Genomic DNA, 66,904 nt, shown 5'->3' on the forward strand with positions numbered 1-66,904 from the left:
GGCAGAAGAAAGAGAGAAAAACAAACTAGAAATAAAAACTAAAATTAGAACAAATTCATTTTTGAAAATAATTTGTGCTTCTTTATGTTGAAAAAGTTGATGGTTGGATGCATGTTAAGCAGTACTTGAGGAAGGTGAAGCATTGTTGAAAAACAAAAACATGTTGATGTTAAAACTGATTTTCTGGAGCTGCAACTATTAGTTGATTAGTTGTCAATTAATAATTAAATAAGGGGAACAAATCTGATTCCAGCTTCTTAAAGGCCCAACATAGAACCCTAGAACCACTTTAGGTTAGAGGCTCGGGTTGTGCCACAAACCCAAAGTGTCAGTATTGGACAACCTGGGAATGAGAATGATAGCTGATGATGGATAGCTGAAGTCACCCCCTTTGTGTTAACCCTATGGGACCTTATTTCTGGAAAAATATGTATTAGAGGTGTCACAATCTTGATTGTAAATTGGATACTGATCAAAATGACATCACAATCTCGAACTTCTAAATCATACATACATATACATACATACATATATCATACATACAATCATACAACATAGCATACTTGTCCACAGGCAACACAACAAATATGGCAGGACATCTCCACATGCATCATAAAGATGTAAAGATGTGAAGAGTGCACACTGCAGTTACAAAAAAGAGTAACTAGATGGCAGGTACCCTCTGACTTCTCTTTTGTTTAGTTATTTTCCAACTGACTGGTGAAACAAGTTATTGCTACATTATATTGTTAATAAATTATTTAAATTTGACAATAAGGCCTTAGGCGCCCTTTCGGGTTTAACTGGCAACCTCATTATGAAATGCAAACGCTTGACGCTGATTGGCTGCCTTTGCTGTGCTCCGCTGTGGAGCATCAAACGCTGGGAGTAGCCGGCTTGAAATTGTCCCAGGTTTGTAAAACAGTCCGGGGTGAAATGGGCTGAGCAAAGTAACAATCTTTGGTTGAATGTTGTGGGAATGTGATTAAAAATAAATAGCAGCCAAACATCTCGTGAATTCTATCGGTGGGAAGGTTGTGAAAAGTTTGAATGCCACTAGCACAGCCAGGAAGCGCACACCTCGGCACACGACTGCACATTGCACCTTGAACTTCGCGAATTTGGCTGCAATTTACTTGCCGTAGGGGGCGGGAAGGCGGGCGTATGCAAATTATTTCAAAGGGGAGGGAATGGAATGAGAGTGGGGGGGGCAGTGAGACACATTTTACGTCAAATGCAACCGTTGTTCAGATTGGCCCATTTTCTGGGGGCCAGTTCGAAAAGCGGAATATCTATGAAACAGAGATGTTCATAATACATAGCACTTTTTGTATGTTCTTGAATGTGGGTTGACTACAGTATTTGACAGAGACAAGGTAAGGTGTTTTTTGATTCTCTGTCTCCTTTAAATTAGTTATTATGGCATAAAACCAATGATTCTAGATTAGACTAATCTAAAAGTGGCATAGCCATCTATGCTAAAAGGGGAAAAAAGATCAAGAATAGAATGTAATCGTGACCTTAAAATCGAAAATCAAATCGTATACAGCATTTGGAGAATCGTGACACCCCTAATATGTATGGCAGTGAACAACGATAACATAACTTCTGATCCCATGAATTTAGTCATGAATTACACATGATGTTTGTTAATTTATATCTCTACAAAATGTTACCCGATTAAAGAAAAATAAGCATGAAAATAGTGAAGTATTTAGCAGTTTTGTGTGAAACTGGTCAGTAAACTAAATGTCTCATCTTACACAATATATTATATGTCAATAGTATCCACTTAGCTGTTTCATGCACAAATGTATCTTAGCTGATATGTTTTATGCAGCGAATCCTGTTCCTTTTCAGCTGGGAAGCAAAAGAACAAGCAAGACTCAATATACATGTGACTACATGCCGGAACAAAACACACATGCATCGTGTTAACGCTAGCTTCAGCAGCTCTGGGTAGCATGACGTCACTTGGGCAACTCTTGGGTGTGTAGTAACTGTAACTGTGACTTTTTGAGTTGTAAAGTTATATTTTAAATTGACAAACATATGTGTAATTCATGACACTATTCAAACAGGATCAAAAGATTAGTTGTCTCTTGCCGTTCACTGCCATACATATTTTTTCCAAAATAAGGTCCCAAGGGATCCACTGTGGGCGTGACTTTGGCTCTCTATATTGGGTTCCCACACATTTTTACTCATGAATTTCCACAACTTTTCCATAACATTTCCATAAATTTTTAACTACCAAATGAGCAATGTACTTACTTAGAATAAAATTGTTTAAAGATATTAAGTTTTAGCTTAATCACCATATAACTCCCAGTGTCCAAAGTAACAAAATTTAGTAGAACTTTACAAATCAGAATTACAATTTAATGTTCCACAATTAATGACACTTGATTATTGTCCACATTATTTGCATTATAACTCATTTTACAGTGCATGTGTGTACTGAATAGCAATTGGGTACCTTAGGAAAATTGTGTGAGAAAAAAGTAATAGTGTTAAAGGAACAATTAATTGCAACAGAGAGACAAAATGTACTTACTTATACCACACAGCACATCCTGCAGTTTGGCCTTCTCCTCCACTAATTTTTCCACCTCTGCCTTGCATGCCCTGCATGGCTTCCATGATCTGTCTTCTGTTGATTCAGGTGAACTGAAACATGGTTCTCCACATTCTGGAAGTGGATCACGCTCGATGATGAAAGTATCTGCAGATGAGCTTGAAGTCTCATGTTCTGACATACTAGTCTGGCTCTGGTCCCCGAGAACAGCAGGTTTTTGGTGTGTATTAGGACTGTACAACATTTTGAGAAAGCTGTCTTTGGCTGTTACAGTAGGAGCTGGTGGCTGTCTTTGCTGATCCAAATCCACCAAAACAGGCTGTTGTGACAGGTCTGAAAATGTGGGCAGTGCCGTGTTAGGTTGGTGATGCTTTGGATACTGCGAAAGGTTGGAAAGATGTGTGACTGGAGACAGAGTGGGTGCATACTGGTGGAGCGGCTGGATAGGTGGATGCTGGTAATATGGATGCGTATGTGGCGATGCCTGGGAAACTGGAAGCTGGTACTGTGGCCAGGCAGTTACAGGCTGGTGCTGTGGCTGGATAAGTAAAGATGACTCGGTAGGTGGAGGTTGGTACACTGGCCAGGCAGTTGGAGGCTGGATGGCATTGTGGTCCACAGTATTTGGGTGATTCTGTGCAGAGGTGGACTGACCTGCTTGAGGTAGGGATGGAAGGTTGTAGAATCTTTGAGCAGCTGCATCTCTTTTTTTCATGTCTTTCTTTGTGGCCTTCTTGGCATCCACTGTCTTGTCAGCTGTTCCAATGAAGTCCACTGTGGCATCGTAGAACTTGTTGTCAGACCATCTTGCAAGTACTTCTTTCCCTGGCTTCAGATCTCTAAGGCAAGCGATGGGTCTATCATCTTTGCTTAGTATATCACAGACATTAAAAATCTTTGCTGTGTATCCATCTACAAAGGTCAAAAATACAAAAAGTCCTGAAAATGAACACAGAGAGACAACACAGAGATTTTGAGTAAACCAGTACAGGCTAAAAATCAATCTTACTTAAACATGCTACTATATCTTATTGGTCTCAATTCTAATCCTCTTCGACCTTAGCAAAGCTAAAAATTTATCTCTTCACTTTAGCTTTCAACTAGCATTAACTTTATTCTTTTTGCATTTGCTTCACACTTCTTCACTCATGTGACTCTTTTAAACATTGTATTTGATTTGTGCACTCTTTATTAATATTTCAGCATTTTACTGTAGTCACCTGGTCTTACTTTGTCTCAAATTGATGTGTTTTAAATAATGGTTTGCTGAAACAGTTCAGTAAATTGTCAATATATTTTAAAGAATTAAATTCTAAAATCTGCAATAAAGTGGTTTCTGTAGTTTCTGCAGGTATCAACAATTAGAGACCTATTTGCAATTTCATGCCTATCCTGGAAAAAAAGTAGTTACTTTTTCTAATGAGAATTTTATTTTATTGAAATAACATTTTTAAATCAATCTCCCAGCCCCAAATGTAGGGATAATTTGACCAATAGAGTTGTAAAATTCTGTCACTAAAACGTACACAATTTCAAGTGAGGGTTACTCTCCCTTTTCTTGACATTTCTTTAAAAAATCCTGTAAATCAATGTTTGTGCCTGAAGCTGCTAATATATTTATAATAATAATCCCAGTGATAAGAGACCAGAGACTGTCAAAGATTTTGGTTAATATAGTGTCCAAAGTAAGTTAAAAATGACAGTCACTTCAAAAATTAGCTAAGCCTGGGGCGCCCCAATGGCCGAGTGGTTGGGGCGTCGCGCGTTGGCACGTGCGCCTTGCGGCCGTTGCCGGTTCACGTCCCGACCGAGTCGATATTTGCTGCATGTCGTTCCCCCGCTCTCCTCCCCGTTTCCTGTCTGTCTCTACTGTCACTATCAATAAAGGCAAAAAATGCCCCCCCCCCCCCCCCCCCCCAAAAAAAAAAAAAAAAGAAAATTTAGCTAAGCCGTGTAGTAAAATAATAACTCAATTACCATCTGAGTCATCTCTGGGTGAGCCGGGGTCTGGTTCATAAAAACCCATCTTCTTCGGTGGGTTTCGCGCTCTTTTAGGCATCTCTTTTTTAGTATTTCCTGCTGGGCCATCCATCCTGTTAAATACACAAAAGTACAACACATTTTAATTATTTAAAAAGGTGGTTCAATGTCTTATTTAGTTTTATCATGTCATTATATCTCATAATTTGGTACAGCAACTTGTTGATACCTTTGGATACACAGATTATGTTAATTTCACCATATCAGACTACTCAGGGACTGAAAAACATGATCTAAAATCCACCAGACAAACCACAGTAAGACACAAAGGCCTTAAAGGAACATCATAGTAAAAATCCAGGCTGTGACTTCTGATGTTTGGAGATTTCTGTAAGAATTGCACTTTTCTGGGATAAGTTGTTGGGCTCTTCTGCTCTGGACATTGCTCCTAAACCCCTGCTTATTGATAACATATCTTGGAAAGATGCACCTTCTCAATTCCCTACGTCTTGAGTTTATAATGTTAATAGGATGACCATATTTTGATTTCCAAAAAAGGAGGACACTTGGCTCCGCCTTGAGATACTTAAATGATACTCGAAGTTTACTCAAAGATGCCTTATAACTTTAATTTATTTAAAGTATGCCTCCTCTGTATGTATAACCAAGGATACAAATTCAGTTAGGCTTCTCAGAGGTGATTCAACATGCTTAATTATGCCTAAAATAATCTCTCTTTAACAAGTGTCAGTAGTGCAAAAATTAAATTTAAATATCTGCAATGAAATAATGATAGAAATAATGCCTCTTCTGTATTACAAAATCATTAACAAAATATCTCCTACTATCTTTTCAATGTAATAATGTAAATAATAAAACAGTAACCCCACAGAGATACTACTTTAACAAACAAAAAATATTACTTCAATCTTTAGGTTTTTTATTCTGTGTCCATGTGAGCTTTATTTGACATGGAAACATGAGTGCCAGTTTTGCATACAGTGCACTTCGTCTCCCATTAGTCCCGACCGGGATGGTACACTGGGATTTTTTCTAGCAGTAGCAGAGTAGCAGAGCTGCCCACATGGACGCTTCTAGAGGATGACGTCACACGCAACAAAGTACCATATTCTGTGCAAAGCGCCAGTCAATTTGAAAATGAAAACCGGACATTTTCACGAATTTATATTTTTTTAAAAAACCCAGACGCCCCGGACAAGATGTGACAAGACGTGAAAAGTGGACATGTCCAGGCAAAAGAGGAAGTTTGGTCACCCTAATGATAAGTTAAGTTAACAGTTAAGGTTAGCTAACCTTAACAAGTTCATGGCCACATGTGGTCCGGGCTTATAGCCTCACTAGCTAGCTACCACTATTTGCCACATATGCCGACCAGTTTCTTCAAAAAAGTATCAGAAACACTCGCCATCTGCACTTTACAAAGTTTTACCCAAATTACGTTTGACAAAGATGTAGCTTACCTTCTTTTTCGTCCTGTGGCGGTTCCTTCTTCCTTCATCCCTCCCGCCCGCAACTCCATACCTTAATTTAAGGCAGGACTTAACGTCGTTAAGGCAACCCGATGTCAATTAGCCAATCATGATACAGCATTTGAGACTGATGGCGCTCTCTACCAATGAAATGTTGACGTTGGAGCTGCATCATCTACAGATTTCAAAGTTCACAACTTTTTTGCGCCAAATGCAGCTCGTTGATGCATAAAGAAAACAAAGATGCAGCTCCTCCGGTGAGTGGATAAAGCTAAACTTTTTCTAAAGAATAAGTTTACTTAATAATTTTCTTTATAAGTTTAGTTTATTTTAGTTAGCTTTGTAAACATACAATACATTTCAATTATTTCTTGAGTTTTGTAATGACTAGTTTTTGTTTTTATTTTTATTTCAGTTGACTGAAATTATTTTTTACACATTCATTATTTCTATATCATATTATTTCGTTTTCATTAACTTTTTAAACTGTTGCCATGGCGCCGCGGATGGCTGCCTCTGTGTTTTGGTGCCAAGGACTATGATGGTGAACTTCTACACCTCCATCATTGAGTCCATCCTCACCTCCTCCATCACCATCTGGTACGCTGCTGCCACGGAGAGGGACAATAACAGACTGCAGCGTATCATCCACTCTGCTGAGAAGGTGATTGGCTGCAATCTTCCATCCCTCCAGGACCTGTACGCCTCAAGGACTCTGAGGCGTGCAGGGAAGATTGTAGCTGACTCCTCCCACCCTGGACACAAACTCTTTGTGACACTCCCCTCTGGCAGGAGGCTGCGGTCCTTCAGGACCAAAACCTCTCGCCACAAAAACAGCTTCTTCCCATCTGCTATTAGCCTCATCAACAAGGCTAGAGAGCCCCACTGTTGCTGATCAATTGCACCAATCACCAGAAAAAATTCCTTGTATGTGAAAACATACTTGGCAAGTTCACCATCATAGTCCTTGGCAGGTTGAACTTCTTCAATTGCCTCAGGAAATACATCCTCTGCTGAGCTTTTTTGATGAGGGAGCTGATGTTTAGCTCCCATTTGAGATCCTGTGTGATGGTGGTTCCCAAGAAGCGAAAATGCTCCACGGTAGCCACGGGGGAGTCGCACAGGGAGATGGGGGTGGGTGGGGCTGGGCTCTTCCTGAAGTCCACTATCACGGTCAGTCTCCCACCTGTAGGCAGACTCATCGCCATCAGAGATGAGTCCAATGAGAGTGGTGTCGTCTGCAAACTTCAGGAGCTTGACAGGAGCTTGACTGATGGCTGGAGGTGCAGGTGTTGGTGTACCTAACCCAGTACAGTTCAACAGCACCACAAATTACAGCGTCCAAAATAACCATTCAAGTAAATTATCACCTCTCTCAAACAGATTCAATAAAATATTAACATTTTAATCCACATGAAGGGAGGATTTATAGCAGGATTTCTCATATACTGCATTCGTTTTACCCAGGTATGCCTAATAAAATTGCATGTGAGTGTTAAATATTTTAAATGTATTATTTTTCTCTGCAGGACACACAAGGACTGGAGAACAGAGGTAACAAATGTGCAAAAATGTAAACAACTAACTCTGTTAGACATGTAGGAAATTGCATGTTGTAAAGCTTTAAATGGAAAGAAAAGAAAGAAAGACAGAAAAGTTAATGTATCCAATAAATCACTGTTACTGATGTGAGACTTGCAAACCTCACTTGGTTTGTCAAGGTTTTACTGGCAGTTCAGGTGACTATAACACTTCAGTAGTCTAGTAATTAGTAATGTGTTTAGCAGAAGTATAATGAAAAATAAACATGTCAAGACTAGTAAGCCATAAATGCACCAATATTGCTTTTTGACAATTGGTGTAAATGACTCATTGCTATAAGAAAACACATTTTCTAACATTTTGCTAAATATATTTCAACTTTTTTTTTTTTCTTTTCTAGAATCAACAAGCACCGAGCAAGAGACCAGTTCCACTAATCTGGAAGCTGATGACGTTGCTGATGTGGAAGACTCTTCAATCACAAATTTGTGTGACCTCCATAACGCAAACCATACATCCCAGTGCTATGGACACACAAGTGAGATGCATCACTCTGGACTTAATGTTGAATCAGAGCCTGAACAGCCTTTTCACATAGATACATTTGTTGATCACCTACCTGAATTTGTTGAAGAAGGGACTTTAGATGAAAATGTGTTATTCGATAATGACCTGTCATTGGATGATGATGACCTATCATTTGAGGACGGTTTAGAGCTAAACCAAGATGAGGGAACAGAACCCAAAAGCTCTACAAACACTGTAGATCATCCACTTTACAGAAATGCACCAATTTCTGTTGCAGAGAGTCTTCTCCTCATAATGACTTTTGCAAACAGACACAAAATAACAGGAAAAGCTCTCAGTGACTTGCTCACACTAATTTCTCTGCACTGCCCCTCTGATATGCAGACTGAATGTCTTCAGAATTTACACAAATTTAAACAATTTTTTGACGATTTCTCCTCTCTGCTTTTACACAAATATTGTAGTGCATGCTTTGTGACTGTTGAGAGTACAGACACCCAGTGTAAAACCTGTGAAGCCAATGTGTTGATGGACGGGTCAACTTCCTATTTCATTGAGGTTCCCATTGAAGCACAACTGAAGAGATTGTTTGCTAAGGAAGGTTTTGAAGAAAAACTCAAGTTCAGGTTTAATAGACATAAAAAGTGTCATGACAGTATTGAGGAAATAATATGACGGAGAAGCCCATCAGAAATTTACTACTTGCAATGGGCCTCTCAGTGATTCCAGAAACATTTCTTTAATGTGGAACACAGATGGCATACCCATTTTTAAGTCTTCAAAGTTTTCTGTTTGGCCTTTTTATTGTGTCATAAACGAGCTAAACTTTGTTGAACGCACTAAACGAGAAAACATGATATTTGCAGGTCTTTGGTTTGGGGACTCAAAGCTGTCAATGTTGACATTCCTTGAACCACTATGTGACACTCTGAACAAAATCGAAAGAGATGGAATTTCTGTTCAGTTTGCAGGAGCTCAAGAGCCTTTCATATGCAAAGCCTTTACCATTGCAGGAACCTGCGATTTGCCCGCAAAAGCAATGGTACTTAATACTGTTCAATTCAATGGACAGTTTGGGTGTCTAAAGTGTGAACAGCCAGGTCAAACAGTAAAGACAGGAGAAAGAGGTCATGTCCATGCCTTTCCTTTCCAGAAAACAGATCTGAAAGGCCCGCCTCGTACCCACACAGGGTTTATAGATAATGCTAAGATGGCCTATGATTCCAACAGCATTGTACGTGGGGTGAAGGGACCTACCTTTCTCAGTAGACTAAAAAGCTATGATTTGGTCTTGGGTACAGGTATAGACTATATGCACTCTGTACTACTGGGAGTAATGCGTCTATTGATGTTTTTGTGGTTTTCCACAGAGTTTTCCCGATGTGCATTCTGTATGGTCAGGTCAATCAGAGAAGTTGACAAACGGATGAAAGAAAAACCACCATTTTTGATTAGATTCCCTCGTTCTGTGTCTTCTCACAGAATGTTCTTTAAAGCATCTGAGTATCGGTCCATTTTGCTGTTTTTTGGGCCAGTTGTATTCCGGGGCATTCTTGCAGGCCTGTACTACAACCATTTCCTGCTCCTTAGTGAAGCAATCTTCATTCTTACAATGGAGTCAATAACCCCTGCGCAAATAGATCATGCTGAAAAACTACTCTGGAATTTCTGTTCTCAAATGAGTGGACTTTATGGTGAACGATACATGACAGCCAATATGCACTTACTTGTCCATTTAGCAGATAGTGTAAGAGCTCTTGGACCTCTGTGGACACACTCTTGCTTTCACTTTGAAGACAAAAATGGGTACTTACTTCGTCTTATACATGGGACCCAGAATATACCTGTCCAAATGGTGAATGCTGTAAAGACTATACAATCTCTCCCTAGCATCACACAAAACATAAAGCTGAACACACTAGCTACTGAGTTTTTGACCAGAATGACAAATGGCGTTAGTTATCAAGCAAGTAATGTTGTCAATAGTGTGGCCATGTTAGGGGTACCATTCAATAGATCTCTTGAAACTGATGATATGTCTCTTCTGGAACAGTTTCTTGGTCAGGGTTTATATAATAATGTTGTCAAGGCATATAACAGAGCTCAAATAGGGAAAATGGTTTACACTTCCAAGCAGTATGCCAAAGCCAAAAGACGGAACAATTCCACAGTGTTATTTTGTGATGGTATGCAGATCAAATATGGCCAGATTGAATTATTGTGTTCCTACAAAGAAACCAGTGAAGCTCAGAATGAGATAAATCTTGCATTTGTGAATGAATTTGCAGTTGCAGGCATAAATCTTCTACGGGATACTTTGACAGGTGGGACATGTTTCCATATTGTGAGCCTCCTGGAAGTTCCTGTAAAAAGGACAGTAGTTGGACTTGAAAGTATTTTGGGCAAGTTGATGTTCATTGATTTGTCCTCAATGCCTGGTATTGTGTTTGCTGCACATTTCCCTAACAAACTTGAAAGGGACTAAACATATTATGAAGTCAAAGACGTGATGTTATTGTGAACAGAAGAGCCCATGATTTTTTCAACCAGTTGAAATTCCTTACTGAAAATGTTAAGTCTCAAGTTGATGGACAGAAAGTTTATATTGTGATGCCATACCAAGACAAATATCAGTGATCTCAACAGTTTTACGTGGGCAAATCTATTGTCACACAAAAAGGTCACTTTAGGGCTTAACATGAGAAGATACAGACAAACTTTGATACAGCTGAAATGTATTTTCTTGGTCTTAAAGGCTACATTGTTGGATGCTAATATAGTTTTATGAACTTGAAAGACTGTTATAACTGCAATGTTCCATGTACATGTGTTCATATTGTTTGATTATTGATTTTGAGATGTCCAGTGAAACAGATTGTTGTTTCAAATGGTTTTTGTTGGCATTTTGTAAAATGAAATTTCCGCAATGCAAATGTCAAAAGTGTGGCATTCTGTTTACACATTCACAAATGTGTCCACTATTGGAGGCAATAGTAGTGGTAGTAGTATTTTTAAGTGACAAATAAACAGGGCTTTATTCTGATATTGCACTTTGTTGAAATAGTAACTTTATTGCTCTCAAGTTACCAATAAACTGCTGTTGTTTTTATTTTACAATGTGTTTTATGTGGTTCATGAAAAAAAACCTGAATTACGTGTAGTGGAATACTTAAAATTATTCATTGAAAATGTAATTAATATAAAAGCAGAAGGTCTTTGCAGCCTACAAGCATACATTTTCAATCAATTCATTCTGCGTACAGTAATACATAATTTAAAAAAATATATCATGTGGATTACAATAAAGTCAATATGATAGATGATTAAAAGCAAACCAAAGACCTGCAAATATCATGTTTTCTCGTTTAGTGCGTTCAACAAAGTTTAGCTCGTTTATGACACAATAAAAAGGCCAAACAGAAAACTTTGAAGACTTAAAAATGGGTATGCCATCTGTGTTCCACATTAAAGAAATGTTTCTGGAATCACTGAGAGGCCCATTGCAAGTAGTAAATTTCTGATGGGCTTCTCCGTCATATTATTTCCTCAATACTGTCATGACACTTTTTATGTCTATTAAACCTGAACTTGAGTTTTTCTTCAAAACCTTCCTTAGCAAACAATCTCTTCAGTTGTGCTTCAATGGGAACCTCAATGAAATAGGAAGTTGACCCCTCCATCAACACATTGGCTTCACAGGTTTTACACTGGGTGTCTGTACTCTCAACAGTCACAAAGCATGCACTACAATATTTGTGTAAAAGCAGAGAGGAGGAATCGTCAAAAAATTGTTTAAATTTGTGTAAATTCTGAAGACATTCAGTCTGCATATCAGAGGGGCAGTGCAGAGAAATTAGTGTGAGCAAGTCACTGAGAGCTTTTCCTGTTATTTTGTGTCTGTTTGCAAAAGTCATTATGAGGAGAAGACTCTCTGCAACAGAAATTGGTGCATTTCTGTAAATCAGAATCAGAATCAGAATCAAAATCAGGTTTATTGCCAAGTATGTTTTCACGTACAAGGAATTTGTTCTAGTGAATGGTGCAGAGCGCACCAAAACACCGAGGCAGCCATCTGCGGCGCCATTTAAAAAGGAGGAATGGGGAAAAAACAAGTGGAGAGGAGAGGAGAAAAAAATAACAGAACCCAAACTATACTCCTGGGGGGGGGGGGGTACAGTGTGGGATTCGGGAAAAAAACCTCAGCAACATAGGCATATATAAACAAACACATCTTACAACACAGTGACTCAAGACAATTTGCTCCAGGGGAGGGGGTAAAGGGGGGAGGAGGTGATTCCAGTGCAGACAGGCAGCCAGCCGCAGCCGCTGCCATTAAGGCGCAGCTATCGGACCCCGCCCGCCGCGCTGGATGGGAGGAAGCGGCGAAGGCGTGGGATGGGGTTGGGTTGTGAGTTGCATATGTACATGTAAGAGGTGTCCGTGAATGTGTGTGTGTGCATAGGCCTGGGGAGTCGCTTCGTCTAGTTCACAATCAGTGCCTCAGTTCGCAGGGTGTCATCGCGATAACACAGCAAGTTGCCATGGAGACATCCTTGATCGGTTCCTGGACGGAGTCAACAATCCACAGGTGTCCGTGGGGGGGGGGGGGTAGAAGCCTCTCACTGCAGCGATCTCGTGGGGGAGTTGTTCCAGCACCGGTCTTGGCCAAGGCCGGTGCTGCGGGGGCCGGAACGCAGATTAGATTATGATTGTTTGGGTTAGGGCGAGCAGTCGTATTTCAATAGACACGGCTTACTCTGTTAGTCCATTCTGGTCATCTCCATCCATTCTCCTTTCCAAAGCTGCAAGCTTCTCCAAGATGTGACCCATGTTGCGATTTATGACCACAGTCTGAGCATTAACAGCTCCTTCCAAGGTGGTTCCCAAGTTGCGGTTCACAATCACAGTCTGAGTGCTTACAGCTTTACTCACTCCATCAATTATGTCGGGCAGCGTGGGGATTTGGACTGCTGTCACCGTCTTCCGAATTTTCCGATACACCAGGGCAATGCCTAATCCAATCAGCAGAAAGCCTGATATCACAGTTCCGAATATATAGAGATCTTCGATGTCCTCAACGGAAAGACTCGCCAGGCACCCGACCCTCCAGTCCTCCCAGGAGTCCCTCATGTAGCCAGCGGGGTACGTTCCGCCAGGGCAGACAGGTTCCCCCGAACCCGGGCTTCTCGTCGAGAAGATCCTGTCAATTGCGTTGAGAGACCAGTTGACCAATTCCATGATTTTAGATTTGGAGAGCAGTGCGGAGAGAGGCTTCCAAGGTTATCATGGATGATCTACAGTGTTTGTAGAGCTTTTGGGTTCTGTTCCCTCATCTTGGTTTAGCTCTAAACCGTCCTCAAATGATAGGTCATCATCATCCAATGACAGGTCATTATCGAATAACACATTTTCATCTAAAGTCCCTTCTTCAACAAATTCAGGTAGGTGATCAACAAATGTATCTATGTGAAAAGGCTGTTCAGGCTCTGATTCAACATTAAGTCCAGAGTGATGCATCTCACTTGTGTGTCCATAGCACTGGGATGTATGGTTTGCGTTATGGAGGTCACACAAATTTGTGATTGAAGAGTCTTCCACATCAGCAACGTCATCAGCTTCCAGATTAGTGGAACTGGTCTCTTGCTCGGTGCTTGTTGATTCTAGAAAAGAAAAAAAAAAAAGTTGAAATATATTTAGCAAAATGTTAGAAAATGTGTTTTCTTATAGCAATGAGTCATTTACACCAATTGTCAAAAAGCAATATTGGTGCATTTATGGCTTACTAGTCTTGACATGTTTATTTTTCATTATACTTCTGCTAAACACATTACTAATTACTAGACTACTGAAGTGTTATAGTCACCTGAACTGCCAGTAAAACCTTGACAAACCAAGTGAGGTTTGCAAGTCTCACATCAGTAACAGTGATTTATTGGATACATTAACTTTTCTGTCTTTCTTTCTTTTCTTTCCATTTAAAGCTTTACAACATGCAATTTCCTACATGTCTAACAGAGTTAGTTGTTTACATTTTTGCACATTTGTTACCTCTGTTCTCCAGTCCTTGTGTGTCCTGCAGAGAAAAATAATACATTTAAAATATTTAACACTCACATGCAATTTTATTAGGCATACCTGGGTAAAACGAATGCAGTATATGAGAAATCCTGCTATAAATCCTCCCTTCATGTGGATTAAAATGTTAATATTTTATTGAATCTGTTTGAGAGAGGTGATAATTTACTTGAATGGTTATTTTGGACGCTGTAATTTGTGGTGCTGTTGAACTGTACTGGGTTAGGTACACCAACACCTGCACCTCCAGCCATCAGTCAAGCTCCTGTCAAGCTCCTGAAGTTTGCAGACGACACCACTCTCATTGGACTCATCTCTGATGGCGATGAGTCTGCCTACAGGTGGGAGACTGACCGTGATAGTGGACTTCAGGAAGAGCCCAGCCCCACCCACCCCCATCTCCCTGTGCGACTCCCCCGTGGCTACCGTGGAGCATTTTCGCTTCTTGGGAACCACCATCACACAGGATCTCAAATGGGAGCTAAACATCAGCTCCCTCATCAAAAAAGCTCAGCAGAGGATGTATTTCCTGAGGCAATTGAAGAAGTTCAACCTGCCAAGGACTATGATGGTGAACTTGCCAAGTATGTTTTCACATACAAGGAATTTTTTCTGGTGATTGGTGCAATTGATCAGCAACAGTGGGGCTCTCTAGCCTTGTTGATGAGGCTAATAGCAGATGGGAAGAAGCTGTTTTTGTGGCGAGAGGTTTTGGTCCTGAAGGACCGCAGCCTCCTGCCAGAGGGGAGTGTCACAAAGAGTTTGTGTCCAGGGTGGGAGGAGTCAGCTACAATCTTCCCTGCACGCCTCAGAGTCCTTGAGGCGTACAGGTCCTGGAGGGATGGAAGATTGCAGCCAATCACCTTCTCAGCAGAGTGGATGATACGCTGCAGTCTGTTATTGTCCCTCTCCGTGGCAGCAGCGTACCAGATGGTGATGGAGGAGGTGAGGATGGACTCAATGATGGAGGTGTAGAAGTTCACCATCATAGTCCTTGGCACCAAAACACAGAGGCAGCCATCCGCGGCGCCATGGCAACAGTTTAAAAAGTTAATGAAAACGAAATAATATGATATAGAAATAATGAATGTGTAAAAAATAATTTCAGTCAACTGAAATAAAAATAAAAACAAAAACTAGTCATTACAAAACTCAAGAAATAATTGAAATGTATTGTATGTTTACAAAGCTAACTAAAATAAACTAAACTTATAAAGAAAATTATTAAGTAAACTTATTCTTTAGAAAAAGTTTAGCTTTATCCACTCACCGGAGGAGCTGCATCTTTGTTTTCTTTATGCATCAACGAGCTGCATTTGGCGCAAAAAAGTTGTGAACTTTGAAATCTGTAGATGATGCAGCTCCAACGTCAACATTTCATTGGTAGAGAGCGCCATCAGTCTCAAATGCTGTATCATGATTGGCTAATTGACATCGGGTTGCCTTAACGACGTTAAGTCCTGCCTTAAATTAAGGTATGGAGTTGCGGGCGGGAGGGATGAAGGAAGAAGGAACCGCCACAGGACGAAAAAGAAGGTAAGCTACATCTTTGTCAAACGTAATTTGGGTAAAACTTTGTAAAGTGCAGATGGCGAGTGTTTCTGATACTTTTTTGAAGAAACTGGTCGGCATATGTGGCAAATAGTGGTAGCTAGCTAGTGAGGCTATAAGCCCGGACCACATGTGGCCATGAACTTGTTAAGGTTAGCTAACCTTAACTGTTAACTTAACTTATCATTAGGGTGACCAAACTTCCTCTTTTGCCTGGACATGTCCACTTTTCACGTCTTGTCACATCTTGTCCGGGGCGTCTGGGTTTTTTAAAAAAATATAAATTCGTGAAAATGTCCGGTTTTCATTTTCAAATTGACTGGCGCTTTGCACAGAATATGGTACTTTGTTGCGTGTGACGTCATCCTCTAGAAGCGTCCATGTGGGCAGCTCTGCTACTCTGCTACTGCTAGAAAAAATCCCAGTGTACCATCCCGGTCGGGACTAATGGGAGACGAAGTGCACTGTATGCAAAACTGGCACTCATGTTTCCATGTCAAATAAAGCTCACATGGACACAGAATAAAAAACCTAAAGATTGAAGTAATATTTTTTGTTTGTTAAAGTAGTATCTCTGTGGGGTTACTGTTTTATTATTTACATTATTACATTGAAAAGATAGTAGGAGATATTTTGTTAATGATTTTGTAATACAGAAGAGGCATTATTTCTATCATTATTTCATTGCAGATATTTAAATTTAATTTTTGCACTACTGACACTTGTTAAAGAGAGATTATTTTAGGCATAATTAAGCATGTTGAATCACCTCTGAGAAGCCTAACTGAATTTGTATCCTTGGTTATACATACAGAGGAGGCATACTTTAAATAAATTAAAGTTATAAGGCATCTTTGAGTAAACTTCGAGTATCATTTAAGTATCTCAAGGCGGAGCCAAGTGTCCTCCTTTTTTGGAAATCAAAATATGGTCATCCTATTAACATTATAAACTCAAGACGTAGGGAATTGAGAAGGTGCATCTTTCCAAGATATGTTATCAATAAGCAGGGGTTTAGGAGCAATGTCCAGAGCAGAAGAGCCCAACAACTTATCCCAGAAAAGTGCAATTCTTACAGAAATCTCCAAACATCAGAAGTCACAGCCTGGATTTTTACTATGATGTTCCTTTAAGGCCTTTGTGTCTTACTGTGGTTTGTCTGGTGGATTTTAGATCATGTTTTTCAGTCCCTGAGTAGTCTGATATGGTGAAATTAACATAATCTGTGTATCCAAAGGTATCAACAAGTTGCTGTACCAAATTATGAGATATAATGACATGATAAAACTAAATAAGACATTGAACCACCTTTTTAAATAATTAAAATGTGTTGTACTTTTGTGTATTTAACAGGATGGATGGCCCAGCAGGAAATACTAAAAAAGAGATGCCTAAAAGAGCGCGAAACCCACCGAAGAAGATGGGTTTTTATGAACCAGACCCCGGCTCACCCAGAGATGACTCAGATGGTAATTGAGTTATTATTTTACTACACGGCTTAGCTAAATTTTCTTTTTTTTTTTTTTTTGGGGGGGGGGGGGGGGGGGGGGGGCATTTTTTGCCTTTATTGATAGTGACAGTAGAGACAGACAGGAAACGGGGAGGAGAGCGGGGGAACGACATGCAGCAAATATCGACTCGGTCGGGACGTGAACCGGCAACGGCCGCAAGGCGCACGTGCCAACGCGCGACGCCCCAACCACTCGGCCATTGGGGCGCCCCAGGCTTAGCTAATTTTTGAAGTGACTGTCATTTTTAACTTACTTTGGACACTATATTAACCAAAATCTTTGACAGTCTCTGGTCTCTTATCACTGGGATTATTATTATAAATATATTAGCAGCTTCAGGCACAAACATTGATTTACAGGATTTTTTAAAGAAATGTCAAGAAAAGGGAGAGTAACCCTCACTTGAAATTGTGTACGTTTTAGTGACAGAATTTTACAACTCTATTGGTCAAATTATCCCTACATTTGGGGCTGGGAGATTGATTTAAAAATGTTATTTCAATAAAATAAAATTCTCATTAGAAAAAGTAACTACTTTTTTTCCAGGATAGGCATGAAATTGCAAATAGGTCTCTAATTGTTGATACCTGCAGAAACTACAGAAACCACTTTATTGCAGATTTTAGAATTTAATTCTTTAAAATATATTGACAATTTACTGAACTGTTTCAGCAAACCATTATTTAAAACACATCAATTTGAGACAAAGTAAGACCAGGTGACTACAGTAAAATGCTGAAATATTAATAAAGAGTGCACAAATCAAATACAATGTTTAAAAGAGTCACATGAGTGAAGAAGTGTGAAGCAAATGCAAAAAGAATAAAGTTAATGCTAGTTGAAAGCTAAAGTGAAGAGATAAATTTTTAGCTTTGCTAAGGTCGAAGAGGATTAGAATTGAGACCAATAAGATATAGTAGCATGTTTAAGTAAGATTGATTTTTAGCCTGTACTGGTTTACTCAAAATCTCTGTGTTGTCTCTCTGTGTTCATTTTCAGGACTTTTTGTATTTTTGACCTTTGTAGATGGATACACAGCAAAGATTTTTAATGTCTGTGATATACTAAGCAAAGATGATAGACCCATCGCTTGCCTTAGAGATCTGAAGCCAGGGAAAGAAGTACTTGCAAGATGGTCTGACAACAAGTTCTACGATGCCACAGTGGACTTCATTGGAACAGCTGACAAGACAGTGGATGCCAAGAAGGCCACAAAGAAAGACATGAAAAAAAGAGATGCAGCTGCTCAAAGATTCTACAACCTTCCATCCCTACCTCAAGCAGGTCAGTCCACCTCTGCACAGAATCACCCAAATACTGTGGACCACAATGCCATCCAGCCTCCAACTGCCTGGCCAGTGTACCAACCTCCACCTACCGAGTCATCTTTACTTATCCAGCCACAGCACCAGCCTGTAACTGCCTGGCCACAGTACCAGCTTCCAGTTTCCCAGGCATCGCCACATACGCATCCATATTACCAGCATCCACCTATCCAGCCGCTCCACCAGTATGCACCCACTCTGTCTCCAGTCACACATCTTTCCAACCTTTCGCAGTATCCAAAGCATCACCAACCTAACACGGCACTGCCCACATTTTCAGACCTGTCACAACAGCCTGTTTTGGTGGATTTGGATCAGCAAAGACAGCCACCAGCTCCTACTGTAACAGCCAAAGACAGCTTTCTCAAAATGTTGTACAGTCCTAATACACACCAAAAACCTGCTGTTCTCGGGGACCAGAGCCAGACTAGTATGTCAGAACATGAGACTTCAAGCTCATCTGCAGATACTTTCATCATCGAGCGTGATCCACTTCCAGAATGTGGAGAACCATGTTTCAGTTCACCTGAATCAACAGAAGACAGATCATGGAAGCCATGCAGGGCATGCAAGGCAGAGGTGGAAAAATTAGTGGAGGAGAAGGCCAAACTGCAGGATGTGCTGTGTGGTATAAGTAAGTACATTTTGTCTCTCTGTTGCAATTAATTGTTCCTTTAACACTATTACTTTTTTCTCACACAATTTTCCTAAGGTACCCAATTGCTATTCAGTACACACATGCACTGTAAAATGAGTTATAATGCAAATAATGTGGACAATAATCAAGTGTCATTAATTGTGGAACATTAAATTGTAATTCTGATTTGTAAAGTTCTACTAAATTTTGTTACTTTGGACACTGGGAGTTATATGGTGATTAAGCTAAAACTTAATATCTTTAAACAATTTGGTAAAAATCTTAGCCCATCATGAAATCTTTTGATTTTTTTTTTTTAACTTTTCTCTTCCTTTTCTTGAGTTTATGATTGCTGCTGTGTCCCTGTAAGGTAATTCATCTTTTGTGTCACAGGTGGTGAGCACCTCGAGGCATTAAAAAGCTTTCTGGACAAAGTGGAACAGATCCAACCTCAGGCTGGTGTTGGGGCTCCAAAAAACAGATCTGGGAAGCAAGAGCTGTATCCAGAAAGTGGCCTCTTCGTGTCCTCTACCCGCCTGGCTGCAATCCATGCAGAAGCAAAGAAGGACTGCCTTCGCTTGTTCCATCTTCTTTTTGATGAATTCTTTACTGCAGAGGAGTGCCGAAATGCTGTGGCGTTTGGGAAACACGGAAAGGTGCCAGATGGGAAGACAGTCCTGGATAAGTTCAAAGTCAATGGGATTCTAAGTAAGTACATTGCTCATTTGGTAGTTAAAAATTTATGGAAATGTTATGGAAAAGTTGTGGAAATTCATGAGTAAAAATGTGTGGGAACCCAATATAGAGAGCCAAAGTCACGCCCACAGTGGATCCCTTGGGACCTTATTTTGGAAAAAATATGTATGGCAGTGAACGGCAAGAGACAACTAATCTTTTGATCCTGTTTGAATAGTGTCATGAATTACACATATGTTTGTCAATTTAAAATATAACTTTACAACTCAAAAAGTCACAGTTACAGTTACTACACACCCAAGAGTTGCCCAAGTGACGTCATGCTACCCAGAGCTGCTGAAGCTAGCGTTAACACGATGCATGTGTGTTTTGTTCCGGCATGTAGTCACATGTATATTGAGTCTTGCTTGTTCTTTTGCTTCCCAGCTGAAAAGGAACAGGATTCACTGCATAAAACATATCAGCTAAGATACATTTGTGCATGAAACAGCTAAGTGGATACTATTGACATATAATATATTGTGTAAGATGAGACATTTAGTTTACTGACCAGTTTCACACAAAACTGCTAAATACTTCACTATTTTCATGCTTATTTTTCTTTAATCGGGTAACATTTTGTAGAGATATAAATTAACAAACATCATGTGTAATTCATGACTAAATTCATGGGATCAGAAGTTATGTTATCGTTGTTCACTGCCATACATATTAGGGGTGTCACGATTCTCCAAATGCTGTATACGATTTGATTTTCGATTTTAAGGTCACGATTACATTCTATTCTTGATCTTTTTTCCCCTTTTAGCATAGATGGCTATGCCACTTTTAGATTAGTCTAATCTAGAATCATTGGTTTTATGCCATAATAACTAATTTAAAGGAGACAGAGAATCAAAAAACACCTTACCTTGTCTCTGTCAAATACTGTAGTCAACCCACATTCAAGAACATACAAAAAGTGCTATGTATTATGAACATCTCTGTTTCATAGATATTCCGCTTTTCGAACTGGCCCCCAGAAAATGGGCCAATCTGAACAACGGTTGCATTTGACGTAAAATGTGTCTCACTGCCCCCCCCACTCTCATTCCATTCCCTCCCCTTTGAAATAATTTGCATACGCCCGCCTTCCCGCCCCCTACGGCAAGTAAATTGCAGCCAAATTCGCGAAGTTCAAGGTGCAATGTGCAGTCGTGTGCCGAGGTGTGCGCTTCCTGGCTGTGCTAGTGGCATTCAAACTTTTCACAACCTTCCCACCGATAGAATTCACGAGATGTTTGGCTGCTATTTATTTTTAATCACATTCCCACAACATTCAACCAAAGATTGTTACTTTGCTCAGCCCATTTCACCCCGGACTGTTTTACAAACCTGGGACAATTTCAAGCCGGCTACTCCCAGCGTTTGATGCTCCACAGCGGAGCACAGCAAAGGCAGCCAATCAGCGTCAAGCGTTTGCATTTCATAATGAGGTTGCCAGTTAAACCCGAAAGGGCGCCTAAGGCCTTATTGTCAAATTTAAATCATTTATTAACAATATAATGTAGCAATAACTTGTTTCACCAGTCAGTTGGAAAATAACTAAACAAAAGAGAAGTCAGAGGGTACCTGCCATCTAGTTACTCTTTTTTGTAACTGCAGTGTGCACTCTTCACATCTTTACATCTTTATGATGCATGTGGAGATGTCCTGCCATATTTGTTGTGTTGCCTGTGGACAAGTATGCTATGTTGTATGATTGTATGTATGATATATGTATGTATGTATATGTATGTATGATTTAGAAGTTCGAGATTGTGATGTCATTTTGATCAGTATCCAATTTACAATCAAGATTGTGACACCTCTAATACATATTTTTCCAGAAATAAGGTCCCATAGGGTTAACACAAAGGGGGTGACTTCAGCTATCCATCATCAGCTATCATTCTCATTCCCAGGTTGTCCAATACTGACACTTTGGGTTTGTGGCACAACCCGAGCCTCTAACCTAAAGTGGTTCTAGGGTTCTATGTTGGGCCTTTAAGAAGCTGGAATCAGATTTGTTCCCCTTATTTAATTATTAATTGACAACTAATCAACTAATAGTTGCAGCTCCAGAAAATCAGTTTTAACATCAACATGTTTTTGTTTTTCAACAATGCTTCACCTTCCTCAAGTACTGCTTAACATGCATCCAACCATCAACTTTTTCAACATAAAGAAGCACAAATTATTTTCAAAAATGAATTTGTTCTAATTTTAGTTTTTATTTCTAGTTTGTTTTTCTCTCTTTCTTCTGCCCCTTCTCACATTCATCAACATATCTGGTCAAATTTGGCATAGTTTCTGAAGTGTTGGAACCCCATGTATCACATAGCTACATTTAACGTTGTGATTGTTTCAGTGTCCTCACAGTTTTACTGAATTTCCTCCTGTGTGAACCATAGAGATATTTCAATGTGAATTTTGTGATATCGGAATAAAAAAAAAAAGCTCTCAATACTGTTGTGGTAACTGCAGTTACATTACGCAATTTGTAATTTGTGCTTTCTTTTCTTTCTTCTTGCAGCTTACATCATGCGCTGTAGTACACTGGATGGATGGACACCAGTGGAGAAAAGTAAGGTCAAAAAAGCCTTCATAAACAAATGCCGCATCAGGGCCACAACACTGTAAAGTATTGGATGTGGCATACTGATAGACATTTGTTGAAATGACCATGTTCAAAAAAGCCCTTGTATGCAAATGCTGCATGTTGTGTTCAGTGTTTGAAGTTGTTCAGTGTTGTGCATTGGTGTAAAGTTGGTAGAGACATTGTTACTGTTTTAAAAACACATTTTTACTGAAAAGAGGCACATTTATTGTTCAGATTTTATAATGACAATGTTAGAATAGCTTTTGCTGTCTTTAAATGTTAACTTTATTGTTAACTTTGTTATTGTTAACGTTACTGCAGCTACTTGAAATACTCACAATACTCATCGTCATTGTAATTAACAATTGAGTCCTGCTGTTTTGAATTTTAATAAAGATTCTGATTCAGATTCAGATTACTTTATTCATCCCAAAAGGGAAATTCATTTGTCTGTCAGCTCATCTGCTATTTGCTATAGAATTATAAAGCCTGGTGGTTGTGGTTACAAAGATCTTCTATATCTCTCCATCCTGCAGTCAAGAGAGAGGCCCATCACGATGTTATGAAGTGGATGATCCGTGTTGTTTAGAATGATAAATCCAGTCAGGTGGGAGGAGAGGGTCACATGATTGAAGTCACCTGATATTATTATAAGTGCCTCAAGATGTTTAGTCTGTATCCTGGCAACGATTTCATGGAGAACTTCACATGGAACTTCTTATTTGCTGCAGCATTTGTAAGGTGTGTGTGTGTGTGTGTGTGTCTCATATTGCTCCATAGTAGCTCCAGTATTGCTCATTTTCTTTTCCAAAGGAGAAATAAAGGAGCCATTAAAAACACTGAATTGAGATTAGCAAGGTATCTCCCATAAGTCTCAAGTATGACTCCCTCTAATTATTCTGTCTCACCTATTTCTCCTAGTGAATTTTAGGAGAAACATATGAGAAACATTTTAGACAAAATAGAAACTAAAATGAGGCTGAGATGAGAATCTCAAGTTTGTCTCCCGAGCTGTAGAAGAGCAAGGTTTGAGCAGTAAAATTTTCCTCTGGGCTTTTACTTCTCCTTTACTTGCCTCCTCTGCTGTTAGAGAGTAGTCCACAGCCACCGTGATCTTACCTGCAGGGATCTTGATCATACTGTAGAAGATGTGATGATTATCCTGGTCTGTGTTGTACACCACCACCACCAAGTTATACCAGCTGAACTTCTTGTCCAGAATCTGTTTCACCTGATCAGCGATGGCTTTTTTGTCGTCGGGACAGATTTCTTTGCTGATCTCCTCCACATCCTTCTTCATGTACTCCTCATAGTTGTTCTGATTGAACTCCACAGCTGATAACTGAGCCTCGTACATGTTCTTGAACATCTGCACTTATTCAGCTTCTTTCCCTGACGAGTTAAAGTCGATCTGATTCCAGTAGAGCTGGTTGAGCACCATCCCCTTACACAGCAAACTGCTAAAATATAAATTATATTTGCCAATATCAGTAATACCACATTTGAACTTCTTCAGGAGGTCATTGAGGTTTCCACTGAGAGACGTGCTGCTGACCATCAGGTAATGGTAGAGGTTGGCCACACTGGCCTCAGATCCTGTGTTCTCATAGTAGTTGGTGAATATCTCTGCCAGGTGTAGTTTCTCCTCCTCACTTTGTACCAACTCACTGTTCTCACAAAACTCATTGAATTTCCTCCAGACATGCGACCAGGCCTCCCATCCCGGGAGCCAAGCTGGCAATGTTGGAAAGGCCCTTCATCACACCTGACAACCTTTTGATGTCAATCTTTCCAAGCACTTCTTTGATAACAGATAGGGAGTCTTTGACCACCTGTGTGGATGCTGCGACCTTCTATCTGGTGTGGAAAGGCAGATCTCTCCTGATCCTGTACAGTGGAGAGAGGTCAGCTGAGGAGGCGTCTTGTGACCAAGCAGAGGAGGTTGTCCAATAGAGAAGAAGGATCAATGAAGCCAGCAGCAATGAGGCAGGCCACCAAGGAAACACCATGTCTGCACCACAAACAACATAGGCTGGAATCGTGTCATAAACATGGACAGACCATGAAGCCAAACCCCCTGCAGAGGGACAACACCCCCAGACTCAAAGAGACACAAAATAATTCAAACTAATGATGCGTTTGTAGTCACTTGTGTTTCTTTCAGTGAAGCAAAATACTGAGCAGCACAAAATACAATCAGGACACCCAACATTTACCTGTGAAGTTCCTACATGTGTATAATTTTCTACAAACACAGTTGAACATGACATTCCAGCATCTTTTAATGTTTTCTGTTTTCTTAATCTAGGACATTTTAACCTCCCCTTCAGTGAACCTTGTTGTCCTTGTCCATAACTTCAGTTCTAATACCTCTTTAACTTCAGCTCCAATACCTACGTAAATTTAGCTCCAATACCTCCTTAACTTCAGCAGTAATACCTCCTTAATTTCAGGTCTAATATCTCCTTAACTTCAGCTCTAATACCTTCTTAACTAATAATATAACAGCGATGGTGGTGTACCTGATCTCAGTAGCTGCTGCAGGCCTGGGGGTGGAGACTGAAACAGACTCTGTGGTTTAGGTTTATAAAGACAAAAAGGGGATAGTTCAGACTCTTCAGTTTCAGATTGTTCAAACTGAAACAGAAAAACAAACAAAGAGACACTCGGGTCATGCTGACTGACTAACAGATGAGGAATTGGGGGTGAAGGACAACCATATGTAACAGCAGGCTGAACATGAGCCAAACCTGGAGACTCTGACAATCAAATAAAAGCCAACTCTGATCAGAAAAGACAGAATCCATGTTTAAGCCAAGAGTGTAGACAGGTTCCAGAGTCTGATGTGTGTAGGTCCTGTTACATGTAGATTGAAAGACACAAATTCAAAGGTATTGTCAACATGAACACTAAAATCACCAAGAAGCACAAATCTAGACAGCTTGAATAGACAATAAAAAATGTTTTGTTAGATCTATTAGTGATACTAACTGGAGTGACCATTGATATCAGAGTGGCAGGCCTTGGCTTACTTGTAGGCATACTGGGTCCCAGCTTGTGATGGTGAAACTCAGGACTTGCATTCTGTAACGACAGTGAAAACTCCTGGCCAGCCAGAGTGAGTGTACACTTGGCTCGGTTGAGTCATGTGAACATGGGGCAGAGAAGTCAATTTGATATCTTTATGCCTCTACGCCAGTGAAAGCCAAAGCTAGAGGTGTCATGTTTGCTGGTTGTCCATCTGTCCGTCCATACTCACAAGTTCATACACTAATTATTACACAATTTAACACAAAGGGAGGATAAATTGAAGTGATGGTATTTTAGATCTAAAAGGTCAAAGGTCAACTTCACTGTAACATCATACATTTATATTAAATCATCTGTTGATAGATGCTTTTATCCAAAGCAAGTAGAGGACGCCACTAAAGCTTCAGGTCAGTAGAGACTCGGTGTCAGGACTCAGTTCTACATCTGTTTCATCAGTGAAGGAGATCAGATAAAGAAGTGAAGTGAGTCAGAGTCAGAGCTGGTCAGACATGTGGGGGGGTTAGAGGAGTTAGGAGAGGAGGAGCTTTCTGAAGAGAGGAGTCTTCAACAGGGTCTTGAAGATAGAGAGGGACGCTCCTGCTCTGAGAGACTTCAGGAGCTGGTTCCACCATCAAGGAACCACGGACCAGAACAGTCTGGACTGAGACTGTCTGTGTGTCGGATGGTGATGACAGACCACATTCATTAGAGGAGCACAGTGGAGGAGAAGGAGCGTCAGGCTGAATGACTGGAATTCTGGAGGGAAAGATTGTGACCACATTTCCTGATACTTGGCTGGTTGGTGGAGGAAACAACCACAAGGTGGTGATTCTAGTTTACTCTGTCTCTTGTTTAGTTTCTCTGTGCTACCTGTTTTATTTGAAATCACTTACCTGTTGTGTATAGCCTTGCTTTACTTCCTGCCCTTGTCTGTTTCCCACCTGGGTGATTGCGTGCCCCACCCTGATAAGTTTCATCAGTTTTTTTTTATTTGTCATGAAATTTACTGACAAGTTCTTTATGTTTTCATGACCCTGTGACATTTAGCACCATCCAAACACTAGACACATGAATGATCAGCAGAATGAAATAACCAGAGAAATATGTTTCACAGACAAGAGAAATGTCCCTGAACACAACACAAACAGAAGAACAAAAAGTACAAAATAAAACAAACAGATAAACAGGCTTTTATTTTTAGCTTCTATCATCAGGAAACAGCAGCTTCATGAGGTTAAACTGCTGTCAATCATCTGTCAGAACACACACACACACGCTGTTATTGGAGGGCTTAAATATCTGAGGAGAACTAAGACTGCTCCATTTTCTGTTCAGATAGTAAGACAGACGGTTGTGATGTGTGTGTTCAGGTATGCGTGTGTGCTGTTCTGTGTTAGTGTGTGTGTGTGTCTGAACCTGCTGGATGAAGCTGTCATGTTCAGTGGGCCGACAGGAAGTCTGTTCGGATTCTCCGTCGACTTTCACACCATCAGCAACAAGTAAGTCCTTTTAATTAACCATTCAGTTCACCTTTGATGAATGTTTAATTAACCTTTAACAAAACCCTTAAACTGATTCAATTATATCTTTAATTAACACATCAACAACATATAAGAAAACTTTAACCAACACTGCCAACAAGAAGTAAAGATCCTTAGATAAACCTTAAACTAAAACTATCACTAACACATATGTTAACTAACTAAACTCAACCCATTTCATCAACTAATCTCTCAGCTGCCACCAACAACACATCCCTTCACTACCTTAATAACCTTAAGAACCTAACCAACACGTCAATGAACCGTTTTACTTGCCTCATCCAACCCCTTATAAACACGTCAATCTTATCCTTTTTAACAAACACTTCAACTAAAGGTTCAGTTTAATCTTAGAACTGTCAGCAGTGGTTTGTTGGTTTTAGACAATGTTTTGGAGGACCCCACATATGAGGAGCACTGTACTGTACTGGTTTTACATATGAGAACAGCAAACTACTATTTCCTGTGTAAAGATCGCGGAGTAATGCCGTCCTGAGCAGAGAACAAAGTCACTGTCTGTGTTGTAATCCAAACTTCTCTGGTCTATTTGTGGAGTCCCTCCCTCTGACTGAAGGGGGGCAGGGACATGTGTTGTGGTCAGAGATGTTGGTACTGTAGTGAGACATCTAGCGGCCATGACTGTCACATATAAAACCTTTGAAGAGGAAATTCAGGGTTCCTGAAGACTTTTGAGGGAATCTTTTGGGGAACTTGATGAAGAACTTACATGGTCTGGGTCCTTGAAGATGGTTTGGGTCCTTGAAGAAGGTCCTTGAAGAAGGTCTGGGTCCTTGAAGAAGGTCTGGGTCAGAGATATAGAGTATTTTGCAGATCAACAGGTTGCCACAGGAGCAGCGCCTTGGAACCATTCTGAGGTCTTTGATAACAGTGTCGAAGATGCTCTGGGCTCTTAAAACAAGCAGAGTTCCTCTATGAATGCTGTCTGGGGTCATTATAGAAGTTCTGAGGTTCTCGAGGGAATTAAAGAGGTCATACCACAGTAGAAACACAGTAGAAACACACTGACGTGTTTTCTGCAGGTCCTTTGTTGTGATTGGAGCCCCTAAAGCCAACACCAGCCAATCAGGAGTGATGGAGGGAGGGGGTGTGTTCCTCTGCCCCTTGTCAACTGCAGACGGGTCCTGTGACATCATCAACTTTGACCTGAAAGGTAAATTTCGGATCTACGTTTCTTTCAATCACATTAAAACATAGACAGCATCACCCGTGTGAAGCCGTTTTCTCCTGTGAACTCTAATCATTGTCTGGAGAGGACCTTTTACACATGTAGCACAACAGGTGCTCTCACCTCCTGGAAATACCTGGTTGGTTTCACAATCAGCAGCAGTTGTACCTGTTGTACCTGTTGTACCTCTTAAACCTGTGGTACCTGTTGCAGGTGATGAGGATTACAGCAGCTCTGGTGTCTTTTTTCATGCCTTTAAGAGTCAGCAGTGGTTTGGAGCTTCAGTTCGATCAGTCAGCAACACACACTTACTGGTGAGATCACACACACTCAAAAATTATCAGCCTTATCAACAAGGCTAGAGAGCCCCACTGTTGCTGATCCCCCTGATCCTCAATTGCACCAATCACCAGAAAAAATTCCTTGTATGTGAAAACATACTTGGCAATAAAACTGATTCTGATTCTGATTCTGATATTTACAACCAACATTCACCTGTTCAGCTGTTGAAGCCAGAATCTATAATATTATTCAGAGAGGCACTGACATCATTGTTAAAGACAGAAAGCAGTTACTGATCTGTGTGGTCACTACCCTACAAAATAGTCCAAAAGTCTAACAAATCTATTTTGTGATGCGAGTACTTGCCTGAGCTATGTTGTGGTCATTTATTTCATTGTTAATGACAGAGTAACCTGAGCTGAAAGTAAAAAGGGTTTTTTTTTTTTGTTTTTTTTAACCAATAACCAGTATTTTTTCAATGAAACATTTGAATAATTTCCAGTTCAACTCATGATCTATAATTTCTCCAAGGAATCAGTGTCTGTGTCCAAAAACACATTATCTATTGTAGATTTTCAGAACATAATCTCCACAGGTGACTCAAGTCTCTACAGCCCTGGAGAACTGAACTCCAGTGATCCCAGAGTGTACCATTACAACCAGTCCATAATGAGACCTGATGACCAGCATACTGTATACTGTAAAGGTAGAAGAGGGTCAGGTGATGGAGGTAACCTGAAGTGTGCTTACTTCTCAGGCATGTGCTCCGCTTTTTCATTGGAATGCTCAGAGAGGAGGGGCAGAGTCAGGGAAAACACCTGTGGGGAACTGCCTCGTATTGGACCACAGGACAGGAAGCTCCACCAGCTTCTCCCCCTGCAGAGGAAGCATGATGGAGGCCGACTACAAGCACATGAAAAACAGTAAGATCAGGTCCAGGTCCTGATGTTATCGACCATCTGCATGAACCTCGGCAGGTGGATTCAGTATCTTATCCTGTGATTTCATGCTAAAATCAGAGATCTACTCTAAGTCCTGTGATTGGTCCTCTTCACTTTGAGACCACAAGCAAACCACCAGAGGCTAACCTGAACTGGATTAAGATCCTGCTTTTCAGGCAGTCTTGGTCTGGTTTGTTTGGTTTGATTGACTCACCTGACAACACAAGGTGAGAATTAGCTTCAGCTTGTGTCTGAAAACACTCAGGTCAGGGAGTCTTTCTGTCTCCAAGTCTCATCTCATCTCTGTTCCTTGTTGCCTAGGAAATGACCAGCGATACTGCGAGGTTGGCTTCAGCACTGACATCACTAAGGTGAGGGGGTGGTGGGGCTGCATATATCAATCATTTTCATTATTGATCTCTTGATTTGTTTATAAAAAATAAAATGTCCATCACCAATTCACTGGTGACGTCAAAAGAGATTCAGTTCAAGAACCAGTTAATCTCAGAACCTGGATCTGCCCAGAGCCTCCATCAGATCAGTGTCTTGGCTTGATGTTGTTGTCCTGACAACAGCTGTCCTCAGCTCTGATGGTGTCTCCATGTTGCAGGAGGGTCGGCTGGTGCTGGGGGCCCCAGGAAGCTTCTATTTCCAGGGTTAGTAGGGACACCTGCTGGTCACTGACAGGAAGTACAACAAATTAAAAACTTACAGCAAGGCGCTACTGACATCATGACGGTGCAAAACATCAACCGACCAAACAGCACAACACTGTAAAACATCAGCTGACATTACATCATTACACTGTAAACATCATATGGAAATTAAGTGGAATTATCTAATTGTATTAATTTAATGAAGTTTTATTCATTTCAAATTAGTTTAGCTTATTCACTCACTCTCTCTCACACTCTCTTACTCGTCATTCACTCTCTCTCACTCAAAGTCTCACTCACTCTCTCTCTCCCTCTCATTCACTCACTCACTCTCACTCACTGTCTCACTCTCTCTCACTCTCTCACTCACTGTCTCACTCTCTCTCTCCCTCTCATTCACTCACTCACTCTCACTCACTGTCTCACTCTCTCTCTCACTGTCTCACTCACTGTCTCACTCACTCACTCACTCACTCTCACTCACTCATTCACTCTCTCACTCACTCACTTACTCTCACTCGCTCACTCTCACTCATTCACTCATTCACTCTCAAACACACTCACTCACTGTCTCACTCACTCACTCACTCACTTACTCTCACTCACTTACTCTCACTTACTCTCTCACTCACTCATTCCCTCTCTCTCACTCTCTCTCACTCTCTTACTCACTGACTCAATCTTTACTACACGTTCTGTTAAAGGGTAAAATGCTGAACAGCAGCATCACTGGGGGGTGTGGCCCCATGTGTGCTTTGTTACACCAGTAACCACACCCACCAGTGATGTCACAGTACCTCAGACCCATAGCTCAGACCACTGCAGCCATGTGAGAAGTTGAACCAGTGGAGGTCAGTGAGGTCAGGATATACCGGGGCAGTGTAACCCTGTGGGAGGGCAGTGTAGTTCACTGTAGAGCAGGTTCACAGGTTGAATTCACACTGACTCTGGTACAAACAGCTGCAGCCACATCTGTAAATGACTCTTTGAACCATGACAGCGAAGAGTAGATCTGACCGCAGCTCAGGAGACAGAGCAGAGGTTGGTGGTTCGATCCCTGGCTCCTCCAGTCTGCATGTCCTCAGACAACATACTGAACCCCAAACTGCCCCACGCACTGTTCTGAAGCATGTGAGTGTGAATGGATGAATGTGACTTGTCATGTAAAGCACTGAGAGACAAGAACAGGATAAGTACAGTCTGTCTGTCAACTTCAGTGAACTGAACTCAGCTGCTTTTACATTTTAACAGCACAGGAGACGACTCATTAACGCATGTTCACAGATTTAATTTAGAATGATTTACAGTGTACCAACAACACTATGATGTCACTGCTGATTTCAGGTCAGGTCTTCACAGTGGGTGCCGGTGACATCATCAACAGTGGGCAAAGCGACAGTCCCATCCAGTATGTGAGAGGCATTAGCCAATCAGATGAGAGAGGAGATTATGACCTTTACCATGGTGAGTAGAGCCAAGGAAAGCTTTTACCCTGAAGAGTACACCTGTGTTGAATGATTCCTAAATTTATAAAATAAGAATCATTGAAATAGTCAGGCTCCCACTTCTATCAGTTGTTACTACGTTTCCCAGAATTCATTGGGAACTCTGTATTCACACTGTAACACTGCTGCTCAATGATCAACAATGAACTTCTCTCTGTCAGCTCATCAGTGTGAGCTGGGTTTATCTTAAGGTTTCAGATGAATGAGGAGACGAAATAATACAAGAAGAGAATGTGTCTGTAAAATCTGACAGAAAATGACTGGACTTCTGTGTGTGTCAGGTTACTCTGTGGCCAGTGGTCAGCTGACTGGAGACTCCACACCAGGTCAATATTATAAATTATAACATAATCAACCTGTTTCATTTGTGTGATGGGAAATTGATGACATACAAAATCAAATCATTGACATCACTGCAATTGATCAATAATCAATAACTGTGTGTTTATGTTTCAGATTATCTGGTCGGTGTTCCCAATGACAGAAACACAGCAGGAACAGTAAGACTTCATTTCTCTCTACTCTGAGTTATTGTGCTGTACTGTCTTTTACTCCATACCAGTCTTTCTTAAAGTGTTCACAAGCGAGCCCTGGAGGTTGGCAAGTAAATCTGTTAAAATGTCATGTTTTAAATTTGTGTTTCGCAAACTGTGACTACAGATCATATAGTGAGTTGTGTATCTGTGTTGTTTTCAATTTTAAATCAACTTATATGTAAATTCAAACATTATTATTTGAATTGGCTGTTTTAGTGTTGTTCAAATGATAATTATGCGGCACTCATGTAGCTTCACAGTCTGCAGTTTATGTTTTATGATTTACATCAGAAGTGATCAGCGTGACATTTGAAAGGAAGTGTGGGTGATGCTCACGGTCCTGCCTTGGGATTGTGGTAAATTTCTCTGGTTATCAGCCTGTGAACTATCAAACACTGACAAAGGACAAAATCATGAATTGGTGGCGTAAGACCTGGTCAATTAAGAACATTTATTTAATTTTAATTTGATTTTAATGGTTTTTATGAAAAGTTTTCATTTTAGTTGTTCGAAATTGGGTTGGGTTTAGGACGAGAAAAAGGGGGGGTGGGGGGAGGAGAGAGGAGAAAAGAGAGAGAGAGAGACCAGGAACAGCTGTGTAGGTAATGGTGTTATCAATAATAATGACAGATAACAGTGGTTAATAGTAATGATGAGTAGTGGTGGATCTGGATCCTGCTGCTTCAGAGGCAGAGAGACCTGCAGAATGAGGACAGAGAGAGGGAGAGAGAGGAGAAGCACAAACTACGGGAGAGAAAAAAAATACAATTTATTTATTTATTTTTTTTTACTTTATTTTTTCATATTTTCTTTGTACAAAACATGGGCAACATCGGTGTAATGAACAAAAGTAGGTATGGGTACAATATGATGTGGCTAAGTAATACAAATGCTAGCCATGTAGTGCCCTTATAGACACAAAAGAAACAACAAAAAAGGAGAGAAGAACAAAAGTATATGTACACATATGTCCGTGCACCTGATCTCACGAGTATACATGTTCACTTACACCCATATGTCTAAATAATCATACACATTCATACACAGTTGCACACACACACACATGAACACTCATAGGAACAAAACATGAGAGAACAGTGGGGTTGTGAGTAGGTCGTATGTCATACATTACAACAATATAGTTGCAATATTATTTTCCTTAAAACCAAAATAAATAAAGCATTAAGGTTGGTTATTACCTCTTCTTGTAATATAAGTTCTCCATTTTTCCCAGAGGGCATCACCTTTGTTCCTTTGTAATCTGAGACTATACGTCAGTAGTTCCATTGTTTGGATGTCCTTAATTATGGCCTCCCACTGATTAACTGTGGGAGGTTCTGTGTTGAGCCATCCTCTTGTTATGGCTTTTTTGCTGGCAGCCATGAAGATTTTTAGGAGGTATCTGTCTTTTTTTGGTAATTCTGTGTCCATATTGCCCAGGTAGAATGATAAACAAGTGAAATTAAAATTATGCTGCAAGACTTCACTGATAATACTTTGAACTCCTGCCCAGAAGGATTTAAGCGTGGGACAGCTCCAAAATATGTGTGTATGATCTGCCATACTGTGTCCACACCCTCTCCAGCATGTAGGTTGTAGTCCTGTCTGTTTAGACTTTTGCTTTGGTGTTATGAAGAATTGGATATAGTTTTTCCAGGAAAAATCCCTCCACAGTTGTGAGGCTGTAGTAGTGATTTGTGTGTTAATTACATTTGTCCAGTCTTCAGAAGTAATTATGATTCCCAGCTCTTTTTCCCATTTCGCCTTAATATAGTTTGTTGAATGACCTCTTAATTCAGCTACATGTCTATATAGTTCGCCAATGATCTTTCTGGACAGTTTTGTATTATAGGCTTTGATAAACATTTTGGTAATACCTGATATATTTTCCTGTACAAGTCCTTCAATGTTCTTATCAAAGTAGTGCTGGAGTTGGAGGTACCTATAGAAATGCTGCCGAGCAAGGCCGTATTTATCAGATATGGTCTTGAAGTCTATAAATTCCTGGTTTTTGATGAATAGACATAATGTGGAGAGTCCTTTTCTCGTCCATTGAGTGAAGCCTCTGTCATTCATATCTGGGTCATGGGTTGGCCACATTAAAATTCGAATTTCTTTCTGAATGTTAAGTTGTTTCACCACGCCAAACCAGGTTTCTATAGAGAATCTAACCCACTGGCTCTGGATATCATGTTGTTTAGCCACCACTGGGCTTCCTAAAAGGCTCTGTATAGGCCTGTCTGACAGTGATAACTGAACATCTTTCCATTTTGCGAAGTAGTCTTTATTGCACCAGAGCAGCAGTGGTCTTATTTGTGCCGCTAAGTAGTAATCTTTGAGCCTCGGTAAGCCCATCCCCCCACTATACTTTGGCAACTGTAAAGTTTTGTATCTCACCCTGGGAACCTTTCCATTCCAGATGAAACGGGATATCATCTTATCCCATTCCCTAAACTGACTATCAGGGACACAAATGGGTAAAGACTGAAACAGATAGAGTAATCTGGGTAAAATATTTGTTTTTATTGTCATAATTCTGTTACCAAGATCTAGGGGCAGAGAGGCCCATCTGTCTAGATCTTCCTTTATATGTGAATTAATTCTTACATAGTTTTCAAAGAATAACTGTGGTATATCCTTAGTTAATTTAATGCCTAAGTATTTAATAGAGGTGGAGTCCTAGTTAAACCTGTACTTGTTTTTAAGTTCTAATGATGGTACAAAATTAAACGTCAGGGCTTGTGTTTTATCAACGTTAAGGGAGTAGCCTGACAGGTGTCCATACACCTGCAGGGAAGCCATTAATCTTGGGATTCCTAACTCTCGGTTTTTTTAGGCTGACCAACACGTCATCTGCATAAAGACATATTTTGTATTCTATACCTTTTATTGTGATGCCCTCAAGGTCAGGATTCTGTCTTACAGCCTGAGCGAGAGGTTCAATGAAAAGGTTAAAGAGCACTGGGCTGGCTGGGCAGCCCTGGTGACAGCCGCGTTGCAGGTGGATAGTTTTTGAAAGGCCTCCGTTTACCTTAATTCTGGCTACGGGAGACGTATATAGTGTTTTGATGCCTTTAATGAACCTCTCATGGAAGCCAAATTTTTCCATAGCTGTATAAAGAAATTCCCACCCCACCGAATCAAATGCCTTTTCCGCATCCATACTAAGTAGAATAGCTCCAATTTTTTCCTTTTTTATGTGTTCAATGGTATGGAGGGATCTCCTTATGTTGTCCTGTGTTTGTCTACATTTAATAAATCCAGTTTGATCTTCGTCAATCAAAAAAGGGATCACTTCCTCCATTCTTTTAGTTAAAATAGTTGCATATAATTTATAATCTTGATTTAAGACACTGATAGGTCTGTAAGAGCCGCATTCTTTCGGGTCCTTGCCGTCGTTTGGAATCACTGAGATGGTAGCCTCCCTCCAAGACGGGGGGATGACTCCCTCCCTCAGGGTGTAATTGAAGCTTCTATGTAGTATTGGTATTAATTGCTCCCTCAGTGATTTATACCATTCCCCTGGAAATCCGTCTGTCCCTGGAGACTTACAAGAGTTCAGGGAGGAGATCGCCTTGTCGATTTCTTCAGCTGATGTTTCTTTTGTTAATTTTTCATTTTGCAATTTCCCCAAGAAGGGCAGATCCAATTGGCTCAGGAACTCTTCTACTTTAGCAGGTTCGAACGATGTGGGTTGGGTATACAGGGTCTGGTAAAATTTCTTGAATGCTTTCTGTATTCCCTCTAATTTATATGTGACTTTTTTAGTGGCAGGATCCCTAATCTTAAAGACTGTATTTTCTGATTGCTGTTTTCGCGGCCTCCAGGCTAACAGCTTGGATGCTTTTGAGCCTGCCTCGTAGTATCTCTGTTTTGTGAACCTGAGATTTTTCTCTACTTCATCACAGTAAATCTTATCTATTTCTTGTTTGAGTGGTCTCATCTGTAGAAGTAATTGTGGATCTTTACTGTTACTATGTTGTTGTTCCAGTTCTTTTAGTTGTTTCTGCAGGCTTAACAGTTTTTGAGTTTTCATTTATTTTATGAATGCAGATTCTGAAATAATTTTCCCCTGCAGGACTGCTTTGGCAGCATCTCACAACATCACTGGGTTCACATTACCGTCATCATTGTCTTCCAAATATGTTTTTAATTCTTTCTTTATTTTCCCTTTAAACTCGGGGCTAAAAAAATACAAAGTTAATGGCATAAAGTGGTCGAGAGAGAGAGAGAGAGAGAGAGAGAGAGAGTGCCCAGTGCATCATGGGAATCCCCCAGCAGTCTAGCTCTATAGCAGCATAATTAACGGATGGGTCAGGACATACCCGAGCCAGCCCTAACTATAAGCTTTACTAAACAGAACAGTTTTAAGCCTGATCTTAAAGGTAGAGAGGGGGTCTGCCTCCCGAACCCACACTGGGAGCTGGTTCCACAGGAGAGGAGCCTGATAGCTGAAGGCTCTGCCCCCCATTCTACTCTTACAAACTCTGGGAACCACAAGTAGACCTGCATTTAGAGAGCAAAGTGTCCTCTATTTATCCTGGATTTTACAGGGAGCCAATGCAGAGAAGCTAACACAGGAGAGATGTGAACTTGTTTCCTAGTTCCTGTCAGTACTCGTGCTGCAGCATTTTGGATCAATTGGAGGCTTTTTACTGAATTTCTGGGACATCCTGACAATAAAGAATTACAGTAAATGGGGTATATCCTTCATCAAAAGTCTAAATCGTATTAGATTTTAATGACCACTAAATGATTTGGGTTAGTAATCATTTTAAGGATGGCAGAGTTTATAACTGTGACCTCTGAGGCCTGGGTTTGATTCCCAGTTGAAGCAAAATTTGAAGTGGCTTCATTCATTCATGCAGCACTGTAAAGATGTGCAAAATGTATGATGATACTCCTCTTTTGTGCAAGCATTTATGTTTTTAAAGTTATGTCTGGGCATCTTTGCCTTTTTTAATGCAAGAGAGAACAGTGAGAAAAGTGAGAGACAGACAGGAAAGCTGGGGGAGAGAGAGGGGATGACATGCAGCAATAGGCAGGGGCTGGATTTGTACCTGGTCCACTGCGGTAAGGACTGACCTTAAATGGTATGAGCTTAGCCTCTGAGGTGCCCTGTATAATTGTTATGTTTCGGTATGGCCCGGTGTTCATGTTTTAATGGAGAAGCAAAGAGTGTGTGCACTTATTTGTCTTCACAACAGCAGAACATTGTTGACACCTCTTCTCTGAAATGAGTCCAACACAGAAGAGAGAAGCTGAAACCGGTATTGATCTGATTGATGCTACAATCGAGCTTCAAAAATGAGATGTAGTATCAGAAGTATTTGTCCGCCTACCCCTCACATGGACTTCTTTCCTTGTGTCTCTTTTTAATTGAAAAGTTAAGATGACAGATGAAGATTACTTTCAGTGTAGTGGACAACGCTTTGTTGTACTTTACTGTACTCTGCTGGATTCTCCTGTGCTCTGTGGCACAGGGCTGGATTCTTCTGAGATCTACTGGGCTCTGTCGTCAGTCTCTGTGTGTTCACAGGTGAAGATCTATGATGGCAGGAGCAGTGGAACACTCAGTGTTCACCACATCTTCCAGGGAGCTCAGGTGATGTCATGATGTCATCAAAAGCGTCAGTGTACCTAATGTGAAAATGATTCATTAGTGCCTGAACCTGGACCTGTAATGTCTCTGTCTCCTGTAGGTGGCGTCGTACTTCGGACACAGTGTAGCTGTAGCCGACATCAACAGTGACGGGTGAGAAGAGACAGAGACTGCGGTCTGTCTGACTGTCTGACTGTCTGACTGACTGACTGACTGACTGTCTGTCTTTGTCTGTCTCGCTGTCTTTCTGTTTGTCTATCTATCTGACTGGCTATCTGACTGTCTGACTGACTGATGGTCATTCTGTTTGTCTGACTGTCTTACAGTCTTTCTATCTGTCTTTCTGACTGTCTGAATGTCTGTCTGACTGACAGACTGACTGTCTGTCTGTCTATCTGACTGTCTGACTGACTGATCGTCATTCTGTTTGTCTGACTGTCTTACTGTCTTTCTATCTATCTGTCTGTCTGTCTGTCTGACTGTCTTTCTGTCTGACTGCCCCTGTCTCTCTCCCTCTCTCTCTCTCCCTGTCTGTCTGTAGTTTAGATGACGTGTTGATTGGAGCTCCACTCTTCATGGACAGAGTGATGGAGCAGCTACAAGAGAGAGGCCAGGTAAAGAGAGGACAGGTAAATAGAGGACAGGTAAAGAGAGGACAGGTAAAGTCCAGTAAAATGTTTTTACATATGTGTTTTTTGGATCAAATCCAGGATCAATATTTTTGACCTGGTACAGTCACACGGGAGAAGTCATGGTCTTGCGGAAACAGAGTGGAGGTTTAACCTCCTTCCAAGGTACATGGAGAATCAACTTAACTAGTTTAAATGTGTCTCCACTGGACCACTACATCACTCTCACTTTTTTAAAAAATATGTATTTTTTGACAGGATAGTAAAGAATGACATGAACACTCAGGAAGGAATTGAGCTGGTTTGAATCAAACCAGTCTAAGCAGTTTAACACTAATCAAAACCAATTTGAATCCACTATTTGGAACTAGTTTAAACCACTAAAAACCTGTGTCGCTTTACACAAGACTTAAACTATTCTGAACCATGCCAGTCTTAACTAGTATTACTCTATGGAACTAAGTGTAAGTTCTTCATAACTGGAGCAAACCAACCCTCCAACTACAAAACAATCTGGTCTAGTCTCAAGCAATCTTAACTCATCTAAACCAAGTCTTCTTAATAATTAGAATAAATATTTTAATTAGTAATCACACTTTGCAGCTGTGGTGTTTCAGTAATTTGTTGTGGTGAAACAGATGGAGGAAAAGTATTTATCTGCTTGTTTGATGTGAAGTGAAACAGTCACTGTTTCCTGTTACACATGTGACACAATTATTTCACTGCCGTTGCTCTTATTACTACAGGTGGTTGTGTACCTGCAGAGAAGACACACCTCCTTTGCCGCCAAACCTGACCAATCACTGATCGGCTTCTCCTTGTATGGGAGGTTCGGCTCTGCCCTCACTGTGCTTGGTGACTTGGACATGGACGGTTACCATGGTAAAAGTCTCAAAATGTTAACATCCAGCTGTGGTTTACCGATAAGTGATTGAGCTACTAATGTCTTGGTGAAAGGTGTTAGCTAATGCAGCTAATGACAACAGTTAACGCTGCAAGCTAACCACAAAAATAAAAGAGGACACTCACCAAACTGTGATCATACCTGTGACCTTCTCTCTGCAGATGTGGCTGTTGGGGCTCCCTGGTCAGGTGACAGTGGGCGGGGCCAGGTATTTATCTACCTGGGCAACAGTAATGGTCTGTCAGCCATGCCCTCTCAGGTGATTGACAGCCCGCTGCCAAGCAGCAGGACGGCATTTGGCTTTACTCTGAGGGGAGGGGCTGACATTGATGGGAATGGATACCCAGGTATGCTCTGGGTTCAGAGGTCATTCATTCATATTACTGTATATCAATAATCAATAATCAGTGTCACTTCCTCTCTGTGTGTGTTGTAGACCTTCTGGTTGGAGCATGGGCTGCAGAAAGAGCTTTTGTCTACAGGTATGATGTCATTAAATCTAAAGGAAAGTGATTATCTGGTTCTCGTTAACTGATGAGTGTTTTTTGTTTTGTTTCAATAATTATTGAAGCATTAAAATTGTTCTCTAAGATTAGAGGAAAGTCTGAAAATATATAATTTTGTGTCGCAGAAATATTTTTCTTTTTATTGTACAAACCCTTAGGTTTATATTGCGACCGTTGTGGGTGTCCTGTTCTCCAAGTTAGAACCACTCATCTAGGTTATCTGTCAGTAGACTGAAGGGCTGAAGACTTGTTCAGGATAAAGATAAGATTTAGTGACTACAACCCCTTTTCCAAAAAAGTTGGGACACTGTATAAAATGCAAATAAAAACAGAATGTGATGATGTGCAAACCCTGTAAATCCATATTTGATTGAAAATAGAACAAAGACAACATATCAGATGTTGAAAATGAGAAATGTTATTGTTTTATGAAAAATATCTGCTCAGTTTGAATTCGATGCCAGCAAATGGGGTTGTAGTTTCCTCTCTGTAGATTAACCAAGTTATCTATCTAGCTGAAACTAAGTGATTCAATTAGCAGACAATTAGCAGCCGACTCTGAAGGTCTAGATATCAAACAGACTTTTCTGTTGGTCCAAAATCACATGATGAAAATGTAACTGTCAATAAATTTGTGTGTTCAGATCCCAGGCAGTGATCCGGTCCAGAATCTCTCTGGCTCTGCTTCCAGACTTCCTGAATCCAGATGTCAAACAGTGTCAAGAGAGCACACCTGTGTCCTGGTAACAGATTTAACTGATATTTCACAAAGAAACAAACAATGAAATTTCAATCATTTTTAAGACCTAATCAAAATGTTGAATGAAAGTCAGACTTCTGGGGCCCTTGAAAAATGTCTGTGATTTAGGGTACTCGACGAAAACTCCTTTTTTTTGAGTGCTTCAAAATGCATTCAGCGAAGACATTCTAGGGGTCCTTCAAGGAATTCCACTCTCTTTGAATGAGTCTGTAGTTTGGGCTCTGTTGTCCTTAATAAGGTCCTGAGTTTTCTTGAGGAAATTTTTTCAGTACTCTGCATGTATGTTAATGTACTTACAGAGTTTCCAGGATTTTTTTTAAATTTATCTTTATGTAGTACCAGGATCCTTAAAAAGCTCTTAGGCTATTTCAAGAGAATCCAAGGTAGTTACACTGTACCTGTGCTTCCATCTTCACTGAAGTTCAAGAACAAATATTCTCTCTGTCTCTCTCTCTGTAGTTTTGTTATCCAGATGTGTGTCTACATGTCTGGTCACAGAATCCCACAGGAGACAGGTAAACCAACCAGAGACAGGTAAACCAAACCTGAAACAGGTAAACAAAACCTGAGAAAGGTAAACAAAACCTATGACAGGTAAGCCAGGCTGAGACAGGTAAACCAAACCTGAGACAGGTAAAAAATAAAAACCTGAGATAGATAAACCAACCTGAGACAGGTAAACGAAACATGAGACAGGTAAACAAAACCTGTGACAGGTGAACCAAGCTGAGACAATTAACAAAACCTGAGACAGGTAAACACAACCTCAGACAGGTAAACCAACCTGAGACAGGTGAACACAACCAAAGACAGGTAAACACAACCTCAGACAGGTAAATATAACCTTAGACAGGTAAACTTACCTGAGACAGGTAAACTAACCTCAGACAGGTAAAAGCAACTCGAGACAGGTAACATCCTCATTCAGGTAACAATATGCTCAGAAGTTTGTAGCTGTCTATACAGAATTGTATATTGACCTTATGTTGTGTCTGTTTTGTGATTGGCTGAGGCAGCACTGTGGGTGGACCTACAGCTGGACAAGATGAAGCAGTCAATGGCGCGACGGACCCTGTTGCTATCGACCAATCAGCCGCAGGAGATGATGAAGCTCATGGTTCAGAGGGAGTTGGGTGTGGCCTGTATGAATCAGACAGCTTACCTGAGGGTGAGTGACAGAAAAAAAAACACATGGTGATGAACAGGACATGGATAAGTCACACCTGTATGTATGTGTGTGCATGTTTACCTGTGTGCGTGTGTGCAGTCTGAAGATGAGGTTCGCGATAAGTTGAGTCCAATCTTCATCACCGTCAACATCAGCCTCCTCAACACTACCCAGCATGCTTTGCTTTATGGACAGACACACACTGCTGCACAGGTGAATCTGAGACACACCCACACACATTTGTACATCTATACTTGTGAGGAACCCAAGTCAGGGTGTTGCACTTACACCAACCAGGTAACTGTTGTTTTTATTGAACCATGTAAAGCAGAAACCAGATTCCAGATGGAAGTAGAGATTGTGAATCCTCACATTCAGACTGAAACAGAAACCGAGTAGATTCTATTTTAAATTTCAGACACATTCATGCTGTATGAGAAAACTTTTGCACACGCTCACAGCCTTTTGTAACACTACTATACTTCAATAAAGTTAATAATAATGCCTCCTAAATAAGTCAGAGAAGAAGAGATGCTGCATGTGTACATGTTATGGTCTGGGATCACCCATATAATCTGTGTCCATTCCATCAAGGCAGATAAAGGAAAGTCCTGGTTTATTGTGGTAAGTCTCTAATATAAGTGAGAGTTCTGTTCCATTATTGTGGTTTATAGGATTACCTGCCCAGTAACCATAGTAACTTGTGCTGCTGAATTAGCCTGCTCTGTAGCTGGCTAACTGTTAGCTTAGCCTGTTAGCTAGAATGGTAAAGGAGAGTTCATCAGGTGTCTTTTTGTGCTCTTATCACATTTTTCATGTCTGTGTTTGGAAACTAGTGTTGCCCATGAATTTTACAGGATAGACTGATTGGTTATTAATGGAGATGTTTTAAAATGAGCACTTTCACAATGATAATGTAGCCTATCAATCGTATTTATTAATCATACAATAAATAAGTATCTTAATCTTAGTGAATGGATGGAATATTAGCTTGATGAATTTGCTGATTACTGCCTTGTTACCTATATTGGTTAATGTATAATATAGGCTACAGTTGGCAATATACAATTAATTAGTGATGTTGTGTAGAGTAAAGCATCACGACCAAGAGACAGATGCAAGAGAAGGATAATTGGTCATCAAACATGACACCCAGGTGTCTTGCAACCTTAGATGGGGTCAGGGATGAAGAGGCAATTTTGATATCAATATCACGATGAAGAGACTGACTGGGATGACTAGTCCTGGTCAAGTCCCAAAGTTCAGACTTTGAGAGGTTTAGTTGAAGGTGTCGTTCCTTCATCCATGTAGATATGTCAGAGAGACAAACCGAGATCTGCACAGAGACCGTGGGGTCGTCTGGTGAGAACCACAGGTGTAGCTGGGCGTCGTCAGTGTAGCAGTGATATGAGAAGCCATGTGAGTGGATAATTGGATCCAAGGAGGTGGTGTATATGGCAAAGAGGAGGGGTCCCAGAACCGACCCTTGGGGCACTCCAGTTGGGAGGGGTGGACTAAGAATATTTTCCCTTAACATTGATACAGTGAAGGAGTGCTCAGTATTCAAACCAAGAAAGGGCTTTGCCCAGAACCCCCATGTTGGAGAATACGGATAACAGGATGTGGTGGTTCACTGTATCGAAGGCTGCTGAGAGGTCCAGCAAGAGCAGAAGTGAGGACTGACCTGCAGCTCTGGCTGCCCTTAGGGCCGTTTCAGTGGAAGTTGTTCTTTGGTAAGAATTCAGAAACCTGCTTACATTCTTCTCCTCCTATATGGAGGCACCATATGGAGTGGCACTCTAAATTTCATTCTATTTTTTGCAATACAATGACAATAAAGGCTTTCTATGTCTATTTGTATTTCTATTTCTGTTATTACCACTGTTATTGATTATTGTCATTGATAACATCATTACCTGTAGTACATACAGCTGTTCCTGTGGTTTACAGCTGAACTGTCAGACCACCCAGACCTGAGCCTGAACTGAATCTAAACCTGTGTGTGTGTGTGTGTGTGTGTGTGTAGACTAGGATCATTCTGGACTGTGGAGATGACAACATCTGTGTTCCTGACCTGAAGCTGAGCGCCAGGCCGTAAGCAACACACACACACAGACACAGACATATGGTCTGAGCTGGTTAATATTATGACATATTTGATGATGATGATGATAATGACCATTATATTAAATATTAATCTCTTTATTAACAAACACAAAAATCTTTAATTGCAGATAAAAATATTAAACCTGAGACTTTATCAACAGAATCCAGCTGAGTAGAAAAACATAGAAAAGAATAGAAAAGAATACAGCAAAACACAATGTGTGTGTGTCTTTCTTTGTGTGTGTGTGTGTATGTGTTTCTTTGTGTCTGTGTCTGTGTATATGTGTGCGTGTCTGTGTATCTGTGTGTGTTAGTGTGTCAGACAGTGTGTTGGTTGGAGAGGATCAGTCTGTGGTGATTTCAGTGTCTGCAGAAAACGAAGGTGAGGGGTCATATGAGACCGAGCTGGTGGTTCAAGTCCCTGAACACACACACTTCCAGAGCAGCCAGGTGAACACACTCACACACACACACACAGACACACACACACACACACACACACACACACACACTAATTCCAGTGAATACTGTGTGTGTCTGCAGGGCACAAACAGACTGGTGTGTGTCCAGAGGAAGGAGAATCAGACCATCATCGTGACCTGTGACCTCGGGAACCCAATGAGACCAGGACACAAAGTAACACACCTGGTTGTTTCATGTGGTTCAGAGCATCACACAACAAGACCAGGACCTGACAACATGAGACAGAGGAAATATTTAGAATTATGCAGAAAGTAACCAGCAGGACTCCATCAGTGGGTCTCAGTGGGTCTCAGTGGGTCTCAGTGGGTCTCAGTAGTTCAGAGAACACAATCCAGGTCTACACTTCAGAGTGGTGTTTAGGAGCGAGGCTGTTGATGAGCAGTTAAATCTTGAAGTCCTTTCTAAATCAGGGAGGCAGGTATAGAGCTGATGTGGCCCTTCTTCTTAGTCCGGGTCATGAGTCCAGCATCAAGGTTTTGAATCAGCTGCACACCCGGGCTGACCCCTCAGTAAAGTGTGTTACAGTGCTGGAGCTGAGACCTTGTTGGAACTCAGTTTAGAGTCTGGACATGTTTGATCAAAACACTGGTTAGCATCAAATATTACCCATGATTCAAAGCAGCAAGACCAGCGGGTACTGTCCAGAACCTGAATGTGGAGACTGGTTCTTCTGGTGAACCTGCACTGAGCCTGTCTCACTGCTTGTCTGTCTCTTTGTAGCTGCAGACAAATCTTCTGTTCAGTGTCGGTCGTCTGGAGGAGGTGCAGAGCCACATCACCTTCAGCCTCAGAATAAGGAGGTACAAACTGTCTCTCTCTCTACCTGTCTCTCTGACTGAAGTTATAGGTGATAATGGTAAAACAGCTGATGTCTCTGTCTCTCTCTCGCTACCTGTCTGCCTCCCTGCCTCTCTCTCTCTCTCTCTCTCTCTGTGTCTCTCTACCTGTCTGCCTCCCTGCCTCTCTCTCTCTCTCTCTGTCTTTCTACCTGTCTATCTCTTTCTCTGTCTCTCTACTTGCCTGTCTCTCTTCCTGTCTCTCTCTCTGCCTGTATGTCTCTCAGCAAGAACTCTGTGAACTCCAGCAGTAACGAGGTCAGTGTGGAGGTCCAGGTGAGAGCTGAGGCGACGCTGGAAATCAGAGGGTAAAGTAACAACAGTCTTAGTTGAACCTTGGGGTGGAGACACAGACTGAACATGATGACGTCTGTTTGTGCTTTCAGAGGCTCCTCCCCTCCAGAAGTTGTCTTGCCCCTTCCTGACTGGCATCCTGCAATGTATCCTGGGAGTTTAGAAGAAGTGGGTCCACTGGTGGATCATGTCTATGAGGTGAGGCGGGTCTGTGGTCTAACAGGTGAGTTGTATTTTTTTACAGTTAGAAATGCTGATGAGATACCTATGCCACAAAGAAGACTGAAAACTACAGGAGGGTCCAGGTGAAGCCTTTCCTCAGTGACAGTTTGTAAAGAAGCAGTTAAAGGACTCTGAGACAGAGAGAAACCAGATTCTCTGGTCCAATAAAACCAGGGCTGAACTGTTTGGTCTCAGTTCTAAGAGTCTTATCTGGAGGAAACCAGACATGACTCTTAGAACTGGTTCTTCTTCTGAATACTGTCTAAATACATTGTAGATGAGCACCTAGGGTCCGGATCTACCCTTACCCTTTCCTTACTTGAAAGGGCAGGAACAGCACCTGTGAACTGGAGGAACAGCACCTGTGAACTGGCAGACCAGGGTGGTTATTCACATTTTTAAGAAAGACCAGAGGATAAGGTCCAAGTCTGAACGTCTCACACTGCTCAGCCTCCCTGAGAAAGTATCTGTCAGGTTCTAGCAACATGCCTCTGATCGCCACGTGTTTATCACATTGTAAATATTGATGATATTGATGTGCAGCTGAGGAACCAGGGCCCGAGTACAGTCAACGCCCGACTGACAGTGGACTTCCCCTCAACCTGGCAGCATCACTTCCTGCTCTACATCTTCTCTGAGGCCTCAGAAGAATCACTGAGCTGCTGGACCATGAACGCATCACAGATCGACCCCTTCAAGGTCCAAAACCTGTCTGTCTGACCTTCTCAGTCTGACCTGTCTCTCCCTGAACTGTCTCTCTAACCTGTCTCTCTCTCTCTCTCTGACCTGTCTGTCTGACCTTTCTCACCCTGAACTGTCTCTCTGACCTGTCTCTCTCTAACTGACCTGTCTGTCTGACCTCTCTCCCTGACCTGGATCTTTGACCTGTCTCACTCGTGGACCTTTCTCTCCCTGAACTGTCTCTATGACCAATCTCTCTCTCTTTGACCTGTCTTCCTCACCTGTCTCTCTCTCTGACCTTTCTCGCCCTGAACTGTCTCTCTGACCTCTCTCTCCATCTGACCTGTCTGTCTGACCTCTCTCTCTGACCTGTCTGTCTCTTGCAGCTGGTTGGTAACTCCTCTGGTGTGTCTGTAGTTTCTCCGTTGATCCAGCAGGAGGAGACAAACTCACAGAGACAAACTGTCAACGTGGTAAATAAAAAGAATGACATCATTATCATCATCATCATCAAATATATCATAATATTAACCAGCTCAGACCATGTGTGTGTGTGTGTGTGTGTGTGTGTGTGTGTGTGTGTGTGTGTGTGCGTGTGCAGAACTGCAGCAGTAGGGAGACAGGATGTGTCAGGTTTGTGTGTGATGTCACGATGTTGGGGCGGGGCTTCAGCGCTGTCGTCAGAATCTCAGCCCGACTCTGGACACATGCACTCATACAGGTACACACACACACACACACATGCATGTACGCACACACACACAGCCACACACACACACACACACACACACACATGCATGTACGCACACACACACAGCCACACACACACACACACACACACACACGATGATGTCATCATGTTTTTTTCTTCAGACTCCATACCTGAACTACGAACTAGTTTCCTCCGCCTCCTATGATGTCATCAACACATCATCAAAGGTGCAACCAATGTTGCTGCAAAGTGGACACACACAGGTGCTGAAACACAAACAAACAAATACACAAACACCCACCTACACTCTTTCTTAAATCTTACAAAAAGCACAGGAGTTCTGTGGTAAGGTTAGTTGTTGAAGACTGTGTGTGTGTGTGTGTGTTTGTGTGTGTCTGTGTCTGTGTTTGTGTGTGTGCGTGTGTGTGTGTGTCTGTGTATGTGTGTGTGTGTGTGTGTGTGTAGACTCAAGTCAGCGTCTTGTGGCGTCCTCCTGATGGAGAGAAAGATATTCCTATTGGTTACATCATCCTGTCAATCATCTCTGGACTCCTCCTACTGGGCCTGCTCTGTTTCATCTTCTGGAAGGTATCTATCAATCAATCAATCAATCAATAAATGACTCAATCAATCAATCAATCACCACCTTGATAACTAATGATATTTACTCTCAGCCTGAGTTTAATGTCTCTCTATCACATTCTCTCTCCTGGGGTGTGTGTGTGTGTGTGTGTAGCTGGGTTTCTTTCAGCGAACTCGCCCTCCCTCTAATGATGATGATGAGGGTGATGATGAAGAGCAGCGGCTGGCTGAGGAGGGTCACATGACTGAATAACACACACACACACACACACACACACTCTGTCACATGGTGTTGCACATGTCGCTGACTGTGTGATGTCAGAGGATGTCTGTGAGGTCGCAACCTCTAAACCCTGAATTTCTGATGTTATTGATTGACTTTGATCAGGTTTCTTGTGATTGACAGTTTAAAAGTTCAATAATGTTGAGACCTGGTCCCGGAGCTCAGTCACATACCTGAACAGGTGAAAACAGGTAAATCTCACGTGGTCCTCTGTAAATGTCAGTTTGAGTAAAAACTTCTCCCAGTGTTTTAAATGATAAATTAAACCTTGATGTTTTTATTCTCTGTTTGTCTCCTGTTGTTATTGTTTTTCTTTCGTTTTTTATCTACTCATGAATGTTTAACTGATTGATGATCAAACACTGAAGTTTCACAGACAGTTTAATACAAGAAGAAAGAAATAATGGGAAAATCTGAACAGAGGGTTTAATACCCTGAGCACAGCCTCTCAGGCAGCACCTCCTCTCAGGCACTGACCCCACCCCCAACGTTGTGATTGGACAACTCTAATTCTAGCAGGATGAGACTTAAAACAAATAAAAACATGTGATTGGTGGAGCAGGTTGGAGGCAGTTCTCAGCCTGTGTGACCGATCTCAGGGTCTTAAACCCCCAGAGGTCTCAGGGAGGATGAGGAGGATTAGAGCAGATTACAGAGCAGTTTATAACTGCAGAGAAGAAGAGAGCAAACACACACACACACACACACACCAGTACAGACACTCATCCGCAATAACTGGACTGAACTGGCCTAACTGGACTAGACCAGATGCAGTGAACTGGGACCAGTTTGTCTGACTTAAATCTAACTGAACTGAGCTGGGAGGGGACGGTGGAGGGTTAAAGTGGACTGAGCTGGGCTGAACAGGTCCTTAGTGGTCCTTACTGGTGTGAGCTGGTCTGGGGACAGGAAGTGGACAGATGGATGGTTTCCAGGCATATGGGGCAGGGAAGGCGGGCGGTGCCTTCGACCCACTGACCTTCATCAGACAACCTCAGACTGTGGTGAGGATCCTCTGCTGGGTGAGTCTGATGATGTCATGATGATGTCACAGTGTAACAGTAAACCTCACCTCAAATATTTCAGCTGTCTAATTCAGAGGGGTACTCAGGTGTTCTGACTGATGACATAATGACAGTGGGAGGAGCCACAGGTACAGGTAGACTGTACTGCAGGTTGACAGGTTCATGTTTCAGTTTTCACACTTTGTTTCTGAGAAATCAAGTTTTCTTCATCAGTTTCATGGATAGCGCTTAACACAACATTACCCATGAGCCTCGGCTGCTGTTGTGATCAATCATAGTAAATTCAAAACTCATCTTCATTACAGAACAAAACATGTTGCCATGGTTATTGAATTTACCACTGATTCAGAGTGAAGTTGGTTGTTTTTTTTTTGTTTTTTTACATCAGCTTCAACTTGCTCTGTGATTGACTGCTTATCAATAAGATGCACCTTGGGAGTTGTAGTTAACCCCTCCCCTGAATGTTTTGTGGTCACAACTTCTTCAGCTTTGACTATCAGAGCTTTAGATGTGGATGTTCTGTAGATCTGTCGGTCATTGTCTGTTAATGATCACTGAGTTTACAGGGTGTGTTCAGGGACAGTACTGTGTATAGGTCATCTGTGTTTCCAATGGTCCCTGTACTTGTTCTGACCTGACAGGTGATTGTGTCAGACAGATGAAACACCTGTGTGGGCGGAGCATAACTATGTGGGGGCTTTAGCAGTGCAGTGGGACAGTCTACTGTATGGTCCACTATACAGTCCACTATACAGCCTACTATACAGTCCTTGATAAAGTCTACGATACAGTCCACTATACAGTATATAGGGTGTTTTCCATTTTGTAGTGCTGTCTGTGTGACTGCCAGGCTGTAAATTGTTTAATTAAGTGCTGTTAGCCTGTGTTCATCACTGCAGCTCCTCTGTGTGTGACTTTTGTTGTAACGTCTCACTAATGTTCACTGACGTCTTTCCCATAGATCTGAATGCAGCTGTCACTTTAGTTTCTGTTGCTATACCAGGTGAACATCTCCGTGACTGAAGTTCCTGCTCAGAGCTCCAACAGTGATCCTTAAAGTTGCATCTTTTCTTTCATTTTTACACCTGCACAATGGGATGTCTTGTACCATGCAGTGCAGCTGTTTCTCCTCTTCATTCAGGGGTTTCCTTTCATTTATCACCTGTCTGTATACACACACACACACACACACACACACACACTAATGTTCTGGTTTAGAGGTTAGTTAGTGGTCTGATCAGTTGATGTTGGATTATGTGTGTTGGTTGTGGCTGAGGTCACTTCATGTTTTGGTTTTGGTCTAGTTTAGGTTGGTTAATAAGTGGTAGTAACATTATGTTGGTGCTGGTTTAGCTGCTGATAGATAATATGTCCTCATACTGTGTGTGTGTGTGTGTGTGTGTTTCAGTCATGAGACTGGTGTTAACATTCCTGAGGTTCAACACAAGACTCCTCAAACAAAAGCTCACTGTTTAACCCTGCTGCCGCTGTTATTGGGCAATTTACAGAGGGGAGGGCTGCTCTGATTGGATGAATCTGGTTCATTCAGGCAGCATTAAATATTGAAATTAAATATCAATACATTTTCAATTGAATATTAAATATTAGTATTAGATGTGTCAGCACAGCAGCGCTCTGACAGTCTGTGTGAGCTGTTGGTTTCAGTCACATGAAGCAGCGCAAAGACATTTGTTGGCTTTCAGTGTCTGAGACATAGAGCTGAGAATAAATGTCTCCGTCATTAAATCCCTGCAGCACCTGAAGGCAGCAGGTTGATAAAATCCATAGTCAGTGACATCACATGCAGTCAATGACATCACACACTCTTCACTGTGTTTACCTTAATTAATACACCTGAAAACAGACGGCCCCACGACGATACAATTCCCTGAAGAAGCTGATTCTTTATCTGTTTACCTGCTGTTGTCATGTTTCACTGTGATTGGCTAAGGTCTTTCCTAGCAATAAGAGCAAAGTTGTGACTGGCTGACACTGAACCCCACACCCTGTGATCTATAATCACCTTTTGCTAGCTCTTCAACAGTTTGCCCTCATGGTCTGAGACCAGGACCCGCAGCTTTGGGATTGTTTACAACTGAATTAAAAAGTTCCTTCTGTGTTTAAATCTTCCTCCAGCAGTTAGCATCCAGCCTCCACTACTGAGAATGAATGTGCCCATTAGCATTGAGCTAATTTTCTCCTCTTATCTCAGCTCTTCTCCATTGTGATCTTGGGCTGTGTCGCTAATGAGGGTTACATTAACCGACCTGAGGAGGTGGAGGAGTACTGCATCTTCAACCGCAACCAGAATGCCTGCAACTACGCTGTCGCCATGGGAACACTGTGTTTTCTTTGCAGTGCTGCTTTCCTGGCACTGGATGTTTATTTCCCTCAAATCAGTGGCGTGAAGGACAGGAAGAAGGCCGTCATGGCTGACATTGGCGTTTCAGGTGAGACTCTGCCTCCACTGGTCCTGTCATCTTTACTTGTTGGTGTTTTAATAACCATTTGTAACCTGTGTTCTCTGCAGCTCTCTGGTCTCTGGTCTGGTTCGTGGGTTTCTGTTTTCTGGCCAATCAGTGGCAGTTTTCTAAAGAAGAGGACAACCCCCTGAATGAAGGAGCTGATGCTGCTCGGGCTGCCATTGTCTTCTCCTTTTTCTCTGTCTTCACATGGGTATGTACCTGAACTGTCACCTGACAGCTTCTGACAGAATACAGCTCACCTTAGCAGTGTCAGAACTTACCAACAGATGTATTATAGTAACTGGATACCAGATTTAAAGATGGATCCACGTACTTGAATGAAAATGGTTCAGCGAGGTCATAAACCAAAGAGGTTTTCTGGCTTCTGGGTTTCCTTCACTGTGCAGTCCAGTCGGCCATAGACTCAACATTAAGACATCACACAATTAAGAATCAATTTAAAAGTGGTTCCCGAGCTAAAAAAGGTTCCTGTAGCTCAGGTCACAAAAATGTTCTCAGAGGCCAGTTCTCTCTAGCAGTCGGTTCTTTCTGACAGGCAGTTCTCTCTCACAGTTGGTTCTCTCTAACAATCGGTTCTCTCTAACACCAGGTTCTCTCTTACAGTTGGTTCTCTCTAACACCAGGTTCTCCCTAACAGAAGGTTCCTCTCAGAGAGGGTTTTCTCTAACACTCGGTTCTCTCTCACAGTTGGTTTTCTCTAACACTCGGTTCTCTCTCACAGTCGGTTCTCTCTATCACTAGGTTCTTTCTAACATTTGGTTCTCTCTAACACCAGGTTCTCCCTAACAGTTGGTTCTCCCTCACAGTCAGTTCTTTCTCACAGTCAGTTCTCTCTAACAGTCAGTTCTCTCTAACACCAGGTTCTCCCTAACAGTTGGTTCTCCCTCACAGTCAGTTCTCTCTAACAGTCAGTTCTCTCTAACATCAGGTTCTCTCTAACAGTCAGCTTTCAACCCTCAGTAACTTTAAGTATATTTACAACAAAATGTTGGTGTTGGAGATAAAATGTTCATTTTAATGTGTGTAACAAGTTCATTTCTGTGTTTTTCTTTTTTTACGTTTTGTTTGTCTTATCTGTTTTGGGATATATTGTGCTTAATTTCATGTGTTTGTGTGTGTGTGTGTCTGTGATGTTGTTTATGTATGTGTGTGTATTTGAGTGTAATGTGTGTCTATGTGTTCATGTTATGTTGTATTTGTGTGTGTTATGTTATGTAGGGAGGTCTCACTCTGCTGTCGTTGGAGCGTCTGAAGAGAGTGTCATTTGAAGAAGAATACAACAAACTGTTCAGCCCTCCACTCGCCTGAAAAACACACACACACACACACACACACACACACACACACACACACAGACACACAATCTAACTGACTTCATCTCACTCCTTCAGCCAATCAGAGACAAGCATTCCTCTGCCGCCTCCTCAGCTCAGTCTGGACTCTGATTGGTCAATCTAAGTGTCTGTCATCCAAAGTGTCTTCCTGTTACCACAGTAACAAAGTGATGCTGTTTCCCTCCTCAGATGTAGGAGCTGATAAAGACCTCATGTTCTTAAAGTGATGATGTTTGATATGATGTCATAATGTATCCTGATGTGATCATAAAGATTAAAGACACGACAAGTTTAACTGTGTGGTCCTGAAGAGTTAATGTGATGTGTGTTTCTCTGCGTGTTTGTGTTACTCTTAGTTGTGTGTGTTTTGGTGACTGTGTGATCTATTATGTGTATTTCTGTGTGTGTGCTACTCTCTGCTGACTCTCTGATGTTACCACAGTCATCACTTGTCACTGTATTGACCTATTAGAGGTGAAATAACACAGTTAGTGACGGTTTATAAAAAACTTTATTTTAAAAACATTGAAATTAATGAAAGTACTTAATAAATAAAATACAATTTATATGTCATATTTATTGTAAGTGAGAAAAAGGAAAAAAAAGAAAAACAATCAAAACATGAGCTGAACTTTTTTCATTACCTTGTATCTGGACCATGTGTGAAAATGAGCACATAGTTGAAAACAGTTGTAGAACAGCTGTAAACGACTACTTCAGTTCAATTCAATTCAATGTTATTTGTATAGCAACAAATCACAGTATACATTATCTCAAGGCACTTAACAGGGTAAGGTCCAAACCTTACTTTGTTATAGAGAAAAACCCAACAGTTCCCACACAGAGCTGCACTCAGCAACAGGGGGGAGGAAACTGACGACTGTCAATGAAAAGTTGCTAAAGCTGCTGCTAGAGGTCAAAGGTCTAGTGTCAGGTGGTTTTCCGTCTAGTGTTAACTATTCCAATCTACGCCAGTCTAGTATCAGCTGATTTCAGTCTAGTGTCAGCTGGTTTCAGTTTAGTATCAGCTAGTTTCAGCTCTCTTCTCTCCTCCTCTCTGTGCTCACATATACAATATTTTACTTCAACTGAATTCACGATGAGGCTATTCTCATTCATGTTTTTCTATTTCTGTTGTCATGACAACGGAACAACCAGACCTCTGTTCTACATGTTGTTGAGTTGTGTTCTTACATCATCACAAATGTTTCCATCAGTTCTCAAACTGAGAAATCCATGATTTTGATCATGGTAATGCTCCTTTTCATTGGTAGCCTGTCAGTGATGTCATATCCTCTCTGCTCATGTGTCAGTGTCAGTGTCAGTGTCAGATCCCCTTTTTCCACCTTGGTGGTTTTCAGCTCTATATTTTAACCAGATGAAGGATTTTAGTCATTGGACGTCTGGCTCTGCAGTCATCAGAGAAACAAGCTGAGGAAATGTTAGACAGCTCAGCTCCAGCCAATCAGAGACGTCTTGTGTCGCTGAATAGCGTCCCCCAATCAGTGACTTTAAATGTGAAACTGTTTGATTCAATGTTTTTACTGGTTCTGATCAGCTGATCTGTTTGTTGTGGAGAGGAGGAGACTCTGTGGAGAATTCAGCTCCGGGTCAAAACCTCCTGAACCACTGACACTGAAGGATCCAGACCAGGAGGAGACTACAACTCCCATGATCCTTCACTGCTTCATGATGTGACACAACATTGTCTTTTGTTATTATTGTGATTGAGAGACAACTAGAGGCAGAAGTGAGTTTAACCAATAATCACTCAGACAGAGAGAGAGAGAGAGAGAGAGAGACAGAGCGAGAGAGCAGAACTGTCTCTCTACTATGGAAAGTAGCCATGGTTTGTGCAAAATTTTTTTTTCCTCCAGTGAATGCATCACTGGCTGCTCTTTTGAAGAGAATTCACTGAAGGGTCTGAAAATTAAAAATGTTTTGGATGCTCTGTGAACGGCCCCTGATGATGTAATAAAAACTGTTCACATCAAATCAGTTTGAAAGAGCAACAGAAAATCAGGAAAGTCCAACGCTTAGCTGACCAGTGCTGTAACTTCACTGCTAACTCACTCATTTAAAGAAACATCATGCCAAAAGAGTAGCAAGCATTAGAAACAGTTAGTAAACACAAAAGACAACAGGCAAAACCAACAGGTAGGAAGTTAAAATAGTTTCACTCAGATAATAAAGTTTTATCATTTGAATCTGTCTGCAGGCTGTCCAAGGTCTGCTGGGTGTCTACAGGTTTAAACTGGGGGCTGACTCAGTCACCTTCAATCAGGACTACATTGACCCCAACCAACAGAACCCTCCCGAGGCTCCACCCACTGATGAGTAAAGGCCTCGCCCGTCAGAGTAGAGGCTCTGTGCAACCATGATTAGAGAGGCGGGCTTTAACTGTGATGCATCTTGGGTAGTTGTGTGTTGTGATGGGTCATATTCAGAAAACAGGATTGGACTAAAAAATGACCAGTTTTATTACTCTGATGATGACACTCCACCAGGGGGCGTGTTCTCTCTGTTAGCAGCCAATCAGAGTCCAGGACCTAAGTGAGGAAGAAATGCCTGTAAAACTTTGATTTTCAACACACACAGTTTATTAGAGAAAAAAAAACAGCTTCATCCCAACAATGCTACTTTATTTGCAACATGTGCTATCTATCTAATGTTAGCCTGTTAGCAACAAAGCTATTTGTAAGTTTTGCAATTTTTAGGTAGCTAACATTAGCATTAACAGCTATTTACTTACCAGTCTCACCAAGAGCTTCAGCCATTGTTGTATTTACAGTACAAGAGGTTATGACACATCTTCTGAGCAGCTGCCTCTTCAGTAAAGACTAGAGGCTGCAGTGAGTCGGTATCAGAAAGTGATGACACGGTTCGACTGGACCAAGGCTAGCTGGTTAGCATGCTAACTTAAGTGGCAGAAAAGAAGTGATTGAAATAGAAACAAAACAGAGTCAACATTGGTGTTTGTCTCCACCTCTGGAGACAGATGTTGGTGAGTAAAGGATCAAGTTTGATGCTGAACTCACACTGTTTCTTCAGGAAAAAACAGCTGTTTGGAAAGTAAATGCTAACATTAGCTGTATAGCAATAGCAGAACTTACATATAGCTCCTTTAAAGTTGTGGAGAAGTCACTATTTGGTTAAGATTAGGAAGAGACTGTGGTGTGAGGTCACCTAACAATAAAACAGTCTCCTTAGCAACAACGCCGATCAAACCATTTGGCTCCTGTTTTTTTATTTTTTCAAAAACATTTAAGACTGATTAAGACAAAAGTGGTTAAAAAGTAATAGTAATAGTTATAGTATAGTTAGGAGAGTTAGTGCAGTATACATAGTTGTAGCTCTAAAGTATGATTAAAAAGTGTGTTGCAGCCTCACCTGTTGTTGGATCTGCACCAAACTCAGGGCAGTTAATCTGGATTACAGTTTGGGTGTTCAAACCAAATCTGGTGTCATTTGGAGAATCACATGTCTGACAAGTCTGCCAAATGAGTAAATGTAATGTAATGTAATGTTGGGGTAGAGATTTTTCCAAAAATGAAAACGTTTACACGTTTATACATATCAAAGTTGAGACAAAAACTTCTGCTAATGCTAATGCTAACAGCTATTTGTTTTCATTCAGTTTAGTTACCTGATGTCAGATTCTAGACTCTGATTGGCTGGAGGGTTGGTTTCCTTATAAACTGAAAATCTGCTGGTTTCAGTTTTTAACTTACTCACAGTTTGTGAAATGAAAAAAAAAAAAAAAACATTTAAAACCAACTGATCCAAAGTTTGATGATTTTTACTGTAAACTGTTCAGTTATCAAATACAATTCTCAACTATTTCTTGTCTGAAAATCAGTTTTTTTATGATTTAGTGTCAGCGTGTGGTGAAGAGAAAAATTTGTGGTGTTCCATGTGTTTGTCTGTTAATAAACATTGTGATCAGAGTGTGAACTCAGAGTGTGTGGCACCACAGATTCTTTTTTTGGGGGGGGTGAATCACAGTCCTGAGTCAGTCAGACTTGTTGAGCTGATTCAGTGTGAATCAGCTCAACAAATCACTTCCTGAGGATATCATCATCTCTGATGTCCCTCCAGAATAAAGCTCCAGAGAAACGGAGGCTGCAGAACTTCATTGAGAATCCTCCTGTTTCCTTGAGTATCACAGTGATCAAGAAAAGATAAGATAAGATACGATACGATACGATACGATACGTTACGAACCGATACGATAAGTTAAGACAGGATAAGAAAAGACAAGACAAGAGAAGACACGAAAGAAATACTACATGTCAGTAATAAATACTTCAGAAGATAAATAATAGATAATATAATATGTACAAAGAAAAGCATCTTTCATAAAGAGCAAAAACAACAAATACTTGACTGACATCTAACAAAAAATGACACAGGTGACACAAGTGACAGGTGACACAGGTAACACAGGTGACAGGTGACACAGATAACAGAGGTGACACAGGTAACACAGGTAACACAGGTGACAGGTGACACAGGTAACACAGGTGACAGGTGACACAGGTAACACAGGTGACACAGGTGACAGGTGACACAGGTAACACAGGTGAATGTCTCAGACAGGCCTGTCTATTCATTCATGGTGTTTTGTCAACTGCTCTCCTCAGTCCTGTTGAGTCAGACCTGGATTCACAGAAGAAGAATTACACTGATCTACCTCCTGGTGTTTCTGCATTCGTTCAGCTGTGACTCATCCAACTAGTCTAAAGCTTCACAGCTTCAGGCTGAATGTTTGAATCACAGCTGATTCACTGTTAAAGTCTGAAGCAGTGAGGAAGGAAAGTGAAAGTAAAACCCTGACCTGGTTTAACTCTGACAGTCAGACCTGGACTGGTTCTTGAAGAGTATGTCATACTGCTTATTTGCTTATTTTTCATTTAATGATCACGAAGACACAGTAAAAGTAACCACACATGATTTTAGTGTGATTTTAGTATGATGTTAACATGATTTTAATCTGATTCTAATATGATTTGAACATATGCTTTTAATGAATACATATGATTTAACCCAATTATAATTTGACTGTATTTCACCAGACTCGGGGCTGCAGGACTCACCTTAAACTGTGGTGTTTCACCAAAAGGCTACAAATGTCAATGTCAATGTCATGAAGAATATGTTCATACAATAGCATTGTGTGTGTGAGTATTGCAAGATCATGAGGGAGTCAAAGGGAGTCAGATAACCGCGAAGGTGCAAGGACGGGCAATAGCCAATGAAGAAGAGCTCAACCTACATTCTCTATTATCTATGTGTAACAGTAATAAAAACACCGGGCAAGGGGAAGTGAGGAGGTCAGACTTCATGAATTGACACAGCTGCATGTTGTTGTCAGGGAAAGATAGTCTGGACCCGGAGCTCTGTAACGATCCTCTTTTAATGTTGTGAAAGCTTATTTAATAAATTAGTGAAAAGAATTCTGAATTCGTCTCCTGCATTAACTTCATCAAATGAACGCGCGAGTTTACTTGAAACGAGAAAGAACAGTAAACTCAACAATTTGGTGACCCCAACGCGATGAAGGCAGGATCCAAAGTGTAGGACAACTTGGGAAAGAGGAAAACAGACAACTACGATACTTGGACAATCTGACTGAGGCCTCTTCTAAAAGGTAAGCAGACACCTGTTTAATCAAAAGATCTGCTGGATTGGAAAACGCTAAAAAGTTAAAGGTTGTCCATTTATCTGCTTTGTCTGTATAAACCAAGTAAAGCAAGGAGGGTTGGAGTCCCCCGGAGGCTATTGCCTTTCCAGTGAGAGACCGGATAAATTAAGAGCGGTCAGGGACCAAAGCTCAGGTGCGTCGGGGACGTAGCCTAGGAGAGGTTAGTCGACTCTCTAAATCTGATTTGGGTTGGGAACCCTTGCGGTAGGTTTTGAAGTACTGCATAAATTGTAGCCCGTTTAAAAGGCCAGGGAAGCAAACGTGACGGAGAGTCCTCCGCAGAGTGTTTATTTTGTCGTTTTCGGGATGAGTTTGTGATTCTCAGCTACAGTAAGAATTTTCATATTGAAGTTACCTGTGGTGGCCTGAGAGGGTGATGGTCTGGGACCAAGCTGTGTGATATATTTGCATTGTGTCAAGCTGTGTGAGATTTTTTGCGTTGTATCAAGCTGTATGATATTTTCAAGCTGTGTGATATTTTCAAGCTGTGTGATATTTTCATTATTGTTTGTGGTGTGGACAGTCCCTGTAACACTGTCCGACTTCAGAGAAACGGGGTGGTAGATATTAAACAGTGTCTCAGTGATTGTGTGTGCAGTGTCTCGGGTCTGAAACGTCTCACTGAAAAAGTGAGTTTAGACTGATTGGGTCAGTGGCTCGGGTGTACTCCATACACACTGACTGGCTGTTAAGGGGAGATTAAGGTAATAATAATGGAAGGGGAATTTGATCGGGAATGTGAGGAGAATGGAGGGTGTGGTCCTCCACAGTATAGGATGGTGAGTTCAGTGGGAGAGCAGTGGAGTAAAGTGAGAACACAACTGTCAAGCGGTTTTTCTAGGGAGGAGGGAGAAAAGATGTTGAAAAAATATGACAAGGTCTGGAAACAGATGCAGACTGAGGGACAGGTACCCGCCGATCAGAGTAACAAGGTTGTAATGACTAATCTAGTGACAGCAGAGGAAAAGGCAAAGAGAGAGGTTGAGGAGTATGGGAAACAAACACCAGGCACTTTTCAGAAAGGGAAATGGAAAAAAGGGCTAGATAAGAAAGATAAGTGGCGCACTCAAGTTAATAATATGGCCATGGCTTGTGCAGCAGTGTATCCTGAGGCATGGAGAAAAATAACACACAAGGGGGGAAAAATGCAACACATGTCTAAATCAGCAGCAGTACTGTCACCACCAACAGCCCCACAGTTGTATCCTGATTTAAATGCATTATCACCACCTTATCAGATGCCAGTGGTCAAGGTAGAGGGAGTTTTGCAGACAGAAGAAATAAGCCAGAAGGAGAAGAATAAACTGCTGGAGGAAGTGGATGGGCTGGTACAGGCAGAGCTAGAAGTGATAAGGAGAGAGATAGAGCAGACTAAGAGGCAAGTGGCAGAGACTGAGTTAGTGGAAGTTAACTGAAAATATGGGGAGAGAGCATGCAGCACTCATGAACCTATCAGGTGCAGGGGCAGCACATCAGTCTAACAGTGAAGTAACATCACCGCACATCCCCTTGCCCAACACCATCACATCAACACCATATGCACAAACATTTGCTACACTTGTAGAGAGATGCCAAAGTCAAGCACTAGAGGGGCACAGGCAGGCGGGGTCATGTGAGGCTGATATGGAGAAAAACATTCAGAGTGTAAAGCAGCAGCTTTTAGACACCCAACAGGACCTACTTCAGTCGTCAATGCAACAGGTTAGACCAAGAATCAATCCAGCTAACGAACAGGATATGAACCGTGGTGAGGGGGAATCTAGCAACAATGAACGAGGGCTAAATGATGCAGAATTAGAATGCATCGACAGAGAGGCGGTAAACAGAGATGAGGGACAGAATAATCGTGCACTCTCGTTCAGTGGGTATGTCGAGGTGCCAGCGGGCATTTTACAGCCTTGAGATAGATCGCGCTCTCCATATCTTTTACGCAGCGGGGCAACAGCGGAGGGAAATTTTCCATTATTAAATCGTGGGCCAGGTAAAGAACAGGTGTATAAGCCCTTCTCATTCACTGACATGAACTGCATAGTGGAGAAAATGCCACCCCCAACAGAGGGAGGGGGCCCATGGATGGCAAAGTTTTGTCAGCTGACCATGGGCCAACAATTGGCTATGTGAGAGCTCTGCTGGGCAGACAGGTTGGTGAATGGGAAATGAAACAAATAGAGGCGATGACTAAGCTAGGGGGAGAAGCCGATGAAGCGCCGTTTTTGCAACATGCCACTGTTATAAGCGAAGCAATGCGTGTAAAATATCCAGTTTCACACAGAGCAGTGCACTCATTAGTGTTCTCAATGCAGGAGGGAGAGGATGTTTTCAGCTTTTCTGATTAGATGTAAGGCACAGTGGACAAACACCACTGGAGAGCATCCAGGTTCTAGCGAGCTGCAGAAGTCACTGTTTAGGAAAGCTGTGATGGAGGGAATGCCCAAAGCTGTTAAAACAGCTATGGAAAGCAATCCCGACATCCCAGGATGTGACTGTGCAAAGTGGGAGAGGCATCTCTCTCACCGTATGAAAATCCACAAAAGTAAAACTGAAGCAGAGAAGGCAGAGATTGAAGTAGCACAAACTCAGCTTCTTACGCTTCAGCTTGAGGCAGCAAAAAAACTTGTGAATGATTCAAAGAACGCCTCAAAACAAATGGTGCAGCAGCCTCAACCACAGTCGCCCACCCATCCTGACCTGTATCCAGTGCCGAATTGGGCACCTAGACCACCTAGACATCCTAGAAATCACACAGGACGGGCAATAGCCAATGAAGAAGAGCTCAACCTACATTCTCTATTATCTTTGTGTAACAGTAATAAAAACACCGGGCAAGGGGAAGTTAGGGAGTCAGACTTCATGAACTGACACAGCTGCATGTTGTTGTCAGGGAAAGATAGTTTGGATCCGGAGCTCTGTAACGATCCTCTTTTAATGTTGTGAAAGCTTGTTTAATAAATTAGGGAAAAGAATTCTGAATTCGTCTCCTGCATTAACTTCATGAAACGAACGTGCGAGTTTACTTGAAACGAGAAAGGACAGTAAACTCAACATTCTTCACATCAACTAATCCACACTAACATGTTGTCACACTAAAGTGGTGAAACTACACCTCAGTAGTTGTTATAATCAGTTTCTGTGGTATTTATTTAACAGACTGGTGTTTTTAAGGCAAAAAAAAAACAACAACAAAAAAACAGTGTTAATTGTCTATTACTGTAATTCAATAATTTATCTTTATTTAAAAAACAAAACCTGACAATAACATTATAACGTAGTCAAGTCTTCAGGTCATGTTTTCACTGGCCTCGTGTTTAAATCATATATCAGTATTTAACTGTTTAGTGTGAAATTATGAGACATTAATTAAAAGTAAACAATCTGCATCTCCTCCTCTAAAATCATCATCCTTTATGCAGCAGTGCTGTGAATATCTTTCTCCTCTCAGGTGGCAGACGGTTGTGTTTCGTTGTGTGTGTTCTTGCCCTGGTTCTTGTGCGTTGTGCTAACTGCATTAGCTCTGCCTCAGCATCTTCCCCAGTGTCTTTGTGAGTCTGCCTGCACCAGCTGAGACTGCATGTTGTCAGTGTGTCACTTCAAACTAAACTTCAGTGAGGAAACTGAAGATAAGTGAAATTTTTCTGGTGTACGGGGGATTAATCGTGTTCTATTTGGCTCCAGAATCTAAATGCTTCCACATGAAGGGATGAATGTGTTTGGACATGTAATGTTACAGCATGTGTGATAGAAAGCTATAAATGGAAACTGTAAGGATACACATGTAGAAACATGTCCACACACTGAACTCATCAGTCGATGCTGTTAAATTAAATTGTGTTTAGAACATGTTTTACTGAGTGATAAGTAATGTATCTCAGTTCATTATATATGTGTTTATTATATATGTGTTTTGTAGATGTATGTTTATAAGACATGTCCATAATAATAATAATAATGATAATAATAATAAATAATAATAATAACTTTATTTATATAGCACTTTTCTAAAAACAAAGTTTACAAAGTGCTTTACATACAATTAAAATGAAACATAAATAAAATACAATAGAATAAAGTAGAAAATAAAACAAGATGAAATAAAACAATTCATACAAAAGCCTGTTTTTAAAAGTGTGTTTTAAGAAGGGAGTCCAAGGACTCAATGGATTTTGCTAACCTAATATTCTCGGGCAGGCTGTTCCAGAGCATAGGTGCCCTTACAGCAAACACGCAGTCACCTTTTGTTCTGAGCCTGGACTGTGCCACAACTAATAGGGTTTTACTTGAGGATGTCAGGCTCATAGTAGTTTAAAAGTTTAGAGCTAGGCCATTTAGTGCTTTAAACTTTATTAATAAAATTTTAAAATCAATTCTAAATCTTACGGGTAGCCAGTGCAGTTGTGCCAAGATTGAAGTGATGTGGTCTCAATATTTAGTGCCAGGTAAAATTCTTGCAGCAGCATTTTGAACAAGCTGGAGGCATGACAGTGATTTCTTAGTGAGGCAGGAATAAAGTGAATTACAATAGTCTAAACGAGATGAAATAAAAGCATGAATAACTTTTTCTAAGTCAGAGCGAGATAAAAAAAAGACCTGACTTTTGAAATATTTCTGAGCTGGTAAAAACAGGATTGCACTACCTTCATAACCGGCTCCTCGAAGGTCAGGCCACTGTCAAAAAGCACTCCTAGATTACTGGCAACAGGTTTAACATTACGTGAAAAATTGCAGAGAGCGTTGGTAAAATGCTTTCTAATGGTAGGTTTTCCAAAGATTACAATTTCTGTTTTGTTTTCATTCAGCTGGAGGAAACTGTGTGACATCAAAGCTTTAATGTCCTTCAAACACTTACTAAGAGTAAGAATACAATTACTGTTATTAAGCTTAAGGGGCAAATAAAGTTGTGTATTGTCAGCATAGCTATGAAAAGAGATATTATGTTTACATATTATGTGGCCAAGCGGGAGCATATAGAGAGAGAAGAGGAGGGGACCAAGGATTGAACCCTGTGGTACCCCGCAGGTAATTTTGGCCACTGATGATGACAAGTTGCCAGTTTTAATAGAAAATGTTCTTTTTGACAGATAAGACTTGAAGCAGTTCAGTGCCAGGCCTGAGATGCCTACCCACTGCTCAAGGTGATTAATCAAAATGGTGTGGTCGACAGTATCAAAAGCTGAACTCAAGTCTAGGAGGATAAGAACTGAGCAATCACCCGCATCAGCTGTGAAGAAGAGATCATTGGCCACTTTAACAAGGGCTGTTTCAGTACTGTGTAATGCTCTGAAGCCATTGGAACACCTCAAATATATTATTTTGATTAAGATTAGATAGTAGTTGGATAAAAACAATCATTTCTAAGACTTTTGATAAAAATGGAAGCTTAGAAATGGGTCTAAAATTGGCAAGATCAGAAGCATCATCAAGGGAGGGCTTTTTTTTTATTTTTCTTATTATTTTTTGGGCCTTTTCTGCCTTTATTTAGTACAGTGGAGACTGACAGGAAAGGGGGTAGAGAGAGGGGAATGACATGCAGGAAAGAGTCGGGCCGGTCGGGAGTCGAACCAGCGACTGCCTGCTAAGAGCGCCTTGCGCTCACGTGATATATGGACAGTCAATATATGCATATGTTACATTTCCATTTGGTTTCTGCCAGTTTTTGAAGAGTTCTGATTGGCTGAAGGCATCACGACTGTTCTTTGCCTACATGGTGTGACCTAATTGTCTAATCACCATCAGTTGTGTTACCAGGCTGTGACTTGTATAATTATATACTGCCTGTGTGTTACTGTTGTTGATCCTGGAGAGAAGACGCCCTGTCTGTCTGAGGAAAACAAAAATATGTATGGAGGCAGAGTGAGGTGAGGTGACACAACCCCTGCAGTAAATGAGTGTGTGTCTCTTTGTGATGCTGTCTCAGCTCAGTGTGCTTTCATGTTAGAGTCAATCCTGATGTGATCCAGGGTGTCTCAGAATTTTGATGTTGAAAGAGGTGTATGTGTATGTGTGTGTGTGTGTGTGTGTGTGTGTGTGTGTATAGAGTTTACACAATGAGCTCAGTGTAGAGAAATGTGAGTTTTCAGCTGTGACAAATAACCTGTGTGAGTCACTCTGTGTGTGAGTGTGTGTGTATCTATGTGTGTGTGTGTGTGTGTGTGTGTGTGCGTGCGTGCTTGTGTGTGTGTATGTGTGTGTGTGTGTGTGTTAGTTAAAGTAAAGTTGTCCATTTTCATGATGCTTTACTTTTATTCAAAGGGAAATTGAAACAATAGAAACATAGACACCAGAATTTGAGTAAAAAAAATAATTTAAAATATAAAAATATAAAAAACATAAATATGTAAAATATATAAATACAAAACTGTCAAAGTTTATAAAATAAATAAATAAATAGGTTAATAAATAAATAAATACTGATTATCAATTAACCATCAGTGGATATGGCCATTCGGCATCAATGGGCATGGTCATATCTGCCTCTCCGGGCGAAACAGCTGTGGTGTTTGTGAAGGGCGGTCTTTAGGACCCAGAGAACATCTCTCCTCAGAGCCATCCAACCACAGGCAGCACTGTCCTGTGACACACAGAGAGACACACCCCCAAGCTCTGATTGGTCCAAACACTCTGACTGACACACTCCTCATCCAATCATTATACATGTGTTTAATCTGAAGGATTGGTTTAAATTATTTATAATTATTTATTTAGAAATGTTCTTGTTCATTTACTAAAAGAGTAAAAAATTAATTGATAAAATGTTTAAGTGATTAAAAACATAGATTTAGAAAAAATAGAATAGCTGTTTTAATACTGTTAAATAAATAAATGATGATTTTATTTTCAGAGTCTGAATCTGAAGAGTGAAACAGCTTAACATCGAACGGATGTTCAAAAGAATCTGAATGAATCTGATTTTAATCCTATTTCAGTGAGACTCAGGAGGACCAACCTCCTCGCACCTAATTCACCTTTAGATCCAGGTTTTTATAAAGTCAGAAGTTTTTCAAAGTAAAACTGAAGTTCAAAGAAAACATAACATTTACCTGCTGCTGCACAACAGCTGTGACGTTACTGAAGTAAGGGGACAACACATCTGGACCCTTGACTGCGGACAGCTGTGGGGAGGGGGGGGGGTAAGTAACCACATTAAAACAGCCCAGCACAGAGCTCTGAGGATCCTCAGCTGATACTCACACAGCTTCCCTCCTCCAGCAGGCCGTCCTGCAGGTTCTGGAAAGTGTTGAGTTTCTTACTGTCCCAGGTGACTCCGCCCTCTCCAACAGGTACCTCAAAGTCCTCAAACAAAAGCTGCATCTCCCGCAGGGTCTCATACACCACCCATAATGCCTGGTGGCACTGCAGGGAACCAATCAGATGTCACAGTTCAGAGTTTTAAAGTTTTGTAAACAAACTGTTTGAGCATAGACATCCAGCTCCGTGATTGGTCAAGAGGGTCAGGTGATGGCAGAGGCTTACCTGAGGGCGACTGGCTGTGGCAGCAGGGAAGGCGGAGTCTGGGAAGGAGATGTTGATGTTGTACTGTATGCACTGAACAGGAAACGGCCCCCCCTACAGGACAGACAGGAAACAGCTCAAACCAGATTGACATCAGCTAAAGCTAAGCTGCTGGTGTACAGGTGAAGGGTCGGGGTCTTACCAGGTCTCTGAGCAGTTGGTGAGTGTGCAGGACCATGTTTTCCTGGAGCTGGCAGGTCGGCATGGCAACCACCATCAGCTGGAGGCTGCAGAGCTGCAGGAGTACGAGGAGGACTGAAGAGGATGTCATTGTTCTGGGTCTGATGGATTTTGTTTCAGGTGATCTTCAACTGCTCCTGGTTCTTCAGCTGGTCTTTGCCAGGTCCTGGTTCTTCAGAAAAAGAAACACTTTTAGCTGAAATTTTAAACGAAAAAGACAAACTGACTGTTTGAGTTTGTAAAACCTTCACCTGAAGGGCTCCTGATCTTGATCCTGTTTCTTTAGCTGGTCTTGATTGTAGTCCTGGTCCTGGTAAGAGCTGGACTAAGATGCTTCAGGTGTGCTGTGTGAGCCGACAGCTTCAGGTGAGTTCAGATAACCTGGAACAGAGAGCAACAGATTGGACCAATCAGCCAATCAAAGGCTGTCTACCTGTGTGAGTCATCAGACCTCAGAGAGTATTATCCCGACCACAGCAACAGAGACCTGGACTAGGACCAGGTGAGTCACTGCAGGTTCATTCAGGGTCACAATCCTATAAAAGTTGAATTGATACAAGTTTCTTTGTCTGAAGATTTGACAGTAAAATCAAAAGAAAAGTGAATGAAGTTCTGTAGCAGCTGTTCGTCCTGAGGAGCCAGGGACCGTCTGGAACTAACTAAGGTTCGGACTAACACACATTCAGGTTTT

General features: G+C 41.2%; 4 protein-coding genes and 1 long non-coding RNA gene across 7 annotated transcripts; 3 read left to right on the forward strand and 2 right to left on the reverse strand.

The window, feature by feature from the left end:
• Positions 1–2,310: 2,310 nt before the first annotated feature.
• On the reverse strand, positions 2,311–6,418 carry LOC139609323 (uncharacterized). Its single transcript, XM_071463725.1, has 3 exons — positions 6,040–6,418; positions 4,556–4,671; positions 2,311–3,517 (listed from the first exon to the last, which is right to left on the reverse strand). Exons 1-3 carry the CDS (start codon positions 6,096–6,098, stop codon positions 2,526–2,528), a joined length of 1,167 nt encoding a protein of 388 aa, XP_071319826.1. The 5' UTR covers positions 6,099–6,418; the 3' UTR covers positions 2,311–2,525.
• An 8,953-nt stretch (positions 6,419–15,371) lies between these two features.
• LOC139609317 (uncharacterized) lies at positions 15,372–22,930 on the forward strand. Its single transcript, XM_071463711.1, has 5 exons — positions 15,372–15,729; positions 17,098–17,213; positions 18,255–19,214; positions 19,611–19,925; positions 22,468–22,930. The coding sequence occupies exons 1-5, from the start codon at positions 15,671–15,673 to the stop codon at positions 22,572–22,574; spliced, it is 1,557 nt and encodes a 518-aa protein (XP_071319812.1). The 5' UTR covers positions 15,372–15,670; the 3' UTR covers positions 22,575–22,930.
• Positions 22,931–26,681: 3,751 nt separating this feature from the next.
• Positions 26,682–48,263, forward strand: itga2b (integrin, alpha 2b). The gene is made up of 31 exons (XM_071463697.1): positions 26,682–27,062; positions 28,145–28,275; positions 28,504–28,604; positions 29,330–29,495; positions 29,835–29,884; positions 30,124–30,169; positions 31,514–31,633; positions 31,956–32,000; positions 32,131–32,174; positions 37,750–37,815; positions 37,913–37,965; positions 38,354–38,426; positions 39,188–39,323; positions 39,507–39,692; positions 39,782–39,827; positions 40,496–40,594; positions 41,071–41,126; positions 41,628–41,779; positions 41,879–41,992; positions 43,806–43,873; positions 44,200–44,335; positions 44,429–44,521; positions 45,089–45,168; positions 45,432–45,512; positions 45,591–45,696; positions 46,264–46,419; positions 46,788–46,874; positions 47,003–47,122; positions 47,275–47,376; positions 47,579–47,701; positions 47,850–48,263. The coding sequence occupies exons 1-31, from the start codon at positions 26,920–26,922 to the stop codon at positions 47,946–47,948; spliced, it is 3,078 nt and encodes a 1,025-aa protein (XP_071319798.1). The 5' UTR covers positions 26,682–26,919; the 3' UTR covers positions 47,949–48,263.
• Positions 48,264–48,342: 79 nt separating this feature from the next.
• syngr1a (synaptogyrin 1a) lies at positions 48,343–56,783 on the forward strand. Of its 3 annotated transcripts, XM_071463741.1 has the most exons (5): positions 48,343–49,000; positions 51,216–51,453; positions 51,534–51,679; positions 55,042–56,160; positions 56,561–56,783. In XM_071463741.1, the coding sequence occupies exons 1-4, from the start codon at positions 48,899–48,901 to the stop codon at positions 55,162–55,164; spliced, it is 609 nt and encodes a 202-aa protein (XP_071319842.1). In that variant the 5' UTR covers positions 48,343–48,898; the 3' UTR covers positions 55,165–56,160; positions 56,561–56,783. The 3 variants fall into 3 exon arrangements, with proteins under 3 accessions (XP_071319842.1, XP_071319852.1, XP_071319863.1); XM_071463751.1 differs by lacking the exons at positions 55,042–56,160; positions 56,561–56,783 and adding an exon at positions 52,650–53,118; XM_071463762.1 differs by lacking the exons at positions 55,042–56,160; positions 56,561–56,783 and adding an exon at positions 52,708–53,118 and having other exon boundaries at positions 48,466–49,000.
• LOC139609331 (uncharacterized) lies at positions 55,261–56,542 on the reverse strand. Its single transcript, XR_011685203.1, has 3 exons — positions 56,214–56,542; positions 55,576–55,741; positions 55,261–55,372 (listed from the first exon to the last, which is right to left on the reverse strand). It is a non-coding gene; the product is annotated as an uncharacterized lncRNA (long non-coding RNA).
• Positions 56,784–66,904: the final 10,121 nt, after the last annotated feature.

Source organism: Trachinotus anak, unplaced genomic scaffold, assembly GCF_046630095.1.
Source record: "Trachinotus anak isolate AG129_WGS33_773 ecotype Australia unplaced genomic scaffold, CSIRO_AGI_Tana_v1 ptg000003l, whole genome shotgun sequence".
NCBI classification, from domain to species: Eukaryota; Metazoa; Chordata; class Actinopteri; order Carangiformes; family Carangidae; genus Trachinotus; species Trachinotus anak.

Bases quoted from the DNA above. Each gene is read 5' to 3' on its own strand.
- LOC139609323 (XM_071463725.1), bottom strand. From the start codon at position 6,098: ATGGAGTTGCGGGCGGGAGGGATGAAGGAAGAAGGAACCGCCACAGGA. The intron at 4,672-6,039 runs GTAAGCTACATC...TGTATTTAACAG, and splicing joins GCCACAGGACGAAAAAGAAG to GATGGATGGCCCAGCAGGAA. The intron at 3,518-4,555 runs GTAATTGAGTTA...GTTCATTTTCAG, and splicing joins ACCCAGAGATGACTCAGATG to GACTTTTTGTATTTTTGACC.
- LOC139609317 (XM_071463711.1), top strand. From the start codon at position 15,671: ATGGAGTTGCGGGCGGGAGGGATGAAGGAAGAAGGAACCGCCACAGGA. The intron at 15,730-17,097 runs GTAAGCTACATC...TGTATTTAACAG, and splicing joins GCCACAGGACGAAAAAGAAG to GATGGATGGCCCAGCAGGAA. The intron at 19,215-19,610 runs GTAAGTACATTT...TTTGTGTCACAG, and splicing joins GGATGTGCTGTGTGGTATAA to GTGGTGAGCACCTCGAGGCA.
- itga2b (XM_071463697.1), top strand. From the start codon at position 26,920: ATGTGTGTGTTCAGGTATGCGTGTGTGCTGTTCTGTGTTAGTGTGTGT. The intron at 38,427-39,187 runs GTAAAGAGAGGA...TTATTACTACAG, and splicing joins AGCTACAAGAGAGAGGCCAG to GTGGTTGTGTACCTGCAGAG. The intron at 41,993-43,805 runs GTGAATCTGAGA...GTGTGTGTGTAG, and splicing joins AGACACACACTGCTGCACAG to ACTAGGATCATTCTGGACTG.
- syngr1a (XM_071463741.1), top strand. From the start codon at position 48,899: ATGGATGGTTTCCAGGCATATGGGGCAGGGAAGGCGGGCGGTGCCTTC. The intron at 49,001-51,215 runs GTGAGTCTGATG...CTCTTATCTCAG, and splicing joins TGGTGAGGATCCTCTGCTGG to CTCTTCTCCATTGTGATCTT. The intron at 51,680-55,041 runs GTATGTACCTGA...ATCTGTCTGCAG, and splicing joins TTTTCTCTGTCTTCACATGG to GCTGTCCAAGGTCTGCTGGG.